The sequence below is a fragment of the Lemur catta genome, chromosome 10 (assembly GCF_020740605.2).
Source record: "Lemur catta isolate mLemCat1 chromosome 10, mLemCat1.pri, whole genome shotgun sequence".
Taxonomy (NCBI): domain Eukaryota; kingdom Metazoa; phylum Chordata; class Mammalia; order Primates; family Lemuridae; genus Lemur; species Lemur catta.
Genome location: NC_059137.1, coordinates 65,611,252 through 65,673,408, shown reverse-complemented (window position 1 = coordinate 65,673,408; position 62,157 = coordinate 65,611,252). Strand labels below are relative to the sequence as shown.

The 62,157-nt window shown below is 36.4% G+C and overlaps 1 protein-coding gene across 3 annotated transcripts; it reads left to right on the top strand.

Annotated features, from left to right (window-relative positions):
* Nucleotides 1–4,335: 4,335 nt before the first annotated feature.
* On the top strand, nt 4,336–43,886 carry PTAR1 (protein prenyltransferase alpha subunit repeat containing 1). Of its 3 annotated transcripts, none has more exons than XM_045562410.1 (8): nt 4,336–4,506; nt 13,857–14,026; nt 21,988–22,054; nt 28,593–28,697; nt 30,512–30,725; nt 40,128–40,432; nt 42,755–42,789; nt 42,874–43,886. In XM_045562410.1, the coding sequence occupies exons 1-8, from the start codon at nt 4,421–4,423 to the stop codon at nt 43,095–43,097; spliced, it is 1,206 nt and encodes a 401-aa protein (XP_045418366.1). In that variant the 5' UTR covers nt 4,336–4,420; the 3' UTR covers nt 43,098–43,886. The 3 variants fall into 3 exon arrangements, with proteins under 3 accessions (XP_045418366.1, XP_045418365.1, XP_045418364.1); XM_045562409.1 differs by having other exon boundaries at nt 42,871–43,886; XM_045562408.1 differs by having other exon boundaries at nt 42,755–43,886.
* Nucleotides 43,887–62,157: the final 18,271 nt, after the last annotated feature.

Sequence of the window (62,157 nt, the reverse complement as noted above, 5' to 3'; positions counted from 1 at the left end):
GAGCCCAGGAATTCAAGGTTACATTGAGCTATGATCCCACCACTGTACTCCAACCTGGGCAACAGAAAAAGACCTTGTCTCTCAAAAAATAAATAAAAAAGAAGAAGAATTTATATGTATTATATTCTAAACATATCTCCCCAAAATTTATGTTGAAACCCTAATCCCCAGTACCTCAGAATGTGATTTTAGTAGGAGATAGGGCATTTACAGAGATAATTAAGTTAAAGTGAGAGCATTAGGGTGAACCCTAATCTAATATGATTGGTGTCCTTTTAAGAAGAGGACATTTGGATACACAGAGAGACACTAGGCATGTGTATACACAGAGGGAAGACACAAGAAAGCAGCCATCTACAAGCAAGGAGAGAGGCCTCAGAAGAAACCAACCTTGTCAACATCTTGCTTTTGGACTTCTAGCCTCCAGAACTTTGAGAAAATAAATTTCTGTTGTTTAAGCTACCCAGTCTGTAGTATTTTGTTATGACAGCCTCACCAAACTAATATAATATGCCATGAGAGGAGAGAAAATGGGATCATATAAAATGTTCCATTAAAATTAGAGAAGGCAGAAAAAGAGTGAAAGATAAAAAAAAAGCAGCAGCAGCAAAGAACATGGGTAACAAACAGAAAACAATAACAAATATGGTAGCTATTTATCTACCTATATCAATAGTCACTTTAAACATCAATGGTCTGACTTTAAGCATCAGTCGTTTAAGTATGGCAATTAAAAGACAGAGACTGTCATAGTGGATAAGAAAATAAGATCCAACTACATGTTTACAAAATTATGTTGGCTCCTAACATGGAAAAATGGAAGCAAATGAACTAAAACAATGCAAAAAAAGGTAGCTAATGTCTAATAAAATAATGAAGAAATTCTTAAATGAGAAAAAAACTTACAAGACTATCCATAAGAACTGTCCCCAGTGCCTAGTATGGTGGCTGAAACATACTAAGCACTTAACAAATATTTGTTGAATAAATGCATCAATTAAAAAACACAATACAGTCAGCAACCTAATGTGATTTTCCAAAAACAACCAAATCAATCAATCATCTACCAGGAAAAATAAAGTTACTCTTCAAAACAGCTCATTAAATGTATCTGTGCCTTCACTTTGCATTTTCTTCAGAGCTTAATGTTTGCAGCCTACCCTATATGGAACCTTTAGAAACAAAAAGAGAAATTTTAAAAATAGGACATAGAAAGAAAGACTTTCAACTCTAATCTCCCTTTCCATTCTTTCTCCATATTTAGGTATGAAAAAAAGGCCAATGGCACAAAACATACAATTGCCTACCCTTAAAAACAAAGGAATTAAATTGCATGGCATTGAGTTCCAATTCTAGTTTATAATTTAGAATGAAAAAGTCTTAGTTACATAGTCTAAAATGAGTCAGAGAGCAGTTTATATTTTTCCAAATATAATTTATGAAATAAAAGTCTGAAATTATTTTTTCTTTTTCCTTTTTAAAATTTCAAAATAGTAATGGTGAAATATATTGTGTTTAAGTTATATCTCCCTTATTAGGATGATACTGATTTAGAGCTTTGATCTTTCAAAGAAGGGTGTCAAATTAATTTTTAAAATGACTTCACTCATTCTTCTTGAAAAAAATATTTATGAAATAACACTGTTCTTGTTGAAATGGAAGACAGCTGTCAGCTCAGTTAAAGCTGGTAAGAAAGAACAATCCATTCTTGATGTTGGTATTGACTTGTAAGTATCCCACGGACTTATCTAAAGATTGTAACAATAAAAAAATGATTATAAGAAAGCTTATAGAACTTGGTGCAATGTCAGAATTAAATAGTGTCAAAAATTCTTTAATTCAGAATTAAATAGTGTCAAAAATTTGGGGAGAAAAATATTAAACTATTTTAAATGAAATACATTTTTTATATTTGATTTGAACTTTCTTATACAGAACTTATTCGTTTTCATCAGCAAAAGATTAAATTTGATCAAGTCACACATAAAGTCATTTTAACTGGAGTTTATGAAATACAGGAAGGTGTTCAAGACTGTATGATTTTGTTAACAACCATTAAAATTATTTTCGTGCATTAGAAAAGTGGCTAAAAGCCAGCTGTCCAAAAAGCTTCTGCACAGCCAAGAAAACAATCAACAGAGCAAACAGACAACCTACAGAATGAGGGAAAATATCTGCATGCTACATACCCAATAAAAGGCTAATAATCAGAATCTATAAAAAACTCAAGCAAATCACCAAGAAAAAAATTAAACAACCCCATTAAAAAGAGGGCAAAAGACATACACAGAAGCTTTTCAAAACAAGATAGACTAATGGCCAATAAACATATGAAAAAATACTCAATGTCTCTAGTCATCAGAGAAATGTGAATCAAAAACCACCATTAGATATCACCTAACCCCAGTAAGAATGGCTTTTATCAAAATGTCCCAAAACAATAGATGCTTGCATGAATGCGGAGAGAAATGAACAGTTATACACTGTTGGTGGGACTGCAAACTAGTACAACCTCTGAAAAATAGTATGAAGATTCCTCAAGGAACTAAAAGTAGACCTACCATTTGATCCAGCAATCCCACTACTGGGTATTTACCTAAAGGAAAAAAAGTCATTTTATCAAAAAGACACTGTACTAGAATGTGCCAATATTGAGGCTCTGTGAATGGAGGAAGTGAAGGTAAGTCAGAGTTGTTAACTTCCTGGCAAAGTGTTGAAGGCATGCTACTGACAGGTCCATAGAGTCTCTCAGAAAAGACTGGGAACCTTATTGGTTCCAGACACATGAGGAAATCACTATCCAATCATTACCTGGTCACTAACCTAACTAAGTAGAAACTTCAATGGCAACACATGACAAAGAATACAGACTTTATCATATTAATTTGGAAAAGTCCCTACATAAACAATACCCACTACAATAAGCAGCAATCAACAACAAACCCTGAGGAGGAGGGAGAATTTGATTTTCAGAGTTTTCATATATTATTGAAAATGTCCAAGTTTCAAAAAAAAATCATGACACATGCAAATAAATAAGGAAGTATGGTTCATACACGGGGGAAAAGGGAGTTAAAAAAAATGTCCTTGTAGAAGACCAAATGTTGAACTTACTAGACAAAGAATTTAAATTATCCATTTTAAATACGTCTGGAACTGCTGACCTCGACCTATCCTCACGCCTGGGCCTCCCAGAGTGCTAGGATTACAGGCGTGAGCCAGCATGCCCCGCCTCTCACTTCTTTTAAAACCAGGCCAACGAGCAGACTTTATAAATAAATCCATAGGTAATATTGACCATTGGGTACAGTTAATTTCTATTTTTCATTTATATTTCTCATTTAATTCATTCTACATCCCCAAAGGATGGTTTTTACTTTCACAATCAGAATCCCTCCTTTAATCGTCCACATATGTTCACATTAAACATACCATAAACTAGCTTTTAAAAAAACAGTTCTTAAAAGATATAGATTTCAAGGCTGAAAAGAAAAAACAACTTAAAACAAGATTTTTCTATCACAGAGGGGCAAAAGAAAACCTGAATTATGACATTTCAAAATCCAAATGTACTAGAAACCTGGTTTTTCCTACAAAAATTATTTGTAGCAAGATATATTGCGATTGTGAGTAAATTCCGTCAAGGCCTTGATATTTTTTACTCCACAACTGAAGTAATGTTCAAAAATGAAGTAGAAAATCTATTTAACTTCTACTTCCTATTGCCAGACAGCAAATAACTTTTCTTCCCTTTCATTGGCCTTCCTTTAATGAATTCATTTAAAATTTTTAATTAACTTTTTTTTTTAAAAAGGGCTCCTTTTAATTTCAGAGGCCAAAATTGGCACGCAGGTACAAAAGGAGGTCACCAACACGGTCAAATAGGGACTCATTCCGCTGCGAAGTCTCTGGACCTCCTCATCCCTCTGGCCGGGAAAATAAATCGAACAAGCTCTCAAAACGCTTGAGGACCAACTGTCCAAGAGGCCTGCACCACCAGTTAACTTTCCTCCTGGAACTCCCGGGGACCTGCCTGGGGGGTTCAGGCCGGTCTCTGGCTCTCGGGGAGTGTCTTGAGGACCTCTTCCTCCTTGGGTTCCGAGTAGACTAAAAATTAAAATAAAATAATAAAATCAGCGGCCTCGGGTAACTTTGCAAATCAATCTACAGCATCCTATTCGACGCTGACAAACTGGATTACCGGCGCCGAGGCAAAGTCAGACACGCCCCAGACAGCCGCCAGCCCTACGCGGCACACGCCACGTCCCCGCCGGCGGCGGGCTGACCCGGAAGTGCTCGGCGGCGGCCTCGGCGGCGGAAGCGCGGCCAAACCAGTGCACACGCGCGCGCTCCCCGGGGAACTCCTGCCGGCTCCCGGCTTTCCCGGCGGCGCGCCGGAGCCGCCGCGGCTGCCGCCAACATGGCCGAGACCAGCGAGGAGGTGGCGGTGCTGGTGCAGCGGGTGGTGAAGGACATCACCAACGCCTTCAGGAGGAACCCGCACATGTGAGTCGCGCGTCTCCGCCGCCTCCGGGGGTCGTCGGGGGTGGGCGAGGGCGGAGCCACGCCTCGAGCCGACCTCAGGCGGCGGGCTGACCGCGGGTCCTGGCCCACTCGCCCTTCTCGGGCGGAGGCAGAGTGAGGTCGGGGCGGACCGTTGTCGGCCGCCGCTGTGCCGGCTTTCCGCCACCGGGACTCACTCCCCGGCGAGTCCCTAGAAGTGACCTCGGAAATTCAAATCGGAACGACTTTGTTTCGCTCTCCCTCCCTACCCTTTCCCTGGAGTTCACGAAACTCCAAAGACTTCCCCCGTAGGTACATGTCCGACATCTCTTTAAGGTACACGGGCACACACAACAGTATGGGTCTGTGTGTGCATTGTAAACACAACTCTTTTGAGGTTCATCCCGGCCATTGGCAAGAAGGGGTTACCGATCCTCTTACTCCTAATGGGCCAAAACCCCCTCCGTTTAGTAACTGAGGGTAGTTTGAGGCTGCTTTTCGCTTTCTCCTTACTTATCACACGATTGTAAAGTAACTGATAAAATACTGTGTTTTGAAGGTGAACAGCGTTCTGAAGAGAAGCTTCTGTGGGCACAGTGTGGAGTCTGGGATAAAGCAGATGAAGCCTTGACACTTATTAGCATAAGCTGATTCATAGTTACAGGGAACATATAAACTCATTTTTATCCCAACACTGCTGCCTTCCTCAGCAGGACACTACAGGGCTGGCACATGTAATACCTTCCTCTTTCCTTTTTCTTGGAGTACTCTGGGAATATACCACCAGAGTCTTTACTCTTTCTGACACTTCTGCTTTTATGTAACCATTGAAAAGGAAGCTATTAAAAGGGAGAGAGAGAGAGATCTACAACATTATAGAAAGGAGTAAGAAGCAGAATGTAACTGCTTTCCCATTCCTACTCCTTTCCAAAGGAAAGAAATATGGAATCCAGTTTCGCATTGTTTTCACTTTATCTCTTGTTTTTGGAGTTTATTTTTAATGTTTTCTTCTTTAGACTGGAACATGTGAATTATTTTTTTAAACATTCTAACCCCTTCAGCTTTTCTGCCTAAAAGAGTTGCCAGACCTACATCTTAGAAGTGTTTTTTTCCTCCAAGGTGATGATTATAAAAGAAACCCTCAGATGTCTTGCTCCCCTGTGGCACACAATTGGAGACCTGCAACTGTGTCTCATTAAAAAACAAAACACTGCTGGCCTCAAAACACACCTGCCACCTCTGACAGCATCCACTTCCCTTCGCTTTATAACTGCAGCCTTTTTCAAAATGAGAGTATTTGGAATGATTTCCTGGCAGTATCCATAGTGGTTTCTGGGCCTTCTGAAGAATGCTTTGATGCCTTGTTGTGTATCCGTCTTTCAGTCCTGTCTTAAGAATGGGAGCTTTAGTGCAAATAAGAGACATCCTCAAAAGAAAAAAGGTTGGACAAATGTAGGGCCTGTTTTCTCATCGTTGGTGTTATTTCTCTAAAAGAAATTATAGCAGAATTTAGAAGTCTAATAAAAATGCAGTAATCATCTTAGTTTCTCTTCTTTGTGGTAGACTAAATAAAGCATCGTTATTTCATATTTGAAGAAACTGAGATTGAGTGGTCACTGGCTTGGCAGGTTGACAGTGCAGTTTGGAACATGTCCCAGTTCTTCTGGATGACACTTACCAAAACTCTTAAAGGACTTTAATGCCACACCCTTAGTAATTTTTTTTTTACTGTGAAATCTCATTAATATATTCTTTATCAATATATAACTTAGTTATTAATAAGCATTTGGGTCATTCAGAATTTAAAAGTGAGATAAGTTGGGCGTTGAAATAATTTTAAACGATTTGTAATATGGGTCTGAAACATTTAAATAGCTTAACCTAATAAGTCATCAGCCATATTTTAGTATATATTCCCTACTGTAAAACTGTCTTCAATAATATTACTCTTCATCTTTTAAAATGTCTTATAATTTGGGCTTTCCAAATCTAGCCCTTTTACTCCCAAAATAAAGTGGCTTTATTTCTAATTAAAAGGGAAAAAATGCGGTATCTTTAAAGTTAGTGTCTAATTTTACAGTATCTAATTAAACTTTCAGTATTATAAAAGTTTTTCATTTTTAACCTTTTTCCTCTTTTCTCCAAATACGAAGATAGATTGTAATTTTATTAGCCAGTGTCCACTCTATTAAATATATTGACTTTATGTAGAAATACCTAGCCAGAAGGAATCGAAGATACAGTGGGTGAGATGTGGGTTTTGTTCCTGTTCGATGTGAATAGGTACTGTCTTTCAGCCTCAGTTTCATCTTGATCTTGTGAGGCTGATGAAAATACAGGAAAATCACCTCACACTGTGGCACTTAATTGCCACTAGGTAAATGTTAGACTTAACCTGAATCCCTGTGCTCCTCACCAAAAATATATTAGCCAAATGATTGAAGAATGTGAAGTCCTTTATAAACCGGATAAATACCGTACAAATGTTGTTTGTATAGTTGGCTATTAGAGAATTGTCTTGGCTTCTCTAAACGGAAGGTGTGACCTAGCAACAGGCATTAACTTAATGTGTAGACCCTGTGCTAATGTGGAAGACAACTGTCTACAATGTAATTAGGGTCATGTTAAAGTTCTCTTATCCAGCAAGTTATTTTTCATTACTCTATTAAATATTTATTGAGCTGTCACTGTTTATGAGGTGTTATAGGTACCATCTTCACTGTATGGCACTCAGAAATTTTTGTGATGATGGAAATTTTCTATATCTGTGATGTTCGGTATGCTTCTCTCTAGCCCTTATAGCTGTTGAACACTTGAAATGTACCTAATGCAAATGAGGAACTGACTTTTAAATTTTATTTAATTTTATTTGATTTATACATAATGGCCACACATGCCCAGTAACTACTTCATTACACAGTACAGGTCTAAGTGGAGACCTAAGACCTACCTGCATGAACAGTAAGTTAACCCTGCAGAGCCTACTCTGCTAGCCTTGCATGGCGAAGGCTGAGTATTTCTGGGTTGGGCCTCTTGGTGGAGATGCGTTTTAAGCTGAACAGTAAAGTCTCGGTAGGATTTATAGTCTCAGAGAGAATTAGAGACCTCCATAGGGAGCAGTGACTTGACCTTGATTAACGAAAATGTGATTGAGAAGGTACAGTAGGGCCAGGTTATAGAAGTCCTTGACTCTTTTTTTTTTTTTTTTTGAGACAGAGTCTCACTGTGTTGCCCGGGCTAGAGTGCTGTGGCGTCAGCCTAGCTCACAGCAACCTCAAACTCCTGGGCTCAAGCAATGCTTCTGCCTCAGCCTCCCAAGTAGCTGGGACCACAGGTATGCACCACCACTTTCCCGGCTAATTTTTTTTTTATATATGTATATATAAGTTGCCCAGCTAATTTCTTTCTATTTTTTAGTAGAGACGGGGTCTCGCTCTTGCTCAGGTTGGTCGCGAACTCCTGAGTTCAAACAATCCGCCCACCTCAGCCTCCCAAAGAGGTAGGATTACAGGTGTGAGCCACCACGCCCGACCAGAAGTCCTTGACTCTTTAGCTTTATTTCTTTCATCCCATTTATACATTTAGCAAAAGAGCACCTTGGTTTGACAGGCATGAAACCAGTCTTTGGATATACAGGGCTAGGAGCGAGCTGGGGGTAGTTTGATGAACAAACCAGACATGGTCCCTGTCCTAATGGAACTTTAAATAAATCAGCACCCAGATTATGAAAAGAGCCAGAAAGGGTAAGAAGGGTACTTTGAATGAATAATAACAGGGAGACCTAATTTAGATTAGAAGGTCAAGATAGTTCTTTTTGAGGAAGTAGGATTTAAATTGACACATGAGGAATAAGGAAGAGTTGGCTCAGGGAAACAGGCTTCCCTAGGCAGTGAGTAGGCCCCAATCAAAATTTTTGATTAGGGACATAATAATGAAAGGCAGTTTTAGATTGTCTACAAGTTGAACTGAAAAATAGGAAACCACAGAGTCTACTGAGCTTCTTGTACTTGATTTTGTTTTTTCAAACAATAGTATAATACAGTTGTACAAGTTTTGGTTTAGAGTTTGACAGTCCTAGGTTTGAATCTTGGTTTGTCATTTACTATTTGGGTATACTTAGACAGGACTTTTTCTTTATCTATAAAATGGGACTAAAATTCCTACTTTGAAAGTTTGTTGTGCAGAATAAATGAAATAGTATATGTGAAACCTAACACAGAGCATGGCATATAATAAACAGTGAACAATAATGATTTGTATAACTTTTTTCTAAATAAGGTCAGTAATGTAATTTCAGTCATACACAAAGTTGGTAGTCCTTAGAATTAATAAGAAAGCCTGTGAGGTCTCTGAAATATCTTAATCACCAGTAAAGTTTTAATTATCAATATGCAAGGGTCCGTTCATTTAGATATTTTACTAACTCTCCTTTTTGGTCATTCTGGAAAGAATTCCACTTGGGGGGTGGGGGGAGTAAAAACCAAATAATTGCTATTAGATTTAAAAGATGTTTAGCATTTCCTAAATCTTTGAGGATTGTTTTGAGAATTGAATATTTTTCGTTGCAAGAAATGGTCCAAAGCCTGGAAGAAGTGGTAGTCATTGGTGCAAGGTTTGGTGAATCTAGTGGATGACAGAGAGTTTCCAAGTCCAACTTCTGTAGTTTGAGCAGCGTTGTTTGTGCGACTTGGTTGACAGTTGTCTTGCAAGAGGATTGGCCTGTCTCTATTGACTAATCTCAGCTGCTTAATCACAAGCATCCTCATCATTTTGTTCAGTTGGTTGCAGTAGATGTCTGCTGTAATCGTTTGACCAGGTTTCCTGATTGTCAAAATGAATCCATTTTTCATCACATGTAACAATATGGTGTAGAAGTGGTTCACCTTGATGTCGTGGCAGTAAAGAAAGACAAGCTTTGAGACGATTTCTCTTCTGACGCTCATTTAATTCATGTGGTCCCCATCTATCCATTTTCTTTACCTTGGTGATTTCTTTCACATGATTCAATATTGTTGGAATAGTAATGTCAAACTTTGCTAATTCACACATAGTTTGAGATGGATTCGCTTTCACTACAGTTTTTAGCGCGTTATCCACCTTGGTCTCAGGTCCCCCATGTGGCTCATTTTCAAGATTAAAATTACCAGAACAGAACTGAAACCATCAGTATACTATACATTCATTAGCCATATCCTTTAGAAACACTTGATATTTCAAGCTGTCTGCACTGCACTGGTTCCACAACAGAACTCATATTTGAAAATAACACAAATTTTTGACTTATCCATGGTTTCACAAAAATTGCTCTAAAAAAATTTGAAAGATAATCACAAACCAAAACATGCATTTGAAAGACAGGATGTACCTTCACAATAAAAATAAAATGAAGTGTCAAAGTGAAATGAAATGTCAGAGATAACAACTGTCAAACTTAGTACTTAAGGAAATCAAACATTTCCTACTTAATAACCTAATATTTAGTAAGGAGGTAACTGGAGATGGATTTGATATTTATAGTATTAATACATTCACTGCAACCATTAAAATATAAAAATTAATTATAGGAAAATGTTTAATGTGAATTGCTAATTTTTTGAAAAAAAAATTATAGAAGACTATGTCCAAAATAATCCCACTTTTGTAAAATACTTAGAAAAATAAGATGTATACTCAAACATCAGTAGTATAGAATGGTGATAAATGGCTCAAATTTTTTCCCCTGAGTTTTCCAACTTTTTTTGAGTATGAAATTAGAACTTAAATTGCCAAAAATCTAGAAATGATCTAACTCCTGTTTTGTTCGTCACTCCAATGTCAAGGAGTTTGGGCTAAGTATTGGGAGGCCCAGATTCTTAACTTAGCTGCTGGTATTAATAATGTGACCTTCGGTAATCCCCTTAAACCTCATTGGACCTCAGTTTCCTCATCTGATAAAATGAGAGACTGGAAGAATGAGGTCCCTTCCAATTTTAAAATGATATTGGAATCCTATTCTAAATTGTCTGAAAAAAAGTGGACTATGACCTAAGGGACTAGGCACAGAAGTCTGAAGTCAAACGCACTGTTTTGTGGAAGCTTACTGACCTACCTATCTTTATAAAGTACGTGTTATATTTTTTAGGAAACAGCAAAACTCTGTATCTTAGGGTTACATAACTTGACAAAGGCTTAATATTCTTTGCCTGTGCTTCCTGTTATCTATTAACCAAGGAATTTTAGTGGCTGATCTCAGGCTCTTAAATGAACTGATAATGATATACTTCATCTTTGCCTAGCACTTTTGAGTTTACCACATTCTTCACATTGCATTATTTGGTTTCATAGCAGGGTGGGTATTATTATTTCTGTGTTTCAGATGAGGATACTGATTGCAAGTGACTTGCCAACTTCACATTGACTGTCAGTGGTAGAATGGAGACTAACTACTGGAGAACTCTGGACTTCGTATCAAGTGCTTTTGTTTCTACATCTTACTACCTTTATTTTCCTGTGTTCCCCCCCCCCCAGTGCTTTATATTCTCTTCTATGACTGTTTTCATTCTTCTTACATGAACATAGCTGCCAGGTTTCTCAGTCATAAAGTTTGAAAGTTGTGTAAGATCTAGCTCTTTTCCTTTACTGGAGATATAATGCAATTCCAACATTTTACAAATGAAGAAACTGAGGTCCATAGAGGCCAAAATGACATGAGATATTTATATATACGTACACACACACACACACACACACACACACACACACACACGTATATATCCATATATCTGCACATCCATCCAAGACTTGGACCCATGCTGTTTTCAGTATGCTGCATTAAAAGAAAATCAGAGGTAATGTTCTTTTGGAGGATTAAGAAGTAATAGCCTTTGAAAACTGTTTGCATATTATCACTGAAATGCAAGGATAGTCAGCCTTTCAGTAAGCAGTTATTGAGCACCTGCTATATCCATGGCATTCTTGTTTTTTAAGAGTATTTCTTGAAAGAATGGTAGCCAACCAAAGCAATATGTTTTTTAATTGTGCAGATGGCTCTTTCTTGTAATTTAGGGTACCAAATTATTAGTTGGGCATTTTAATTCTGGTTTAGCCAGTGAGCAGGACAGGTTTTTACATTGTGAATTTAAGTTAAAAAAATCCCTCCAAAAAAACAGAATATATCCAGAACCTAGGATTCTTTTATTCTTGTTACTATGTTTATATTGTTGACTCTTGCATTTCTTTGAAGTGTTGTAAGTGGTTAGTAGATCTCAGAGAACAGAATTTCCTGAAATAATTACACTGAGTGTTTTTTTCCTTAAACTAATTTTAGATAATTTTGTAAATGTTCTTTAGATAGTAAAATAAGAACCCCAGAAAATACCAGAGATTTGGTCATGTATTAGTCAAGTATAGTTAGATGTGGCTAGTTTTTCCAATAGTGAATTAGATAGATTTCAGGTTAATATTACCAACTCTAAATACAAAAAACATATTTTGAAATACTAGGCATTGACCTTGGGTGCTCTCTCAGCATTGTCCTGATTTTTCCTACAGAACTGTATTACTGGAATGGTAAAATGACCACATTTTATTATATATAATATTATAATATTGTGTCAGTATTATTAGATATTGACACAACTTCCCAGGAAATCTGTTTAGCTCTTCAAAATCTGAGATGGCTTTGTTTTATTTTTTTTGTGTGAGAACCTAACAGAGTACCCAGTGCATTGTGCTAATAGGTACTCAGACAATGTGTGATAGTATTGACATAGTATATTGGAACACCTTGGAGTCAGCTAAACCAGTTGTTAGGACAAAAAGAAAAGCCATAGGTCCCAAAATATACTTTAGAATTAAATTAGCTTGAAAGAATTGTTAGTAACTTGCAATCCCTGGGATACCCTTGTTTATTGATATATCCCTATGTCACTAAAGAAGTGATCAGTAGAAAGTAGGTTATCTCTGAGCTATCCAGTTTAGAGTTTTCAGGAGGGAATTTATTGTAGATCCTCAGGTGCTACTAATTTGTGGTAGTGGCCTAACCACCCCCCCAAAAAAAAGGGTATGTCTTATAACCTGTGATTGAACAGTTTTCCCCTTTTTTCCATCTGTCAAACTACTATCTTCTTGGCAAGGAAATCCCAGGGACATAACAAATAAAGTCACACACAAACTCTGAAAAACAGTTCTTTATTCTGTTTTCTAAAGACATGTTTAAAAAATCTATATTGACACTCTAAAAATATTATTTCACCTACTCTTGTTAAAAGATTTCTTGTTACATTCTGTTTGGGAAAGTATGCTTCATGTGTACGAGAGTTATAACTTCCTTTATAGTTGAAATGTATGTGTAGGTTTTGTAAAAACATTTTTATGTTTGTTGGTTCATTTACTATGTAAGTTAAATGCCCTACATATTGTTTATTAAATCTCTGCCTGTAACGTAAATTGGCTCAAATTGATGTGGTTTGAGGGATATAGATACTACCTCAGATGAAAATGATCAAAATCTGAAATGTAATTTGTGTTTTTTAACATTGATTGGAGTAGCTTTTTTAATTTAGTAAAGTATAAAAAAGAAAAAAAATGGCCTAAGATTTCACTAAGATAACTTTTATTGTTAATTTGTTTCTGCTCCACATAGATTTGTTAGCAGGTAAGCATAAACACATTTGTTGACATTTTTTAAAAATGGAAATAATATGTACAAGTGATTAGACAATTTAAACTGTATAAGATAAAATCCTTCCTCGACACCTTTCTCTGTTCAAAAATTTCTTGTTATCCCTCTAAAATTTTTGAATGCATCTATATATCTTGTAAAGAAATTATATAGAAGGCTTTGTGCTACACACTGTGTTCAGCATTTTGCTTTTTTTTTCCATGTAATATAACTTAGTGAGCTTTCCATACCAGCATATGCAGATCTACCCCGTATTTTTTAACAGCTCGATCACATGGATGAGCCATGTTTATTTTACCAGATTATTTCCAGTTTTGTTGCACCATGACAGTGAACATCTTAGTCATATATTTTGGCATGGGATCATTTCTGAGCACTTGAATTGCTGGATGAAAGTGTATGTGCATTTAAAATTTTGAAAGACATTTTTAAATTGCTGTCCAAAGATAAGACCAGTTTTCACTCCCATCAACGGAGAGTACAGCATACTACTGGTTTTCCCATGCTCTTGCCAGCGTTAACAAACTAGTTTTTTGTTTTTTTAATTTTTACCAATCCAGTAAGTAAGCTAAATATTTTTAAGGAAAGGAAATATATGAGTTTTTAAAAAATATTCTGTGGGATTAGAAAATTTTTGAAAAAGCTAGTATTCTTATCTTTAATTCTTTTTTTCATTGTTTTACATTTTAAGAGATGAAATTGGCCTGATCCCATGTCCTGAAGCTAGGTATAACCGGAGTCCCATAGTCCTGGTTGAAAACAAACTTGGTGTGGAGAGCTGGTGTGTCAAGTTCCTTTTACCATATGTCCACAACAAGCTCCTTTTGTACAGAACAAGAAAACAATGGCTGAACAGAGATGGTAAGTGTGAACAGAGATGGTAAGTGTGAACAGTCTCTTCCTTTGGTTTTTAGAAGCAACATGGGATACAGTAGGAAGAGCCCTTGTCTGGGTGTTGGCATTCCTGGATTTTAGTTCTGATTCTTCCATTCACTCTCTGGGTAGGTGCTTAAACTTAACTCTCTGTCAAGTGAGGTGTTTGGACCAGACCTGTAGTTTTCAAATTTTGCATCCATAGTGATTATATGGAAATGCCTCGAGCAGGATTCCAGGCCACCTCCTGCACCCAGAACAGTTCTGATTTTATCTGTTTGTGTTGGGGTCATTGTAAGATTTTATTCGAAGAAAACATCCTATGGTTTAAAAAAAAAAAAAAAAGCTTAAATGTCACTGAATAGTACTCTATTCCCTGTGGGCTCAGTCTCTGATTTCTAGTCCTTTAGTATTTTATCACCAATAGAACTCATATTTGCAGCAGTCCAAATGAGGTAACAGAGGCATGATGGTGGTAGCTGTACTGTGAGCCGCATGATTTATGAATGTGCCGTTGCACTGTGAACCCCAATTGAACTCTGGCTCTCTGTGTCCTGTTCCTGTGCTGAAATGAGCAAAAGAAATCCACCCCAGCGTTCATTTCTTCATTTCTCTGAGACAGTTCTTTACTGCATCAGACAATCCTTAATCATTCTACCTCATTTCTTTTCTTAGTGTTCCACCTCTGTGTGCACAAATTCTGTTTATCATTTTAGGCCCACCTCAGATCTCACTTTTTGGGAGAGTACTCATCTAAGACTATGTCCTCTACTGTTTTGTAGAGTTTCTTCCCCTTCCCACATATAGCAGTACCTTCCAAAGTGCTCAGTATGCCCAGGGGCTGATTTTGAATGAGAACTTTGTTTCCTAGAGAATTTTAATTGCCAGTTTGGTAGCCATTACCAAGGGCCTGCTCATACCAGAAGCTGTTCTGAGTACTGTGGGGGATAAAAGATGAATAACACATGGTCCCTTTATTCAAGTATCTTACAGTTGAGTGACAATCTCTTTGGGGGTGGGAGCTGTGGGGAAGAGTGTTGCCAAAGGTATGACATACTGATTTCCTTGAATTTCTCTCAGCACTATCCTTAACATACTGTCATAATAGCACTTTTTCCTGTTATGACCGTAGAAAAGGAGTCCGATTTGAAAATTCAGTGAGCAATGATTTCTGTTTTCTGCATGTGATTGTTACACTCAGTCCTCTGATTTATATTTCTTAATTACTAATAGAAGGCTATGCCTAAGTTTATGGCATAAACTTTAAGGCATAAGTTTAGGCATAAATGTAAAGCTAAGGGTATTTATCTGTTGTTAGGCCCTCTTTAATTCTTTAATTCTCTGTTCTACCACTGTGTCATAGGTTTCAGTAACACTGAGGTAAAAGGTTAACAACATATGAATCTATCAAGTTATATTTTGCCAAATCTGTATTGTTTATGTTCTGGTGCACAGAAATGTATAATGAGCCAATGCATAACTAACTTTAACAGGGAGTTAGAATGATTATCTTGTAGAGAAGAAACAAGAATTTTAAAATGTTCAAGGCTCTAGTTGCCCATTCGTGCATGCTAGCTCTCAGCTACCTTCCTGTGGCCTTCCAAGTTCTTTTCTCCATTTCCCTGTTTCTTGTCCTCCTGGGCCCTGTACTACAGGCTTTGCTGTGTCTCCTCACCATGTACTTTTAGTCTTAATAGGCCCAGGAAGACCCAGGCAAAAGATGAAATTAGTTAAGCTCACTGACAAATAGCTGGCATCTAAACTTTGAATTCTCATGCAACTGTGCATGTGTATAGAAGTAGCTTTTGATTTTATCCTAGCCTATATCCTCATGGAAGAAGTTTTCAATTTCACTTTTTGGAAAGGGGGTGGGGAGAGCATAGTTTAGTGTGGTGTCACATACTACTCAGGTTGCATATCATATTATCAGTAAAAATAAGGTAGTGAATTTTTGATTTGACAGAAAAAGACACCTGAAAATGCTGACTAATATAATTCTGCCAGACTTATGAACTGAAGCAATTAGAGCATAGAGGTGAATCTTGCTAAGAAAAACATTTCAAAAATACTAGGAAAAAGCAGTTATTTCATGAAAATACTACACCTTTGAAACCATTTTTGTAGAAAATATTACACAAATAAGAAAAGCCAAATGAAGAAAGCTGACAATTTATAGGACAGTTTCAGAATGTCAGTGTCTGTGTGATTGATCATGCCAGAATCCCAGTAATCTATGTAAGATTCTGTAACTGAATTCTGTGAAGAATTCTGTGACCTCTACTCCTAGCATAGATCTTTTTCCCCCCATAATGAAACTGAATTCAAGTTCTCATTAACCTGCTGAATTCCTTAGATGATTGGAAAGAATCCCTGTTTACACTTGGTCTTAGCCAAAAGGCCGAGAAGTGATAGCATCCCTGTTTGGTTAGAGATTTGATATTTTTTAAAAGTTTATTACACTAATAGCCATATTTGGTTTAGGAAAGGAATGATACTATAATTCTGATTTTTGAGAAATCCATGACAGATACAGAGAAAGCAAGTGAGAAGACCACAGCATTAGACTCCTGACTGGGCAGAACTCTCTCCCACACACTCTCTCTTCAAGTGTGCTCTCCTGCCGTCCTGTTTTGTTCTTCCCTCTTTCTCATTATATCCACTCAGTGAATAACTGAGCTCTCTCTTTAAAAGCCATCTTCTGTTCTCCATTTCTTTGTCCAGCCACACCTTCATTATTTCTCATCTGGATAAATGTTATTACCTCATAACTCGTCCATCCCATTTCCAGGTTCTTTTGTGATCTGTGTCCGTCATGTCACTAGCCAATCATTTCAAACACTTCCCAAGAACATTTTTTTAAAAACAGTTTGAGAGATGCTTTTCTGAAATATGTGTCTGTTCATCCTATTTCATGATGCCTGTGGGGTCAGTGTAGGGTTCAAATTCCTTAGCATGGTATTCAGGACCCTTCGCGTGTCCCCAGCCTCCATCACCAGCCTTTTCTCCATTTTGTATTCAGCATCAGAGGTTGCAGATTCTCAGCCCCCAGGCTGAAGCTTGTCTACAGATACATTTTGCTGTGGCTTATATAATGTTTTTAAAAATGTTTTTAATTAGTTGGATGAATGTTTAAAATCAGGATGAAAATCTGGAAGTCTGTCTTCATTTGAAAAATCAGGCAGCTTAGGTGCACAGCTTTCTGCATGGTAACAGTTGGCCAGGGCTGTAGCCTCTACTTTTCTGAACTGGGCAAGTCTGTTCCAGTTTATCACAACCTCTTCCCACCCTTCAGACACTGAGGCAGAATATCAGTTGCAACTTCTCATCAGGTTTGCTTTGCTGCTTTTTTGACGTTCACTTGAACCCTAGAAGTATTTGTGTTTGCAGCCATTTGATATGTGTTCACTCCAGCCATAACCTGTAATTGTTTCATTATTTGACTTTGCTGCTTACTACTGCCTTACTTCCATGCCCTTGCTGAGGCCAGGCTCATGTCTTATGTTGTCATCATTGGTGTGGTTCCCCGCGCACACACATTCAACACTATGAAGCCTTTTAGACTGCTTCAGGAAGCAATAATTATTCTCTGCTCTCTTATAGGAGTCCTTTATTCAGACTGCATAATAATAACACATCACACTGTATCATAGTTGATTATTTAAAAATTTTTTCTTGGCTGAATTGTGAGTTTATTAGAAACAGGGATTATGGCACTTCTTTCTTTGTATATTCAGCATCTTTACATGTTCAACAGACATTTGTCAGGTAAGTAACAAGAGTTAAGCAAGAGTTTTTAGCTTGGTCTAGCTATTGATTCAGTGACTATGTGCTGTAATAAACAAGGCCTCTGGTGTTTACCATGTAGCTTTACCTCAAGCCTCTCTCCTTGTGGTATCCTGAATGTATTTTGGAGAAAGAGATTAATTGGTGCAAGTTGACCTTGGATTTATTTCTATTTTCATGAAAACCTTTCTCTGTCAGAGCCTGTTGTCAAACTCAGTGACCATTACCAGGGTACCTGCTGGCCTTGGGCTCTTTCTAGAATGCAGTATAGCAATGAATGCATATTGATTTTTTTCTGACTTCTGTAGCATCCTTTTATCCTTTCCTTGTTATAGTTGGTGTTTAGCTAATTTCCTACGTATAATGTGCCTTGATTCATTTTCTCTTTGTGATGTGCTGATGGGTTAGTCATACATTAGAATGTACGTAACAAAGGAAAATTTATTTGCTGGCATATGCTCTGGTGTTTGGAGAGAGACTTGTTTAATTTCAAAAGAATGTAGGGATTATGCATATCTTTGGGGTAAAACTGCAGGGGAAGTGGTATATAGTTGATGAAATTTAGAGAGTGAAATAGTTACAATCAACTATTGATTGTACATGTTTATCTTTAAGTCTTTGGTTTGGTCCAGAGCTGTAGAGGGCGAAGTGTTTGCCTACAGTGTGCTACAATGGAAAGAGCATCTGCTTTGCAGGACAGCAGACCTGGATTCAAATTTAGCTCATCAGCACACTGAAGTCACTTAATAGTGACTTTTGGCAAATTACTTAACCTCTTTGTTCCTATTTCCACACCACAATAAGGGAATACTAATCAATACTTAAGGGCGTTGTGAGGATCTTGTTCTTTAGTTATGTTCAGTTATTTCTAACGTAGTTCCTTCTAGTCCTTTCCTTTTCCTGACATTCCACTTCACTCTCAGTTCTTGTATCTGACTGGAGTGTTTCCTGAAGGAGATCCTGTCTGGGCTTGAGTCAGGAAGATTCAGCAGTTTGTCAAAGAGGAGAGAGGGCCCATGGTTTTATGTGTTACTGGGCACCACTGATGGCTAGGAGATACAGGCTTTGTAACAGGAATTGCCATTCAGTGCCTACTGTATGTCAGATTCTGTCCTAACACTGCAGGGGTTTTAATCATCTAATACCCCTATGATAGCTCCATTTTACATATGAGGAGGACACTAGGCACAGAGAGATTAAGTGATTTTCCCAAGAACTCCCATAAACGGTGGAGCTGGCCTCTAAACCCACCATCATTGCCCTTCTGGGGGATACCCACTGGTAAAGAAAGCATTACTTTGATCAGCCTTCCTCTCTCTTCACACAGCCACAAAATAAAAAGCGAGGCTTAGGTATTTTGTTAGTTTTTGCCTTGTGCTGCTGTACAGAAGTCTTCTCATGGAGGATGAACTTGTCTTCACTTACGGAGGCAGGGAGGAGAGTTGTGTTAGAAGTACAAACGAATAGCACCTGCCATTGATCACACACATTTTCTTTAATGTGGAAAGGGAGAGCCCAAAGGACTAAGTACCAATTTACCTAGGTAGTATAATGGCATTTTGAAAAATTGTAGTTGTCAAAAGAAATTTCAGAGGCTTTCCCATCATACATAAACTTTTCCATATAACTGCTTGTCTACTAAGTGGTTTTTTTGTTATTGCCATTTATTTTACAAGTTTAGAAATTTAGATGGTTTTACTGTAGGAACAACTGCCTCATTATTTCAACTTCCTTGATTAATTGATGTTAAAAATAGTCATCTCTTGGCTGGTAAGTCGCAGTAGCTCACAACACTGTGAGCTTGATGTTACCATCCCCATTTTACAGGTAAGGAGACTGAGGTCCCAAGAGGTACCTGTGGGTAGTAGGTGGAGAAGCTGGGATTCAAACCCACATGGTATGGTTTTAAGGAAGGCGTGTGCTCTTATGACTTCACTTTATTCACTTACAGTCTTCCAGGGGTACTCCAGCAACAATTAATTGCAGCTGTAATCGTGGGTCCCAAAATGTAATATATGCTTCTACATCATACTTATTTAATTTTGCCTTCTATAATTTGTTTGTATGCTCTCTCCAACTTAGAGGACAAAATCAGGTCTTATTTTTCATTATATCCATTCTCTCAGTCCAAGGGCCCAGTTTGATCTTTGCCCATAGTCAATTCTTGGAATATTTGTGGAATTAAATGAATAGTGATATAGGACATTATATTTATTTTTCTTGGTAAGTATTAAGTTAGTGCCAAAAACTACTAAAAGCAAAAGAATGAAGAGGTTAATGAGATTATTCTTTATAGGCAGATTGTGTTTATACATGTAATGGCTTGTAATGAGTAGGATGGAGGTCAAAAATAAATATATGGTGATCCAACTGTTTGTTGCTCATTTACTAAATATTACAGTATACTCAGTAGTAATGAAATCATGAGCTCAAAATTAATGTTTATATCTTATTAAGATAGTGAGCGTAAAATAATTGATTTTGTTGTGAACTAGAGCATTTAAAAATGACTATAGGATGTATTTTCGTGTGTTCTTAGATTTTAAAAGTTTATCTTTTGCTTAAACACTGAAAATGTCCCAGTTATTTATTATAGACAGATATTTCAACTGTACTATAATTGATTCGTTAAAAGCAGTCAGATGTTAACCATGCCTCATGCTAATTGGGTGACTATGGGCAAATTGCTTCAACTCTGTAAATCTTAGTTTTCCTATCTGTAAAGTGGAATAAGAATATTTTGGACTGTGATAATGAGAATTCAATGAAATAATGTAAATAAAGTACTTAATACCATGCCCAGTACATAGTAGTAATGGTTGTCTTCATTCTTTTATTTACTTGGCATTTAATATGAGCTTGGTAATGTTGCCTTAATTTAGTATTATGCCTCTAGATTGATAATCTTCAAATTCTCTTTTTAATTTTAGTAAAACAAAGAAAATATGTATAAATTTTACTGATTTTGTTCTTTTAAATACAGACTTACGCAGTTTATTTAAATATATTAGATTTCTGTCAAGACCATGATAGATAAATAGCTAATGAATATGAATAGCCTATTTATAAGATGAACTATAAGTAGTATACAAAAATGAAAAATGTTCATATTAATAAATGTAAATTAAGATGTAAATTAAAATAGAAACAGGGTATAATTTTTTTATCTGCCACACTCATTTTTTAAGTGTAATTATAGAGGACAGTTATAGGGACATAAGTACACTCATGTTTATTCTTGGTAGTGTAAGTAGATACAGTCCTTTTGGAGGACAATTTGGAAATGCTTAGTAGGAGCCATACTGATTTTTATATTGTTTTTGACATAGTATTTCTACTTTGGGAAATATATCTGAAGAAAATAATCTGTAAGACAAAAAGTGTGTTTAAAAATGTTTAATAGCAATATTATCTTAACAGTAAAAAAAAACAGGAAATAAGCCTAAAGAATAAGATAAATGATAGTATATAAAAGTAGATAAATGATAGTATATAAAAGAATCAGCAAAGGTGACTTTTAGGAAGGTATTATGAACTTACTATTGAGAATAAGATAAATGATAGTATAAAAGTATATAACAGTTGCTATGCAACTGTTAAAAATACATACTGTAGCAATATAAGAGAATGCATATGAAATAATAGTGAAAAACAGAACAAAATTATACATTTATCATTGCTAAAGCTACATGTAAAATATGTGCAAGAAAAGATTTTTGTAGGAGAATGTACATGAATTATGTTGAGTGGATTGGATTATGAGTGGTTTTTTCTTTTGAAATTTGCACACATAGTAAATACTTAAGATATTTGTGGAATGAAATGAATAGTGGCATAGAAATTGTGTTTCTTTTCCTTGGTAAATATTAAAGTAGTGTCAAAAACTAGTAAAAGAATGAAGAGGTTAATTAGATTATTTTTATAGGTATATTGTAAAATTGTTTCACTGTCGACTTCCAAAAAAGTTATACTTACCATAAGTAGGAGAAAGTCTTGAGGGTAATTTTCACTTCCCTGACAGTTTAGAACAGGGTATTTATTATTGTAATTAATATGATGTGACATATGTTAGTATAATGTGCTACAGAGAGAACCTTAAAAGAAAGAGAAGCTGGGCTTTAAAGGGTAGAACTGCTTGTTTTTAATATGGCTTCTCTTTATTCTAGAATTGATAGATGTCACATGCACCCTGCTGCTTCTAAACCCAGACTTTACCACTGCATGGAATGTGAGGTAGGTATGTCATTTTCATCAGTGATAAGCTGAAGTTTGTTCACTTTCATAAGACATATAAACCTCATGAGTTGTTAGCTTTTTGAAAATGAAATATAAACTGTATATCCATGGCATCTTACATCTTCTACCTATTCTTTATAATATCTCCATGAAGATTCTAACACATGTGCTTTGCCCCTTTTTGCACATCTATGTCTGTTCTCCGTAAACTTTCTTGCCTGAAACATAAATTCTCATGTTGAGTTATAGTATACTGTTTGATACATGTTGTATTTATTTTTCTTTTTGAAGGATGGGGGAGTAACAGGCAATGGCATAATTGGGTGGATCGTAAGGCCTTGGTTGGCATATTTGAGATGCACTACAGTGCGGTGGGGTGAAAAAGAAGGTAGTCAAGGTTTACTCTGATTTTTGCCCTGAGCAACTAAAAGGATGGAGTTGGCATTTGCTGCAATGGGGATGTCTGGAAGAGAAGTGGACTTAGGTGGGGGCAAGGGGTGCTGGTTAGAGGTCAAGAATTTGGTTTGGAGCATGTTAGGTTTATGTACAAGTAGTTGCATATTAATCTGAAGTTCAGGGGAAAGGTCTGGGCCAGATAAAAATTTCAGAATCCCAAACATGTGTTTTGAAAGCCTTGAAGCTGTTTGAGATTCCCCAAAAGAGTTGGTGGAGCTAGAGAAGACTGAGCATTGGGACACTCCAGTTTTCTAGAGTAGAACAGTCCAATACAGTAGCCACTAGCCACACATGGCTGTTGAGCCTTTGAAATGTGACCTTTCTCAATTGAAATGTGCTGTAAGTGTAAACTACACATCAGATTTTGAAGACTAAATACCCCAAAAATGAAATATCTCATTAATAATTTATATTGATTGTTTAAATTATAGCATTTTGGATGTATTGAAGTCAATAAAATATACTTGTGTTTAATGTAGCTGTTAGAAAATTTAAAATCACATATATGGCTCATATTTGTGACTCACATTATATTTCTATTGGACAGCACTGTTCTAGCGTTTGCAAGATGAGGAAGAATCAGCAAAGGTGACTTTTAGGAAGGTATTATGAACTTACTATTGAGAGCTTTCTTAAGGGTAGGGACCGTGTTTTTTCCCCTTTGTTTCTCTAGTATCAAACTGTAGTGCCTGTCACATAATGGATATGCGGTTTGCAAACTGGGCACTGAAAACAAATCAAATTCAGTGAAAAAGAAATGAGGGTAATAGGGAAGTAGGAGTGCCATTTTTATTCATTTTCTCACATTCCTCATCAATAGAGAGGAACTGGAAATCCTTCAGCAAAATTCTTACTAGCATAATCTACACATACATCTGTAACACATGTACACACACATTATTCATTGTATGGTCTATGGGACAGTTCAGCATAAGAGAAAAAAACCTAGTCTTACAATTCATGGAACTTAGTCCTTTTTCATCAGTTAACTAGCATTTAATTGTACGCAAAACCCTTAATTTCTCAAGAGTTAGTTTCTTTTCCTGTGAAATGAAAGATTTGAACTAGGCGAATTTTTCATGATTCTTTTGAAAGTCTTTTTTGATTATGTGTGATTTGGTCTTATGAAGGGAAATTGCTCCATTAATCTAACTTCAGTGATGTTTATAACAGTTAATCTTGAAAATTATTGTAGTAAAATGATTAGTAAAGTTTTGTATTAGACAAGTAGAAAGGGAATCTTGATTTTTAAAAAATTTATTGTGAATATGTATTCTAGTAAATTTTGATTAGTATTAGTAAGATTGATTGACATATGAAGATATAGAGTCATAGGTACATTTTGAGCAAAACTTTGGAAGTAAACTGTTCTAACCCTGTAAACTCTTTGCAGATCAGATACTCAGCACTTTATGTTTAATTGTTGTTTATTTCTTCTGCAGTAATCTGGAAGGTCTTGAGTGATTCTGACTGTGTTTTTCAAACTGTTAAAATATGGTATAATACACCTCTAGTTCAATTTGTGGGTGTTGCAGTCTTAGGGAAAAAAATAGGGGCTAAGTTTTTAAGCTCATCTCTTGTGATTATAGTGAGTGATGCACATGGTTTAAAATTCCAGCTGGTTATAAAAAAAAAATGACTGCTACTTTTTGCTTTGAATTTGCTTTGAAAATTGGTGAATTGCTTGATGAAAGAGGTTGACTTCATTATAATGTCCTATTTTTTTCATTAGTCTATCTACTTAGAATAAGCAAAACATCTTTTTTTTTTTTTTTTTGAGACAGAGTGTCACTTTGTTGCCCTGGCTAGAGTGAGTGCCGTGGCGTCAACCTAGCTCACAGGAACCTCAAACTCCTGGGCTTAAGCGATCCTTCTGCCTCAGCCTCCCGAGTAGCTGGGACTACAGGCATGCGCCACCATGCCTGGCTAATTTTTTCTATATATATTTTAGTTGGCCAGCTAGTTTGTTTCTATTTTTAGTAGAGACGGGGTCTCGCTCTTGCTCAGGCTGGTCTTGAACTCCTGACCTCGAGCGATCCACCCGCCTCGGCCTCCCAGAGTGCTAGGATTACAGGCATGAGCCACTGCGCCCGGCCTAGCAAAACATCTTTGAACAACTGGACACCAAAAACTCCGGTGTTTCTTTCATGTCTTTACTCCCAGCCTATTGATTTAAAGTGGCAACTTATTTTATGCAGATTTGATGTTTGGTTCTGACACTTAGAGCTAAGAAATCTTGAGCAAGTTACTGAATTCCTCCAAGACTCAGTTTCCTCATCTGTAACATTGAGATAACAGTAGCTTGAACCATATGAAATTGTTTTTTCTAACACTCTAATGGTTTTAGAAATGGCTGATTCTTGGACCAGGGCAGAAAGTATACAAGATGAGCCTGGAGCATCTTGTAGAGCCAGAAAGTAAGAAACTGCTTAAAAAACAATGTGTTGGGAATATGTCAAAGGGATGTAGGAGCCAACTGAAAGAGCTTCCAGTGGCCAAAGCAGGAATGATTTGAACAACAAAATAAATAACATAGTGTTGGATTATATCCCAAAGTATAAAATGGGTATCTATGAGTCCACACTGGAATGAATGGGTGAATGAATACATAAATAAGAGACAAGAGACAAATGATACGCATTAATTTACCTAGATAACCCCCCTCAAGGAGGTGGAGCATAGCTCTGTACTTCTTTTTTTTTTTTTTTTTTTTTTTTTTGTTTTTTTGTTTTTTTGTTTTTTTGTTTTTTTGTTTTTTTTTTTGAGACAGAGTCTCACTTTGTTGCCCGGGCTAGAGTGAGTGCCGTGGCATCAGCCTAGCTCACAGCAACCTCAGACTCCTGGGCTTAAGTGATCCTACTGCCTCAGCCTCCCGAGTAGCTGGGACTACAGGCATGAGCCACCATGCCCGGCTAATTTTTTTGTATATATATTTTTAGTTGGCCAGATAATTTCTTTCTATTTTTAGTAGAGACAGGGTCTCACTCTTGCTCAGGCTGGTCTCGAACTCCTGACCTCGAGCGATCCACCCGCCTCGGCCTCCCAGAGCTAGGATTACAGGCGTGAGCCACCGCGCCCGGCAGCTCTGTACTTCTTAAGAGTAAGCTGTGCACTGAATCAGAAAATCATAATGACTTTCTTCCAAAAAGTAGTGAAAAAACCTGACCTCAGCCAGGTAATCTAGATCAACATCAACAGTGATAAGTCATGTTGATAGTATGTGCCACTGATTGGATGAGATGAAAATGACACTTCACCTCTGTGGTCTTTTCCCCCAAGCCCATATCCCCAATCTAATGATAAAAACATTGTACAAAATACTGACCAGTATTTTCATAACTGTCAAGACCACCAAAAACAAGGTAAATCTGAGGAGCTTAAGTAGGTATAACAACCCAATGTAATGTATCCTGAAGGGAACCCTAGAATAGAAAAAAGACATTTGGTAAAAACTAAAGAATATGCCTGAAAACTAGGTTATATGATCACCATAACATAACCACTTTCCATATATTTAATATCTTTTTAAAGTGATCTTTGAAAACTTGCTTTCAACAATATCCTTCCCTTACAAATGATCAAGCCTCCCCCCAGGAATGTTTATTAAATTGATATTAAAATTTTGCTTTGTTTTAAATTATTCTGTCAGGTGATCTCTTTAAAGCATTCACACATACCATTGATGAAATTGTTTCAGATGTCTTCCCAAAATACTACTTGGTTGCTGAAATAAAGAATTAAGAGAGTGTCTATAATTTAAGAAATTTTATAAAGAGTTAGTTATAAGGTGACTCCCTCTTTTCTGAAGAAAATTTTGATTATCTCCTCTTATATATGGGTATATATGGGAGTACAGATAGGCAGTTGTAAATAAGAGGTCTTAAATTAAGTAAATTGAAATTAAGCTTAATATAATAAATTCTTTGCAGTAGTCATTTTCAAACTTTAATGTGCATCACCTAAAGGGCTTGTTGTAAAACACAGATTGCTTTGCTCACCTGAGTTTCTGATTCAGTGGGTCTGGGCTGAGGCCTAAGAATTTGCATTTCTTCTGCTAAGTACCAGATGATGATGATGTTAGTCAGGCACTCCACTTTGAGAACCACTACTCTACAAAGTAGTTTAAATTACATAGAACAATTTTTTGTCTCCTTTTACTTCGTAGGTATCCTGACTTACTGTGTAAACAAAGTATTACTGATTGCAAAAGAAAAAGGACCCAAAACTTCAAAAGCAGTTGGCTGTTGCATCAAATTTTTTTTTTAATGATAATTAGGTTTCCAGTACAGTAAAAGGAAAACAGCCAATAAATTCATTCATCAAAGCGGCCATAAACCTTCTGAATATTATTTCAAATTATTTTATAAAGTTACTTATCTAAAAATAGTTATACAATGCAAGTATTTGTCACTGTTTAGTATTTACATTAAAAAGGAAGTTATTTTCCTTATCAAATAAAAATTTAGAAATAGTACATTGCTGTTGGAAAGAAAATGTATTGTGGTGTTTATGAACTTAATCTATCTAAATATTAATAGGTGAGCAATAAAAGCTGGACTCTGGTTTTGTTGGCTTCGAGCTCTCTAAAATAAATGAATAATCAGCCCTACCACAGGAAGGATATTTTAAGATGAACAAATATTAGCAAATGATCTGATTTAATTATAAAATAATAGATACATTGAGAATTAATTGGTAGTATAATCAGTAATATCAGCACCTATCAAAAACCCATCAGAGAAATTAAACATAAGTTGTATTTACCTGAGAAACAGGTAGAATGCTCTTGTATGACATTCTTTATACAGTTGGCCTTCTATATCCCTGGGTTCTTCTGTACCTGTGGATTCAACCAATGACAGATTGAAAATATTTGGAAAAAATTGCCTTTGTATTAGACATCTGCAGACTTTTTTCTTGTCATTATTCTCTAAACAATAGTGTAACACTATAAGGCATTTATGTATTAGGTATTATAAGTAATCTAGAGATGATTTAAAGTATATGGGAGGATATATGTAGGTTATATGTAAATAATACACCATTTTATATCAGAGACTTAAGCATTCTCTGATTTTGGTATTTTCAGGTGGTCCTGGAACCAATCCTCCACAGATGCCAAGGGATGATAGTAATTGCATTGAAGCTTTGGTTGGGACTGAATAGTTTAAAACAACAAAAACCTTACATTTCTATTATTTCTGCTTATATTTCAAAAAGGAATGGCCTAGTATATCAAGGGTCACACAAGTATTTATATGGTAATACCTCTTTGGAAACTTATCCTAAGTAAGAGTACAAAAGAAAGAAGTCATAAGCACAAAGGGTTTTTTTTTCCCCCCAGAATTCTTTTAAAATAGCAAAAAGTTAGAAACAACCTAAATATCTAACACTAGGGGAAAAGGTCATTAAATTACAGCATAACTACTGAATGAAAACTATTTCATCATTTAAAATGTTCATTACAAAGATTAAATAGAGCCATGGAGAAATTCTTAAGATGCAGTGAGCACAGTATATAAAATTATATGTTAAAATATATATGCATATGAGGAAAGGTAGAAGGGAAAATTCAAATTCAAAAATAAAAATAGTGACTTTGTTAGTGATTCAGTGAATGAATTTTTCCTTACATCCCAATCATATTGTGTTTGTTTTATGTGTGGTTTTGTAATGAACTAGACCATGTCAAGTCCTATTTTGAAAGCTAGAGCGATTCTTCACTGGTATTGGATTGGCCCTATAAATACTGCTGTCAGGTGTTATAACTTTTGGAAATGAGATAAGCCAGAAAATCACTTTCTCCTCTCCCAGACAGTCAACTGAAGTTCCATTGTTGATTTTAAGACCTTCTCCTTTGGCTTATTAATTTGTCATTTTGAGATTATGAGAATATGTTCTTGGTTACTGTGTGGGACATTTATGAGAGTTTCACATACCAGAATGATTTTAGGTTTGGGTGTTCTTATTTCTTGTTAATTCTTGGAAATTCCTTTCACAATGAGGTTATATTAAAAGCCATGCAGAATGTTTTGATTAAAAGTGTAAAGTAATTTTTAAAAAAATTTTTCTTTTACAGGAAAGAGCTGATCCTGTCTGGCACTTTAAATCCAATTAAAGATTTACATCTGGGAAAATTGGCCTTAACTAAGTTTCCAAAGAGTCCAGAAACATGGATTCACAGGTATGATTAATTTACAACATAGTGTTCTTACTTAGAATTCGGAATGGCTGGAGAAAGAAATGCAACATGTCAGTGAGGCAGGGTCGCATATTGGTTCAAAGCAGGAATTCTAAAGTCATATTACCTACGTTTAAATGTAGGGGCTATATCACTTCTTACCTAAGGGTTCGTGGGAAATTATTTAACCTCTCCAAGCCTCAATGTCCTCATTTGTAAAATAGGAATAATAATTATACCTCTTGCATAGAGTTAATTGTTGCATTTACATGATATAATGCATGTAAACACTACCACAGTGCCTGGTACATACTAAATACTCAAATATTAGCTATTATTATTATTAGTATTATTATTAGATTGCATTTAGATACTCAACTATAATGAACAACTTGGATTTTTAAATGCATTCTGTTGTGTTCCTGGTAAAGATGATGGTAGTGATGATTGTGGTTATTAAAATTAACTTACAGAGGAAGTTAAGGGCAGCCAAGGTGAGTGATGTGTAAGCTGAGCTAAAGTTGCTAAGACCATAAATGCAAAGAACATTTTTTGGTTAAATGGCTATAATAGCTAGAATACACATTAGGACTCTCAAAATCCCGGCTATGTGAAATCATCTTCCTCTCAGGCCCCATGTAACTACTCTCATTTGACTAAAATGAGATGGTATGGACTTGCTGGTCGGGATCAGTGGAGAAGTTACTCAGTTTATTAAGCAGCTCTTAACTTTTCGTAAATCCTGGGTATTTTTAGAATCTTATGTCCATTTGTTCAAGGTGTCTTAGCTATAACCTTGTCTTTGACTAACATTGCAGATCTGTCAGCTCCTTCCAAACCACACAGTCAGTTGTGTTTTCTTCCTTACTAGAAATTGGGTTAGTAGACCTCAGAGAAGATTTTGCGGTTGGGGGTTTGGGAAGGTGATTGCAGGGGAAAGAACTATTGAATATGCATCCATCAGTTTATTGGCTTGTCTAATTATTTTATAAAGTACTATTTTGTTAAATAAAAAATCTCATTATTTGGAAATAACAAAATGAGTCTTCTTACTCAAATTCCTGTACCTTTGGGTTAGAAATGTTTAGTCTAAAAGACTGCTTTCATATGGGGAAAATATTTGTACAAACTAAAGACATTAGGTAGTTAGAAATGCTTTCTTAGTGCTTTCTATTTAAATGCTTACTAATGCAAATCTTAAATAGACCAAAGGAAAATCTGTGGATAAAGACATTTTGAAACCTCCTTAATGATTTATCTAATCATATTGTATTTGTTCTCTTTCAGATTTTATTCTGTAATATAGAAATTTTGCTTAATGAAAGCTGTTAAAATGCATTTTCTTGTTTGCAAACAAATACACATAGAGTAAAGCATTCACATATAATTAAAAATGTGAACTATGACTCTTCTAATATTTAGCAGCCATTAATTTATCCCCCCTCACCATTACTGTCACCACCACCACACAAACACACACAGACACAGAACTGCCTTTACATTTCCTAGCCAGGTGAAGTTTTGCAGTTATCATTTTAGAACTAATGACATTTCATTTTGACAAATTTTAAAGTTTTAGAAGGGTTTTTTTTTCTGTGTATCTCCACCCCCACCCCCTTCATCCATACTGCTAAGTTTGTCTTTAAAAACAATAAAACAATATCCCCTACCCATATCCCCAAAACTAGGCTTATAGACAGGTATTATTTTGTATTGTCTGTGAATGGAAATTAAATTAAGAACAACAAAAATTAATTGTTTTTCCTCTCTGGTTTACGTTCTTTCCTTGTTGTCTTTCCCACACGCCACCTTAACAGGAGATGGGTGCTACAACAGCTAATTCAGGAAACCTCCTTGCCTTCCTTTGTAACCAAAGGAAACTTGGGAACAATTCCTGCAGAAAGGACACTTCGGCTAATACAAGAAGAGATGGAGGTCTGTGGTGAAGCAGCAGGGAGATACCCAAGCAACTATAATGCCTGGTCCCATCGCATCTGGGTTTTACAACACTTGGCCAAGCTAGATGTCAAGGTAGGATATTATTCAGTCTCCTGGGTAGGCTGGGTAGGCTGCCCATCTGCCCTTAAAATATTCTGGTAGTAGTTCACCCTCAGAAGAGCTTTAAAGGAATAGAGGAACCTAATAATCTAACAGCACAAGAGGATCATGACAGCTAACACCTCCAGAGAAACCCTAGCAATTAAAAAAAAGGTTGTATTCCCCACCAGTGCAGTTTTTGGCATTCTTTTTTTCTTTTCTTTTTTTTTTTTTGAGACAGAGTTTCACTCTGTTGCCCGGGCTAAAGTGTCATGGCGTCAGTCTAGCTCACAGCAACCTCAAACTCCTGGGCTCAAGCGATCCTACTGCCTCAGCCTCTCAAGTAGCTGAGACTACAGGCATGTGCCACCATGCCCAGCTAATTTTTTCTATATATATTTTCAGTTGTCCAGCTAATTTCTTGCTATTTTTTTTTTTTTTTTAGTAGAAACAGGGTCTCACTCTTGCTCAGGCTGGTCTCGAACTCCTGAGCTCAGGCGATCCTCTTGCTTCAGCTTCCCAGAGTGCTAGGATTATAGGCTTGAGCCACTGCACCTGGCCAGTTTTTGGCATTCTTAAAGCTAGTGCATTGGTAAAACAAAGGCAGATTTAACCAGTCAAGGAAGACTGAGTATAACTCACTTTACCCTGAAACAGGAAGGGATTATTGAGACTTATAACATTAGATTGCTGTTTCTTGGTAGTCTTTGGTTATGTGACTTAATATGCTGAGTCACCTGTCTTTTCACACTTTCCTCTCCTGGAAGTAGGGAGAGGGAGGCAGACACAGACGATCTCACCTAGCTGTTTTGAAACTTGGCTGAGCCTGTAAATTACCTGAGGATTTCTTAAGTCCCACTGTAGGCATAACTAAACCAGAATGAGGATGGGATCTAAAGATCAGTATTTTCCACAGGCTCAGGGGGTTATTTGGATGCAGAGCCAGGTTGGAAACTCACAGCCTAATCTTCTCAGTTTAGAAATGAGAAGATGGAGATTTTCAGAGAATTTTAATGGCTTAAACTTAGCTACATTTGCACCACTTATTCATCAGAATGAAACCTTCATATCCCTTGTATTGCTTCTTACATAACTACAGCGTCTGAATTTTTTCATTCTCCTTTTATGGTATCACACAGTGCCATATGAATCTAGGGTACTTGGCCAAAAAGTTTTTCAGGCTTAGGACAGTTAAAAGAGGTCAAGTTGAAGGTCACAGCACCCCAAGTGGTGCTTAGATTAGTAGGGAAGTATTCTGTAATTTTAGCTTATCACCCCCTTCTTCCTACCTGTCCCTCCCTAGGTTCCCTCTCCCCTCTTTGTTTCCTAGCCAGATTCCTCCAGGACAAGTAGGAGAATTTTTAGTTCCAGGGGATTTTAAACTAACAATTGTGAAAGAGTAGTCTTTCTCTTCCAGTTTATAGAGCTGTGAGTTTCAGGAGGGGAGACCAGGCTGCCTGATGGAGTAGAGAGAGCAAAGGCTTAGAATCACATCAACCTGGGTTCAGATTCTGACCCTACTGGCTATGTGTGCAAAGTAAGGCTTTAATGTTTTCATTTATAAAATAGGGACTCTATGGCCTGCCTCAGAGTTGCTTGAGTTAATGTGTGTGAAGTACTAGGCACCTGATAGCAGCTCACTCTATTTTAATTCCTTTCTCTGTTCTCCCATAGATAGAAAGTTTAGGTGAAATTGGCTTCCCATTTGCTTGTTCCAACTCAGTGTAGTTTATTCTTGAAAATGTGCTGAAACCCTATCGTTCCCAGCCATTGCCGTGTATACTGGGTGTGGCAGTAAAAGCAAAGTGCTCACCCTTAATAAATTGAAAATTTAATTGAGGAAGTAGACCAGCAGTTACAAAGCAGCATAGTTGAAAATCTAGTCGAAGAAGTAGATCAATAATTACAAAGCAGTGAGACACTTGAAGGAAGTGAGGAAAGCTCAGAATGTGGTGGGAGCACAGAGAAGTGGCTCCAATGGCTGGGCTCATTGGAAACAGCCGCCAGAGGAAGGGGGAATACACAGTCTGAGTCTGGAGGAGTGAGTACAAGTTATCTGGTGGGCTGCTGGGGGCTATGGAATGATAGATACATAGCCCTTCATCTCAGCTCTACAACTTGGTAGTGCGTAGGGGTGGGGAGAGACATGGGGATGGTTGGGGATAAAAAGGAGGGCAGAGTCCAGGTACACTGAGAGGTCTTCGGAAATTTTCTACCATGCTATGGACCTTTTGAAGTGGCATTCCCATAAAATCAGGAACGAAGAGCCAAGGTGAAATTCTTGGTTACTTGAGACCATCTGATGTTAAAGATGACAACTCATTAGGGGCATGTTGCCTCAGCTACCCAGGTCCAGTCCTGCATTAACATGTTATCAGCCTTCCTTGACCTGCCCTTGTGGGGGGACTTGCCATTCTTCCTGTCCCTACTACTGCTGCAGCATATTTCACTCTCTTGTTTTCGGTGAAGAGTGCTAAATTTGCGAAATCTCCTTTCTGTTGTTATAAGTCAATGGACCCAGCTAGGAGAACATGTTCTACTATGCTTTGTCTATTAGAGGAGGTAATCACAAAAGTACCAATAGTCTAGAGCAGCTTAGTTTTATATATATATATGTATGTATGTATGTAAGATGAACTAGCATTTTTTATTTAGAAAATTGAAAATGATTTTTTAAAGTGCTGGATAAGGGTTTGAAAATGAGCATTATAAAAATTATTATAATCTTACTGAAGGGCAAAATGGCAGCATTTATCACTTTAAAAAAAGAGTGTTATCTTTAAGAGTTCTGCTTCCAGGAATTCATCCTAAAGAAATAATGGGAGATGACATATGGTATAGTGATTAAAGGGTCCACTCAGTGGTCATACAGACCTCGTTTTCATCCTGGCTTTACCACCAATTTGCTTTATAGCCTTATGGAAGTTACATAGCCTCTCCAACCTTCAGTTTGCTCTTCTATAAAATGGGGATGATGATAATTCCTATCTCATTGAGTGATGCAAATTGAATGAGAAGATCCACATATAGTGGTTATCAGAGTGCTCTTCCTAAGTGCTCAATAAACACTGGCTATTATATTAAATACGAAAGTTTGATGTATAAAAGTAGAGTTTATAATAGTGGAAAACTAGAACAACTGTAACCCTCCAATAGTGAGGGATTACTTTACAATCCATCACAAATTGGAATTTTTTTTGCAACTAAAAATTATTTAAAGAAAAATGTTCACAATAAGTTGAGGATATAACACTAAATATAGGGTAGGCCTAATATAATTTTTAGTATATTTATTAGCATTGAACGAGACAGCAAACACTTTAAAGTGTTTGAATCAGTGCTTGGCACATAGTTAAGTGCTCAGCAGTTATTTATACATACATACACAGTGTTGTGGATATTTTTTCTTTTTTATAATGAGCCTGGATTAGTTTTCTAGTCAGATAAAAAGAGTTAGAGAATAATGGTTAGTAGTGCTATGGGGTAGAATTATGAGACTTTAATTTTCAATTTTATGTTCCCTGTGATGTTTGCATGTTTAAATGAACATATAAATAAATTTTAAAATACTCTTAATTTTGAGAGTAGGGTGGGAGGAAAGCCTCACAGTCATGTAGAGTTTATTACTACTACCCAATTAAAAATTGATATGGTGGCCAGGTGCAGTGGCTTGTGGCTATAATCCCAGCACTTTGGGAGGCCAAGGCTGGACGATTACTTGAGGTCAAGAGTTGAAGATCAGCCTGGGCAATGCAGTGAGACCGTGTCTCTACAAAACATTAGCCGGGCATGGTGGCATGCGCCTGTAGTCCCAGTTACTCAGGAGGCTGAGGTAGAAGGATCACTTGAGCCCAGGAATTCAAGTTTACAGTGAACTTTGATGGTGCCACTGCACTCCAGCTTGGACAACAGAATGAGACCCTGTCTCTAAAAAAAAAATAAAAAATAAAAAGTTGATAAGGGTGCATCACCTGAAAAAGCATATAGGGTGATTTCTCCAAAAAGGGTGTACAAATGGCCAATAAAGACATGAAGAAATATTCAACATCATTACCAGTAGGGAAATGGAAATCAAAACCACTGTGAGTAAGATACCACTTCACACCAACGAAGATGGCTAAAATAAAGATAGGCAATAACAAGTATTGATAAGGGAGGATGTAGAGAGATTGGAACCCTTATATATGATTGGTAGGAATGTAAAATGGTACAGCCATGTGGAAAGTAGTTTGGCATTACCTCAAAATATTAAACATAAAATTACCATATATGGAAAAAATTATAGTTAATAACAATATATTATTAAAAAATTACTATATATGACATTTCATACCAAAACTTGGACAAGACTGTTTATAGCCACATCATTCATAATAGCCAGAAAAATGGTAACAATCCAAATGTTCATCATATGAGGAATGGAAAACAAAATGTAGAATATCCATACAGTAGAAGATTGGCCATAAAAAAGGAATGAAGTACTGATGCATGCTGTAATGTGCATGACCCTTGAAAACATTATGCTGCTTAAAAGCAGCCAGATTCAAAAGGCCACATACTGTATGATTCCATTTATATGACATGTTCACAATAGGCATAGCAGATTAGGGGGTGCCAGATGCTGGAGAGGAGGGGCTTAACTTATAATAGGAATGGGATTTTCTGAGGGGTGATAAAAATGCTTGGAATTAGCCAGGCACAGGACAAAAACTGCATGATTTTACTTAGATGAGGTATCTCTGATGGACTCATAGAAGAAGAAAGTAAAATGTTGGTTTTCAAGGATTGGGGTGGGGGATATGGGGAGTTGTTGTTCAGTGAGTATAGAGCTTCATACAAGAAGAAAAAGTTTCTGAGAGCTGCTGTACAACAATGTGCCTATAGTTAACAATATGTACTATCCACTTAAAAACTTGCCAAGAAGGTAGACTTAATGTTATGTTTTTTTATCACAACAAAAATAAACAAATATATATATATATATATATATATATATATATGGACCTGTTGATACAGGCAGCAATTCAGATGAATCTCCAGGGAAGTATTCTGAATGAAAAAATCTAATTCCAGAAGGTTGCATACCATGTGATTCCATTTATATAACATTTTTATAAAAACAAAATTGTAGAAACAGGCAAGATGAGTGATTACAGGGGCTTAGGGACAAGAGAGAGGAAGTGGACGTGGTTATAAAAGGACAACATAAGCCTTGAATCTTGCCTATAGTGGAAAGTACACACTTGTGAATAAATAGTATAGAACAAAACACACATAATTGAGTACAAAAACGAGGTAAATCTAAATAAGAGAACTAAATTGTATAAATTTGAATATTTTAGTTGTGACATATTTTTGCAAAATGTTACCATTAGGGGAAACAGGACAAAGTATAAAAGGAAGCTCTCTGTATTATTTCTTACACCTGCATAATAAAAAATTTTCAACTAAAAAAAAATTCTTGAAATTAGATACTGGTGATGGCCGCACAGCTCTGTAGATATACTAAAAATTACTGATTTATTTTTCAACTTCAAAAATTTATTCTCAAATTCATTAGAAAGAATAAAGCTTTAAGAAATTGTTGGAAAAAAGGAAAAATAAGGAACATTATACAGTTGGATATTTAAATGTTTATTAAGACAGAGTAATTAAAACTGTGGTACTGTTTCAAGAATAGGCTCAGTAATGGAAGAGAATATAGCCCAGAAACAAATCCCAATACATAATATGTACAGATTTCATTAATGATGAATATGACATTTCACATTAATTAGAGAAAGGATTCTTTGTTTAACTTGTGATGCAGGTTAAATTGATTGACTTTTTAGAATAATTAAGTTAGACTTTTTATCTCGTATACCAAACTGAACTCTGAACTCTTAAGTGAAATAGAAATCTATATGAAGAAAAAGAGACCTGTTGGATATTATGCTAAGTGAAATAGGCCAGGCACAGAAAGACCAATGTTGCATGACCTCACTTATGGGTAGAGTCTAAAAAAGTTGAATTCATAGAAGCAGAAAGTAGAATGATGACTACAGGAGCAGAGGATGGATTGGGAAAAGGAGAGTTGCTGGTAATAGGGTACAAAGTTTTAGTTAGGATGAATAAATTTTGGAGATCAGTTGTTGCAGAGCATCATGACTATAGATAATAATGTATACCTAAAAATTGTTAAGAGAATAGGCCTTAAATGTTCTTACAACAAAAAGGAAAATAACCATATGAGATGATGGGTATGTGAATTATCTTGATTGTGGTAATCATTTCACAGTGTATACTTAAAAATATGTTGTATACCACAAATATATACAAATTTTATTTGTCAATTGTACATCAATAAAGCTGCAGGGAAAAAAGAATAAAAAGAATTTAAAAATCAATTACAGTAATATAATCTATGGAGAAAAATATTTATAACAAATACGAGAGAGATTTAATATCCTTAATATATAAAGATCTCTTACAAACCCATGAGAAGAAGAGTGACTGTCACAAATAGTAAATATCACAAATAGTAAGTTAGGCAATTCATAAAAATAGGTAATTAGGTAAAATAGGCAGTTCATAAATAAAGAAACAAAGGAAAAACAATCATATAAGAAAAAATATTTAGTCTTAATGATTAACGAAATATAAATTGAAATGTGATTTTCTACTTATTACATTAGTGAAGATTAAAGTATTGATGAAGAATTTAGGAAATAGGCATTAACATGTACTTCCAATAGGAGTATAAATTATACAACCTTTCCAGAGGGCACTTTGGCAGTACATATCAAGAACCAAACATAGTTTTTCTCTGTTTCAGCAAGTATTCTTCTAGAAATTTCTCCTAAATAAATAGATAGCACATAGATTTATATATAAGAGTGTTATGTATACAAGAGTAGAAACAAATAGAGGAATGGTTAAAATATGGTAATATTGAGGGTGAAATATTATGCAAGAGTTAAAAATTATAGAATAATATTTAATGCCATAGGAATATGTTTATAACTTAAGTGGAATAAAATCAGTATAAAAGAGTATCCCAAGTTTGTGTTGAAAATAAACTATATGCATGTGTATGCACAAAAAAAAAAATCTGAAAGATTGGTTTTATGCCAGAATGTTAAGAATAATAATCTCTGGCCAATAGGATCATAGGTGATTTTTGTTTGCATTTTTTATATTTTTCTATATTATTGAAATTTTCTATAATGATCACTTTTAGAAGTGATAAAATCAGAAGGAAAATCAAATGTTATTTTTAAAAATTTACAAGACTGATGGCATGTACATTTTCAGTAGTCGTTCGTTTTCAACCTGTTATTCCTCTTGGTTCATAGCCCTGATTATAGTTTTCTTATAGTTTATTTACTCATTTTTTATATGGAAATTGGAAAAGAATAAGGACATTTCAGGTATGTCATATGAAGTTCATTCATTGTCTCAGTACCTTACATTTAAGCCATATCTTTAATTTTGTATTTTATTATTATCATTATTATTATTTTTTAGAGACAAGGTCTCACTGTGTCACCCAGGCTGAAGTGCAGTAAGTGGCCTGATCATAGCTCACTGTAACGTCCATTTCCTGGGCTCAAGCAATCCTCCTACCTCAGCCTCCCAACATGCTGGGATTACAGGCGTGAGCCACCACACTCAGCCTAAGCCATATAGATCACTTAAAAGTAGTTGTCTTTTTGTTTAAATCATTGCCTTTATTTATATACCTTTTTATTTTAATAAGAAAATGTCCTAGATTCCTGTTAAAGTTTCCTCTTTGGTTTAATATGCATGTTTATATCTTAGGGAAAAGAATGTAGTGGATTTTTCTCTAAAAAAGTCTTAAGAATTTTTTTAAGACATTAAGTTGATTTTGTTGAATAACTTTCATGTATGTAAAATTAAACAATGAATTACAATTTTTGTACATAGAAATACTCTGTAATAAATAATCTGAAGGTTTTTTTATGTTATATAAGTTTATTGTAAACAAATAGAGTCCTCTTTTCAGTCCATATTAAGAAGCCATACCAAAGTTAAAAAGCTGCTGTATTAATAGCCTAAATGTCCTGCAGGTTAAGTCTTCAAAACAGTAATAACATTAAGAGTATTTTTTTTCGGGTAGAGGTTTTATTTGGTGCTTTAACATTGCTCACCTTTTAAACTCAAATAAATGATCTTGTTTTTCATTTCTCAGAGACTTGACAGCTATAGCCTCTAGAATAAATTTAGATGGCTATGAATAAATTCATTAGAACATAAAGGAGATATTTAAAACATTCCACTGATAAAACTAATATAATTTGACCATCCTGTCTGGAAGTAACTTTATTCCTTTGTACTAGTCACCTCTTTTTTTACATTGTTCATTCATCTATTCATAAAATATTTATGTATCCACTCTGATGTCAGTAGGTATAGGAGATTGTAACATCAATTAGGAATGACTAAATATCTTAAAGCACCTGCAGAGTTTAGTGGGAATGAACAGATGCACAGAAAATTCTTTAATATGTTATGTATACAAGTGTTGGAGTTGCAGAACCGGGAAAGATTTCTTCTAGGGAAGTAAAGGGGTATAAGAAATGGCATTTTCCTGGGGCCCTTGACAAGCAGGTAAAGGTGTCATTTGGCATTACACTGTCTGTATTATTCACTGTTCACAAGTGTGTGTCTTTTTTTCCTTAGCTGGTCTGAAAATCTTCTGGTGGAATGTGGTAGGCCCTCAATATACCTTTCACTGATCAAAACTGATTTATATTTGCTACCTGTCTAAGACACTGCCAGATAACTTTTAACAGATAACTTTTAACAGATAACTTTGCTTTTAAAAATAATTTCATTTGAATTTCTTTCATTTACAGGATTGGTAGTACAAAGATTTAAACAATTTACTGCTGAATTTTATTTCTTTTGTTTAAAAAACTCATTTATCATTGATGTTAAGTTTGAGATGAATAGTGAAAATCATGAGCTCTTGAAAAATCCTGTTATTCACACATCATGTTTTTGTGCTAACCCCTTAAAATTAAGTAGTGAAAAAGACAGACATGGTCTCTGCCCTCATGAAACTTATTAGTGAAGAATTTGAATTTTCTATGTGTGTACCAATCAGAATGTGATTTGTAAAGGTCCAGGAAAAGAATGATAGATAGGTCCTTAAATTTTGTTCTGTTTTTTTTTTTGTTTTGTTTAACTATCACTTTATGAGGGAAAGGGGAAACTGGCATGTCTTAAGCTTCTACTGAGAAACAGCACTGTGCTGGACATTGCATACAAAATATTGGTAAGAATGGTATTGTCAACAAAACAAGGAACAAACCAAAAGAAATCAGAAGCATTAGTGGAAAAAGAAAAACTTTTGGGAATTCCTCTTCTCACTTCCCTTTTTCTTCCTACAAGATTCTTCTTGATGAACTGTCTTCTACTAAACATTGGGCGTCCATACATGTTTCAGACCACAGTGGATTTCACTACCGCCAGTTTTTGTTAAAGTCTTTGATTAGCCAAACTGTGACAGACAGTTCTGTGTTGGAGCAAAACTCTTTGAGAAGTGAGCCATCCCTAGTTCTTCCAAAAGATGAAGAAGCAGCAGCTCCAACAGAGGAACCAAGGGTAAATCTTCCTCATCTTCTAGAAGAAGAAGTTGAATTCAGCACTGATCTTATCGATTCCTACCCAGGACATGAAACCCTTTGGTGTCATAGGTAAGAGAAGAGAAAATCCATTTTCTGCATAAAACCACATGTCCGTATGAGAGCTGCAGGAGGTATTACACCTGTTTCTTGCCTGCTTGAGTAAACATGGTCATCTGATGGTGGGGCTTTGACTGAGTGAGTGTAAGAGGGTTTGTTTGTGTTACCATATCATCATCATCATCATCATCAATGTGAAATTCCTCATGCAGATCTCTGCCTATAGCTTAGGATAGTGATATTCAACCATGACTGTGTAACAGAATTACCTGTATTACTTCCAAAGTAAAAACAAGCAAAATAAAATAGTAACAAAAGTTTCTGGACTCCCTTCTTGGAAATCCTTCTATTTAGCATACCTAGAATGGAGTGCTACCTTCTGTTTTTTAAGACAAAAGGAAAAACCCTAACATAATTTTGGTGCACAGTATTGAGTCTATTGATTAAATCCCAAGAACAAGGTAAGCTTAACATTTTTCAGACCCTGATGGTCTGCAAATTAACTTACTTTATGTATAATATCTTGATACTTTTTGATTATCTAAAGCATAAGAGAATTTCTTCTTGGGAGCAGGGAAAGACTGGTAGGAAGGAATGAAAGAAGGTATGCAATCTGTTAACCTGAGTTTTGAGTACATTTGACAGTAAAGCAGATTTCATACTGGAATGAAGTCGAGGTATATGAACCCCTTGCTTCATTTATTTCAGATCTTCCTTTATTTGGAGACATCTCCATCTTCATAAATACCATAAGATTCTATTTATGAAGACTTACCTCTGCTAGGCAGGAGGCAGGCATTTTTAAAAATTTGTATACTTCTGAAGTTATTAAGATTTTCCCCCTTTTTCTAGTCTAGTCTTTCTTGTAGCCTATTTGAGGAAACCTGGTCAGCTGTTATCCCATGTTAAATATATTCAGAAGACAGAAGACCATCTCCCCTGCTTGGCACCTTCATAAGTAGAGAATTCTCTTTTTCTCTTAAAACCAAGACATTCTTATTTCACATTTGCAGGAGAGAAGATAGATCTTAACTTAGGTTTTGTTACAGATTTTTGTTGTTTCAGCCATACCTCAAAGAGACTATAGGTTCAGTTCCAGACCACTGCAATAAAGTGAATATCACAATAAAGCGAGTCACATAATTTTCTTGATTTCCAGGTACATATAAAAGTTATGTTTATACTATATTGTAGCCTATTAAGTGTGCAATACCATGATGTCTACAAAAATATACTTACTTTAATTAGAAAATACTTTATTAATAAAAAATGCTAACAATTCCCTGACCTGTCAGTAAGTCAGTCTTTTTGCTTGTGGAGAATCTTGCCTTGATGTTGGTGGCTGCTGACTGATCAGAGTGGTGGTTGTAGAAGGCTGGGGTGGCTGTGGTGATTTCTTAATATAAGACAACAATGAAGTTTGCCTCATCAATAGACTGTTCCTTTCATGACAGATTTCTCTGTAGCATTCAATGTTGTTTAATAACATTTTGGCCCACAGTGGAACTTCTTTCAAAATTGGAGTCAGTCCTATCAAACCCTGCCAGATTAACCAAATTTATCTAATATTCTAAATCCTTTGTTGTAGTTTGAACAATGTTCATAGCATCTCCACTAAGAGTAGATTCCATCTCATCCATAAGAAACAACAACTCATCCTTTCAAGTTTTATCATGAGATTATAGCAATTCAGTCACATCTTCAAGCTCCACTTCTAATTCTATTGCTGTTTCCACCACAACATTTTTGGAGATTAGGGACATGTATCTTCATTTTTAACAAACAATTCCAAGTGATTTTAAGGGCAGGAGAATTGATCTCCTTAGAGGGAGAACAGGAACTGTGTCTTTTAACATGCTTTGCTCAGAGCCCAGCACATCCCCAGTGCACGTGGGTATTCAAAACTACAGCGATGGGTTTAAGACAAAGTTCAGTTGGTCTCTAGATAGTAAGACCAGTTGCAGCAGATCTGTTATTCTTATTAAAGAAAGTATTGGATAAAGGCCACGGAATAAGCGTCTAAAGGAAATATTTAATCCCATATTTCTGAATCACTTGTCTTCTAAGATATCAGTGAGGTTAATTTTTGATTCTGTTTTGAATTGTAATTTATAGCAGAGATTGGGCTAAGACCTACTTCTAGTTTCATGTTATAGTTAGTGACTTCATCTCAACTGTTTATCCTCCTTCCCCTGGATAACTCTGGGTTATGAAGTGGGCAGTGAACCGAGTGCTGTATGTTTTGAAATTACCAACTGTTTTTTTATTTCTCCTGAAACACTTAACTTTTAATGTGACTTTCATTATTCTCTTCTTCCCTCTCCCCCATCACAGGCGGCATGTTTTCTACCTTCAGCATCATTTAAATGGTAGGTTTCCTCACAGCATGACCCAGTTGTCACCTGCAGACAGCTCTGGGGGGACTTTGAGTGACTTGCACCTTATTCCAGCAGGCCCCCAACTATCTCAGGCAATGGAAGTGGATGGACTGAATGACTCAAGCAAGAAAGGCTATTCCCAAGAAACCAAACGCCTGAAGCGGACCCCAGCTCCAGACTCCCTAGGCCTAGAAATGGAACACAGGTTCATTGATCAAGTGTTGTCCACTTGCCGGAACGTAGAGCAAGCCAGGTTTGCCAATGCGTACAGGAAATGGCTGGTTACTTTGAGTCAATGAAAGAGGTGGATTAGTCTTACAGAGTTCTCCTTTTAGTGCAATATTGCTTTCCTTACATTGCATGAACTGTTTACTAATATTGACTAACCATATTTTCTTCATCTTTAGGTTAAAAGTCCATCGTAAATCTTTCATTTTATTTATTTTGTAAGAACTGGCATTCCTTTGGGGCTAAAATAATTGTATAGTTCTTTCCTGCTAAACAGTGAGTCTTAAATTTTCTTTTTAACTTCTCATTCTTTATATTTCTATAATGAGGCTTCTCATTTGGTTCTCCTAATTGGTTCGCACACACCTCCACCCACCTCAGTGCAATTGCTACGTAGGCAAGTTTTTTTAAAAATTAAAAATTAATGATATAATTCAGCTAAAGAACATTAATACAAATGCAGAATGACTTAATGTAATTGTTTGAGAATCAAATGGCTAGATGGATGGATATGTCAAAATACAAACCAATTCTCTTCTCTAGCATGTTCTACTCAAGTTATAGACTAACATAACCAAAGTCAGAAGTATTGGAATTTATATGAAAAAATACTTCCAATGTACTCCATTTTTAAAATGGTTATTTTAAAATAATTTAAGTGTTTATGTAATTGCAGTACTGAAAAATTATTTTTATTACTAGTTTTGATAGATTGTTTTTACCTCAAATTTGGTATATGCCAAAACACTTCTCAGCCCTTATAAAATTGATTTTTAAAAAAAACCTGGAATGCCATTTTTAGTTATTACTATTTCCCTTTTAAATTTATTTATGAAAAAATGGGAGAAATATACATAGAAATGTATCCATAAAAATCTTTCTCTTTAAAAATTTAAATTATTGAGGATATACTAGATAAACTACAAAATTATTTTAAAGTGACTATTAAAAAGTTTACTGGCAAAAGCCAGGGGAAAAGAATAGTTTTGAAGATTAGTTCTTCAGTCTTTATTTTAAAAACATAACACTTTGATACTGAACTTATCAGGGATGAGGTACCAAAGTATCCACATTATAGCCGTATCATATCTTTTTAATAACAAGGGCTGAGTTTTTCAGGTCGGTGAGGTGGGGGTGGGGAAAGGGCCAAGTAATGTCTACTTTCTTATTATATTTCCCCCTTTGTAAATGGTCTTTGTTTCTTCTTTCCACATACCTTCCTATTTATTTTGCCAGTCCATTCTCTATTTTTTGTCACTTTCACTTTTGTATATTTTTCCTATCTTACTTCAGGGATGCATCCTGAAGATATTCTCCCTATTTGCAATAATTTCATACCCCATCTAAAACATATACACAGGGGAAATAAGAACAAGAGCTGCCCCTCTAAAAGTTCCTCTAATGATGTAAGCTGTCTGTTGTTCTGTGTGTGTGCAGAATGTAATAGTGGCAGAAATAAGTGACCACCGTGCTTTCCCTGTTCTCCTTTTTACTTGCTAGGTAATCTGTAAAGTAGGGAGAAAGGTGTAAGGAAAGGCAAACCTCTTCTATGTCACTATTATGGAAAGCCTGGACTTGAGTTAGGTGCATTGTCATAAGGAGGAGGAGGTCCTTTACTTGGGCATCATGGTTTTGTTGAGTGGTAGTGGCAGACTGTTGAACTGAGGGAGACTTAAGAACACCAAAAATACTGTCTACCCTGGCCCTAGTAAACAGAACTTGCTCTTCTCTCTTGGAACAAAGAGATTACCCTTTTATAGCTTTTATAGTATTTAGGTTAGAAAATAATTGCCACTATGAACATAGATTCCATGTCCCTTTGTGTACAAAGCATATTTTGAATCAAATACCTCAAGGTCTACCTAGACCTCTATGAATAAAACCATTAGTTTATGACTTTTAAGCTCCTGCAGGAGTTGGTGGGAAACTACACAAAGAAGACATGGGAGATTCAACTCATTCCACTAATACGTGTTGCCAAATTCTGGCCTCGCTCAGTATTACCTTTTTTCCAAGCATCATTTTTAGTATCCTAAGTGATAAGGCTTCTTATACTTTGATATGAGAAAGTATCAGTACATGAATATAGACAATACCCTGTGAATTAGCTACATTTTCATAGAGCTCCATGTCTTTTTATACCTTCCGCTGAGTATCTTGCCCATCTTTGGTGTTAACTATCTTCGTATCTTCTAAGGCTTTTAAGCTACCCCCTTCTGAAGCCATGCAGTCCTTTAATATATCTTGGTCTCTTGTCTTCCTAATAAAGTTTTAAGTAGGGAGTGAAAATACAAATATCCAAAGGATACTGTTAGTACATGATTTTGTGTGCTATTTTATTTCTAAAATTTGCATTTTTTAAGTGTTCATTCACAGAAAATCCTAGTATTGGCCCTATATAGTTAAGTTTTTGTTCCTAAGTGGTCAACGTTTAAATTCACAGGCTGTAGCATGATATATCTTTGACTGAGCTCATGCAGTGGAAAGACTTTGTCTATTTTCAGGGGCTTGTTAGTTTTCACTTATTTTTCTATAAATAACTAGTTGTTAAAAGGAAAAGATGGTTTAAATTAAAACACATTTCATTAAACTTTCACTGGAAGAATAGCAAGTCATTGTACCATCCTGTGGATTAATACTACTACTGACAAGCAAAAAACAGTAAGATCTCTAACTGTCTCCACCACCAGCCCTGCCCCACCTTTTTTTAGTATACCTATTATGGTAATATGGTGTTTCCAGATTCTACTTGTGCCTTGCACATTGTGAGGACTGATTAAATATTTATTAAGTTAATGAATGATTAACTGTTTGAAGAAGAGAATGATTGGTCGTGAGTGATAGGTAGAGTGAGTGATGATTGAGAAATTGATGGATTAGTGCAATGGATTGTGAACGAATGATGCTTTCTAGTTTCATAATACTTGTGGAGAGCTATTGCATTTAGAATAAGTTCCTTTAGATTTTTTTTCTTCATTGAATTACCTTTGTTTAAACTTGCCAAATCTCGGCCAAGACATGCAGCTCTATAATTATCAATTAACTGTACTTTAATATGTATTAAAAATCCATAGAGCTAATGGAACCCACTTGCATTAAGAACACTACTGTCTGTTCATTTATGATATTAGAGAACAGATCTTGCATACAGATCCAGAGCCACTTTTGGTCATCTGAAGAAATTCTTTGATTTCAGTGACTTGTTGATCTGTATACATGGATAGTCATTTTATGCTTCTCCTTTTTGCCTCCCAACTTGAACTGTGGATCTTTTAGATATTTCTTAAACCTGTGTGAGTCATTTTTTTAAGCTTAAGCATTTGATACATACTGGTGTCTCTTTTTCTTTCCTAGATTTTACATTTTATTACCTCTTTAGAAACTCTGGGCCCATACCTTCAGTTATAGTTCTTATTCCTATGGTATGTGTGTAATTTAAATTAAAGGCTACCTTAATTATTAATAGGATTAAATGTGTACAAGTTATCACTAAAAGCCACTTAAGTCTTCAAATAAGGACTTATGTGACATGTGATACGGAAGTAAAAGTTTTTTTTATTTTTATGCAGCAGTTTGTAGGAAAGTGTATATAATAGACTTTGTCATTTAGATATGTTGATATGTTCAAGTCATGCCAATTTATGCATGTTGGGTCACAGACGTGTCTGTGTGGGTGTGTGTGTAAAAAGAACTCTTAATTGTGGTGAGCAAATTGTCTAATTTTTTCTTACATAGCACAGATGGTATCTGATTAGGAGTACAACTACCACCTACTGTATAACATCTAATCTCTACCTTTGTTCCCCTGAACTATAGAAGATAAAGATTTAGTTGTAAAAGGAAGTAACATATCCTTTTTTTCTTTGCATAAAGCCATTTTAAACTTACTGGTAATTTCTTACTAGAAAGATATGTTTTAAAACTTTTAAGATATTTAAAGTATGTGAGAAATTTTGAACCACATTATAACAACTGAACCTTTTGTCTTTTGAATAAATTTCTCAAATAGAACTGTGCAAACCCTAGCACTTTATGTGCTACTACCTCCCCACATTTAGGTATGCTCTGTAGTGAGCTTCTATTTAATGGAGAAGTGTGTGGAGGCACTGGAAAGTTCAGGCAAATTCAGTGTCATGAAGGTAATGAGCAAGAAAAATCAACCCCAAGAATTCTACTTGCCATCACCCAGTATCTTTTAAGGAATAACTATACACACTGTGTTAATTTGAGTGCCTTTCTTACTTTTTTTGGGAGCAAGATTATATTTAAGTGTAATGTTTGAGTAGAAAACAGGATGGAAGTTTTATCAAACAGTTGTTGATTGTGGCCCATTGTTTTTTTATTCCTGTTGCTAGGCATGGCCCCAGGAGGTGTTTTATCCTTTGGTGAGATACTGATATTAATATAAGTAGGCAGGATGCTTTGATTTATATTTTATTAGTTATCATTTTTAAGCACCCCACCAAAAATTGGTTCTTTTTCTCTGACAACTAACATTTTGTGGATTGGAAAGCATCCCACTTAGAGGTGTGTGTACAATTAAACATCAGTCAGAAAACTGTGTTCAAAAGGAAACAGTAGCACTCTGCCCTAAAATAAAGGCCAGATAGTTGTCCTAAATGAGTCCTTTGCCTTACTTCTAAGGACCTTCCTTCCCTCCCAAATCAGGCCTAATATAAGATAGTTGAAAGTGGGAAAAATAGAAATTGTTTTCTTTTAGCTATTGGAAGAAAAGAAGTAAATACTGAGATAAAATTTTAAGTGTGTTATTTTATATATTTGTGTTTGGAGAGGAGAGAGACAGGAATTCCATACTTCAAGACAGCAAATATTCATTATAATTTCATAAAAATATATAACTAAAGATTCCAAAGTGCTTTATAGAGAACTGTTGAATAATATGTTCCTAAAGGGCACCAATATGCCATATTCATAGTGGAGACAGCAAACCAGTGTGTCAGTTGTGGATCTGTGGTGGGAGGGGAAACCTCAGGCTCCCAACTTTGACTTCTCTACTCTCACCAGGCCATGTTAACACTATAAAACCAAACTCTTTGCTAAAAACATATAGGGCAGTAGCTTAGTCTGCTGATGAAACTTTGTGCTTCCAAGATTATTAGCTATATATAGTTTGTGCTTTCTGGACAATAATATGGTCCACAAAGCTAACCCTGACATTTCTTTTATTAGTCTGTTATTATTCCTCAGGGTATAGAAGATTTAGTAAATTTAGGACAAAATTTTATATTCAGTGGCAAAAAAGAAAAGGCAAAAATATGCTAACTATATTATTAGCTCTTAAAATTTTAGTATAGATAGTATTTTTTATAAACCACCACTAGTGCAGTAGCTAGTAGATGCTCTGTGACTGCCTCGTTGTTTATCTCGCTGCTTCGGTTCCTATGGCTCTGTTATCAACATTCTCTTATATGTGTTTTCTATAGAAATTATTTCTGTATTATATTTCCATGTTTGGCAGAGGTGGGGATGATTGTATTTTGTTTTAGCTGACATCATTCTCAATTTTTAGAAATATTATACTATTGAGGAAAATGATTACCATTGGTTTTCAAGTTGACAACTATTTTTTTTCCTATGACCTGAGTTTTTCTGAGTGTTCTATGTGCAGACGCCATACATATTCAACGCATTGCATAATGCCTTGCATCTTGTAGGGATTCACCTCATCATAATGGATAAAGGCTCGAAAGGTAAAACTAGCTCATTCGCTCTCATCATCATTATCCACATTCTCAGCTTTGGGAGAAATCTACCATTTTGCATAAAATACATAAGTTCAAATGTACAAGGCAAAGATACACAATTATACAACATTGCAAGTGAAATTTATAAAGGATTTTTATTTTCGTATTTGCTAAAAATGTTGCTGTTTAAGGCAGTTTACAGCAAAGTTGGAAACCTAACACAAGTGCCCATTTGCCTCAGTTAACCAGATATTTGTGTAAACTGTTTATATTAAGTCTTTGATGGTTTATAAACCATGACATTCTGGCTTTTCTTCGGTACATTTAGAGAATCAGTTTTATGTATGGCAATCACTTTCCTCAAAATACTATGCAGCATATTTTAGTTGTTTATAAGGTAATGGGTAATAAACTTGAGGATTTTTTTTAATGTCATAGGGATGTACAATTTTACACATCCACAAGTTGATTCAAACAGCATTCTGTTATAAATGCTCATATATTGTCCTCTTTTACAAATATTATCTTGCATTTGGAGCAGGTATTTTTTCTTATTAGTTAAAGAATGGTTGTAGACTGAGTGCAGTCATAGTAGGTGCACAGTAAATACTTAGTCAATGATTGATCTAACATCACACTAACAGCTTTCAGAAAGACTGCTGTCATCTTTTCACAGAGGAGTATATTTGTTGAGTAATATATGTGTGAAATTAAAAATATTTGACATGAATTATTAGGTTTATTTAGGCTGGAGTTAGTAACATGTAATAAAAATATTTATGTAGAACGTGGTCGGAAGATAGGAGATGTGAAAAGTTTAAGTGGTCTTTCTTATGCAAGGCACATTAATAAATGTGATGAAATGTCTTAATAGGCAGCTGAACTCTGGAGAAAAGTACTGTAGTCTTCTGCAATCAGTTTCCGTATTAATATATCCAGTACCGTCTGGTTTAGGTTCTTTTTATTTCTCCCTAAATCTTAGTAGTTTTCCGTTTTCTTAAAAGTGGTAACGGTAAAATATGAAGTTTCATTAAATGACTTCTACTTGTTTTCTCAATACATCTTTGACATGAGGGAGAAGTTCTTATGAATGATATAGTAGTTTCAGCATCAGTTAATTTGTGGGTTTCAGAGCATTTTTGACAGAGTTTACCTAATGTAAAAAGATAAAATGGTTTCAAAAAAATACAAACATTCCTACCTGAGCTGTGAGGAACAGAGTACGTACTACAAGTAGACATTGCCTCCTGGAGAGGTTCTTGATGCATGACTATGATGCTGGCTGCTGACTGAGGTCAACACTCAATATTGTATTTTGGTGTCTATTGTTCCTAGGAGAATAAGGGAATGTGTACTAGGTTAACGTACTGTTTTTGAGTTGGAAAAATTAAAAGATGAGGTATTATAAGTATGCCAAATATTTATATACTCTACTACAAAACCTATAAAAATGGACACAGAGAAAAAGATAAAAGGTCAATAATGATTTTTTTAATCGCTTCTAATTTTTTTTTAAACTCAAGTTTCTTGGCCACTAGTCAGTTGCTTAATTTAATGCAGAGAGACTTTAAATTTAAGGAAAAGTTCTCAGATACTATATTCTGCTATTAGAATTCACCATGCCTGTTAATTTTACATTTCTTAAAGATTTAAGTAAGTTGCCATCAATATTATTTTAAAGATTTTCTTATAGTTTATGTTTAAATGGACAAGTTACATATATGATCGGTGGTGCAAGGTCAAATCCTGGGCTAATTTTAAAGATAAACTTGGCTAACTAGTTTTACTGAAGGTACTAATTGTCTTCAGTCTGATTGCACCGTTGTGTTTCTTAGTCTATTTTCCCCCCAGCATAGCAGTCTGCATTGAAGTTCTTTTACCTCCTACCATATACTAATTGACATTTTTTAAGCATTAACTATTTTGTGAATTCTTTTTTACACTTAAAATGTATACCTTGCAGAGGAATAAGAATAAATTTTACAGTAAGTTACGTGCAGAATATACTTACGGTGTTCTGGGAGTTAGTACCCCAGAGTGCTTAAAGTATGGTGGTAAATTCTAAGGCTAATATAATGACTATAGATTATCTATATACATACTGTTCAGTAGAAATGTAATGTGAACCACAAAGTAATTTTTAATTTTCTAATAGCCACATTAACATTAAAAAAACAGGTGAAATTAGCTTTAATGATATATTTTATCTAACCCAATATATTAAGAATATTATTTCAACATGTAATCATCATAAAAAATTTTTAATGATACATCTTACCTTCTTTTTTCTCCCATACTAAGTCTTGAAAATTTCAGTGTATTTTGCACTCACAGCACAAATTCTGACTGGCCAAATTTTAGTGCTCAATAGCCACATGTGGCTAAGGGCTCCTATATTGGACAGTACAGATTCGTAGAGTACAAAGTATGACTTTATTTTAAATTCAGAGATGGTGATATAGGCTTGAAATTATGGTACTTTCTTTAAAAATTATTTAGAATATTTAGAAAAGCATCTAGTAGAATTACCCACTTACTTTCCTTCATCTTCATTTTAAATACGCTCTAGAGATAGGATCAACCCGTTCCAATTTGCCAAGCATTATTTAAGGAGGAAGAAATTCCATGCCATGTAAAATACCATGATATGCTGATTATAACAACACATTATTAGCAACACATTTTTCAGTTGTGTTCACTAAATTATGTCCTGTTTCCTCAAAATAATAGCTTAAATTGCATGTTAATTGTATACCTTACCTATTTTCTTTTTATATTATTCTTACAATATAATAATGTATATTAACAAACAGCCCTAGGATTCTAATCTTCCTATGCAGCTGTCTTCCAGTACTTATCGGTACTTATTAAATTGTGATAAGTGGCAGAAAAGTAGAATGAAATGTTCTTCTTTCCATTAGATTTGTTTTTATAATATCATGTGATCATGTACCAAGCCAGCTATAAATTATTGTATTTCTGTAGAATATGGAAAATAGCATCTGTCTTATCTTTGCTAAATGTTTGCAATTTCTAAGTAAACTTTTCATCTCCTAAAATGAGCGTTAAGTGTGATTTTGTTTGTGCTTGTGGTGGTAGTTTAAACTCAACTGCAGTCTACCAAACTGTTCTTTTTATTTGTTTTGATGGGGGGCAGTGGATATGAGGTGTTGTCTAAGTGAAACCAATAATTTTGTTACCTACATTTATAGAAGTAATAAAAAATTTCACTGTGTCTAGGGCATAAAAAAATGTCAAAAACAAATTAGAGAAATTGTTGCAGTTATCTTTAGATTGTAACAGTGACTAATTGACTTATGAAAGTTACTGTGACCAGAGATGCTTTTTCCTATATATTTCAAATGAAGATAGAAAACAGGGAATTACTCAGTTATTCTAGTGTTACATCCCATGTTTCTCCATCTTGAGCCTTCTTTATGTTAAAAGTCAAATACAACAGTTGCTTAAACAGTATATAATACATAGACTTTGAAAAGTATTTGGTGAAGTGGATATTTTTTCACTCAGATTTTAAATATTTAAAAAGTACTTTGTGGGAAAGGCCTTTATTATTTTGTCCCAAGACTATTTAGGGTGATATTTTAAATGATGCATTAGGAAACAGAATATGGAATTTATTTTTTTTTTTTTTTTTTTTTTTTTTTTTTTTTTTAGATTTTTATTTTTTTTATTTTTTTTTTTTTTTATATATATATATTTTTTTATTTCAGCTCATCATGGGGGTACATAAGTTTAGGTTATATACATTTTCCATGTCCCACCCATCCCCCCGAGTCAGAGTCCCAAGCGCGTCCGTTCTCATTCTCCCGACAGTGCACCTGGCACTCATCATGTAGTCATACCTCCATCCCCTCCCCCCCCCACCTCCCCGGGTCTGCACCTTCAAGCATGACCATTCCCCAGAGGGTGTGCAACGCACTCATCATGTAGGCATACACCCATCCCCTCCCCCCACCCCCCATCCCAGTCTGATATCCAATTGGTATCCTTCCCTGATGTACATTTAGGTGATGATCAGGGAAACCAGTTTTCTGGTGAGTACATGTGATGCTTGTTTTTCCATTCTTTGGATACTTCACTTAGTATAATGGGTTCCAGCTCTCTCCAGGAGAACCAAAGAGATGTCGTATCATTGTTATTTCTTATAGCTGAGTAGTACTCCATGGTATACATATACCACAGTTTACTAATCCATTCGTGGATTGATGGGCACTTGGGTTGTTTCCACATCCTTGCGATTGTAAATTGTGCTGCTATAAACATTCGGGTACAGGTGTTTTTGTTAAAGAATGACTTTTGTTCTTCTGGGTATATGCCCAATAATGGGATTGCTGGATCAAATGGTAGGTCTACTTGAATCTGTTTAAGGTATCTCCATATTGCTTTCCATAGGGGTTGCACTAGTTTGCATTCCCACCAGCAGTGTATGAGTGTTCCTGTCTCTCCGCATCCACGCCAACATGTGTTGTTTTGGGATTTTTTGATAAAGGCCATTCTCACCGGAGTTAAGTGGTATCTCATTGTGGTTTTGATTTGCATTTCCCTGATGATTAGGGATGTTGAGCATTTTTTGATATGTTTTTTGGCCATTCTTATGTCTTCTTTTGAAAAATTTCTATTCATGTCCTTTGCCCATTTTTTGATAGGATTGTTTGATTTTTTCCTGCTGATTTTCCTGAGTTCTAAATAGATTCTTGTTATCAGTCTTTTATCTGATGTGTAGTATGCGAAAATTTTTTCCCATTCTGTAGGCTGTCTGTTTATTTTCATGACTATTTCTTTGGCTGTGCAGAAGCTTTTTAATTTAATCAGGTCCCAGTCGTTTATTTTTGTTGTTGCTGCGATTGCCTTAGGGGTTTTCTTCATAAATTCTTTGCCTAGACCAATGTCTGTAAGAGTCTTTCCTACATTTTCTTCTAGAATTCTAATTGTTTCCCATTTAAGGTTTAAATCTGTTATCCACCGTGATTTAATTTTTGTGAGAGGTGAAATCTGTGGGTCCTGTTTCAGTCTTCTACATGTGGCTATCCAGTTTTCCCAGCACCATTTATTGAATAGGGACTCTTGTCCCCAGAGTATGTTTTTGTCTATTTTGTCAAAGATTAGATAGTTATATGAGGATGATTTTATATTTGGGTTTTCTGTTCTGTTCCACTGGTCCGTGTCCCTGCCCTTGTGCCAATACCAAGCAGTTTTAAGAACCACAGCTTTGTAGTATAGTTTGAAGTCTGGCAAATCAATACCTCCCATTTTGTTTTTATTGCTTAAGATTGCTTTTGCTATACGGGGTCTTCTCTGATTCCATACAAAGTGTATAATTATTTTTTCTAAATCTGTGAAAAATGATGTTGGTATTTTAATAGGAATTGCATTGAATCTATAGATTACTTTGGGTAGTATAGACATTTTAACGATGTTAATTCTTCCAATCCATGAGCATGGTATGGATTTCCACTTATTTACGTGTTCTGCAATTTCCTTCCTTAGCGTTTCATAGTTCTCTTTATAGAGGTCCTTTACCTCTTTAGTTAAATATATTCCTAGATATTTTATTTTCTTTGTTGCTATTTTGAAAGGTATTGAGTCCTTAATTTGGTTCTCCGATTGAATGGTATTGGCATATATGAATGCCTCTGATTTGTGTGTATTGACTTTGTAACCTGAGACATTACTGAATTCGTTAATTAATTCCAGGAGTCTCTTGGTTGAGTCCTTGGGGTTTTCCAGATACAACATCATGTCATCAGCAAAGAGTGAGAGTTTGATCTCTTCTGTCCCTATTTGGACACCTTTGATTCTGCTCTCTTGTCTGATAGCTCTCGCAAGGACTTCCAATACTATGTTGAAAAGTAATGGGGACAGTGGGCAGCCTTGTCTGGTTCCAGTTCTGAGTGGGAATGCTTTCAGTTTTTCCCCATTCAGTATGATGTTGGCTGTGGGTTTGTCATATATGGCTTGTATTATTTTTAGGTAGGTCCCATTTATGCCTATGTTGTTAAGTGTTTTTATCATAAAAGGGTGTTGAATTTTGTCAAATGCTTTTTCTGCATCTATTGAGAGGATCATATGGTCTTTATTTTTGCTTCTGTTTACGTGGTTAATTACATTTATAGATTTTCGTATGTTAAACCACCCCTGCATCTCTGGGATGAAGCCTACTTGGTCATGATGAATTATTTTTTTAATCAGCACTTGGATACGATTTGCTAGGATTTTATTGAGGATTTTTGCGTCTACGTTCATGAGAGAAATTGGTCTGTAGTTTTCTTTTTTTGTTGCATCCTTTCCTGGTTTTGGTATTAATGTAATATTGGCGTGGTAGAATGTGTTGGGGAGAATTCCATCCTTCTCAATATTGAAGAATAGTTTATGTAGGATGGGCACCAGTTCATCTTTGTATGTATGGTAAAATTCAGGTGTGAACCCATCTGGACCAGGGCTTTTCTTTTTGGGAAGGTTTTTTATTGCTGTTTCAATTTCAGTTGTTGATATTGGTCTATTCAGGAATTCTATTTCTTCCTGATTGAGCTTGGGAAGGCTGTGTGATTCTAAAAATTTGTCCATTTCCTCCTCATTCTCCAATTTGTGTGCATAAAGATTTTTGTAATATTCATAGATAATGTCACGTATCTCTGTGGCTTCGGTTGTGATTTCTCCTTTCATGTTCCTGATGGAAGTTATTAAAGATTTTTCTTTTCTGCTCTTGGTTAGTCTAGCCAGTGGTGTGTCTATTTTATTTATCTTTTCAAAGAACCAACTTTTTGTTTTATTAATTTCCCTTATAGTATTTTTGTTGTCTTTTTCATTTAATTCTGATTTGATCTTAATAATTTCTCGCCTTCTGCTGGGTTTGGGGTCAGTCTGTTCTTCTTTCTCCAGCTCTTTGAGTCTATTCATTAAGTTGTCTAGTTGTAAATTGTCTGTCTTTTTGAAATAGGCATTTATGGAAATGAATTTTCCTCTCAGGACTGCTTTAGCTGCATCCCATAGATTTTGATAAGTTGTGTCACCTTTGTCATTTAATTCAAAGAATGTTTTGATTTCTGACTTAATTTCTTCCTTTACAAAATTGTTATTCAGGAGAAGGTTGTTTAGCTTCCATGACTTTGCGTAGGAATGAGAGTTCCTGTTAAGGTTCATTATTATTTTTATTCCATTGTGATCTGAGAAGATGCAGGGTATGATTTCTATTTTTTTAATTTTTTTAAGACTTGCTTTATGACCTAGGATATGGTCAATCTTAGAGAATGTCCCGTGAGCTGATGAGAAGAATGTATATTCAGTGGTTTTCGGGTAGAATGTCCTGTAGATGTCAGTCAGGCCCATTTGTTCTAGCATTCTGTTTAAGTCTACTATGTCTTTACTTATTTTCTGCTTGGAGGATCTGTCCTGTGCTGTCAGTGGGGTATTAAAATCTCCAACTATTAAAGTGTTGTTGCCTATGATTTGGTTTAGATCGAGTAGGATTTGCTTTATGAATCTGGGTGCACCTAGATTGGGTGCATATATATTAAGTATGGTTATGTCTTCTTGTTGAATTGTGCCTTTCACCAGTATGTAGTAACCGTCTTTGTCTTTTATTACTTTTGTTGGTTTGAAGACTAAGTTATTGGAAATTAAAACTGCCACACCAGCTTTCTTTTGGCTACCATTTGCTTGAAATATCAGGTTCCATCCTTTTATTTTCAGTCTAAATGTATCTTTGCCGGTTAAGTGAGTTTCCTGAAGGCAGCAGACACTTGGTTTGTGTTTTTTTATCCATTGGCCCAGTCTATGTCTCTTGAGTGGGGAATTCAGGCCATTGACATTTAGTGAGAGAACTGATAATTGGGATAGATTTCTGTTTATCTTATTGGGTAGAACTTCATTGCTATGTTTTCTCTCTTGAGCCATTGTGGTGGCTAGAATTTGATCTTTAGCTCTTGGGTGGTTTTACATTCGTGGGTCTTTGTTGTGATGATCCATGTGTAACTCTCTTTTGAGTACTTCTTGGAGGGGTGGCCTTGTCTTGGTGAATTCCCTCAGTCCTTGTTTATCCGAGAATGTCTTAATTTCTCCTTCATATAGAAAGCTTAGCTTAGCTGGGTACAAGATTCTAGGCTGGGCATTATTCTGTTTCAGAAGAGTGAGAATGGGGCCCCAACTTCTTCTTGCTTGTAAAGTTTCAGTTGAGAAATCTGGCGTAATTCTAATGGGCCTCCCTTTGTATGTTACTTGTTTCTTTCTCCTTACAGCTCGAAGAAGGGTCTCTTTAGTGGATATTTTGGTCAGTCTGACGACTACGTGGCGTGGTGTTTTCCTATTTGCTATGAATCTACCAGGGGTTCTTTGAGCTTCTTGAACCTGTATATCTAAAGTTTTAGCAAGGCCTGGGAAATTTTCTTCTATTATGTCTTCAAATAGTTTATCCAGCCCTTGCTTATTATCTTCTTCACCTTCAGGGATGCCTATAACTCTCACGTTAGGTTTCTTCACATAATCCCACATTTCTTGAAGACTCTGGTCTTTTTTCTTATTTCTTTGCTCTATCTCTGTGACTGTCTTATTTAATTGGAAAGAGTTATCTTCGATTTCTGAGATTCTGTCTTCTATTTGATCTACCCTGTTCTTGAGACTTTCCACTGTGTTTTGTAGCTCCCTGAATAAATCCCTCATTTCTAGGAGTTCAGTTTGGTTTTTTTTCAATACGTCTATTTCTTTAGTGAATTTTTCTTCCAAATCCTGGAATTTTTTTGCGGTTTCTTTGCGGTGGATATCAATTTTTTCTTGTATATCATTCAGCTTATTCATAACCCAAGACTGAAATTCTTCTGGTAACATATTGGTATTCTGAAACTGGCTTGTGCCAATTGGAGGAGAGTTGGTATTTCTCTTTGGGGGCGAGGTTTCCGTTTGGTTTTTTGTGCTCCCCATATTTTTCCGCTGAGCCCTTCCCATCTGGCTCTATCGTTAGATCTTTTCTCACAGCTTTAGTCTAGTTAACAGCACGTCTTGTACTCTGTTCTTAGGCTATGGAACAGTCTAGGAATGTTGCTTCCTTTATCTATAGGGGGAGACTGTTGTGTGCTGTTTAGAGTTTCTTTTTTCTATCTCAGTTGGGGGACTGCTTCTGATGGGTCCACCCCCAGAGGGTTGGCTTGACCTAAGACCAGTTTGGCAAGTTAAATCATTGTGTTGCGGACTTTCAGTTAGTAGGCAGGATTCACACGATTTGCAAGCAGAAAGCCTCTTCTCCCTCTCTTTTTTTTTTTTTTTTTCCCTCCCCCTGGCTTTTTGGTTCTTCCTCTGGATGTGTGGTTTCTGTCTCCTTCAGCAGGAAAGACACTGGCTAGGCGGAGGAGGCGGTGCCCTCACTCACTCAGTGCCCAGCTGCTGCAGCTCCCACGGGCAAAGGTCTACACTGTCCCAGTGTTCCCAAGGTCCGGGCTCCACGCTCTTGCGTCTGGGGAAGCACTCAGTGTTCACACCTGGGAAGGGGACCTGGAGAGGGTCTATGGATCAGGGGATGGAGCCTCCTGAGGAGTCGCCTGGCACCCTATGGCTCTGCAGCAATTAGACCTTGGCCCGCACAATTGTTCCTGCCCACCCGCAGATCACTGGCACTGGGGGGTAATTTTCAGGGTCCGATAGGAATCACAGCTGGGGGTCTGGAGCACTCAGGAGTTTACAGTAGCTCCTGGGCTGGAGGGACACCGGAAAGAAGAAAAGAAAAAGAAAGGAAAAAAGAAAAGAAAAAAAAAAAAAGGAGAGAAACAATATGAATAACAAGAAGAAGAAAGAGAAAACGAGAAAGAAAAGAGAAAGAAAGAAAGAAAGAAAGAGAGAGATAAAAAGAAAAAAAAGAAAAAAAAAAAAAATCCCACTTTAATATTTCAGGCTCGGGGCCCCTCGCCTCGGTGCAGGTCCGCGTCTGTCCCTTTAAGAGATAGGGCTCCGGCACCGCAGAGGCCTGCCAGAGTTCAAGGTCCTTTCCGCTTAGCTGTGGGAACCGAGATGGCCACCGCGCGTCTGTCGGTCGCAGGCGCCAGGGGAAAGCGTTCAGAGCTCGGCAGGCGCCAGGGCCCACAGCGGCTCCCCAGCCGGAGAGCTGCCGTTCGGGAAGAGAAAAGCAAAAATGTCCCGCTTTAATATTTCACGCTCGCGGCCCCTCGCCTCGGTGCAGGTCCGCGTCTGTCCCTTTAAGAGATAGGGCACTGGCACCGCAGAGGCCTGCCAGAGTCCAAGGTCCTTTCCGCTTAGCTGTGGGAACCGAGATGGCGACCACGCGAGAGCGTTCAGAGCTCGGCAGGCGCCAGGGCCCGCAGCGGCTCCCCAGCCGGAGAGCTGCCGTACGGAAAAAAAAAAAAAAAAAGCAAAAAAGTCCCGCTTTAATATTTCACGCTCGCGGCCCCTCGCCTCGGTGCAGGTCCGCGTCTGTCTCTTTAAGAGATAGGGCACCACGGAGACCCGCCCGAGTCCAAGCTCTCTCCCGCCTATGTCACCTGTCCTCGGAGCTCCACGTCTCCCGCGGTGATTCCGCACCAACTTCAGCCAGATCCCTGACCGAGAGGATGTGGGGGTCAGTGGGGAGATCAAGCCGCTCTGCTGTGGGGCTGCACCCGCCCCACTCGCCGGTGAGGCAGGCACGGCCGTCCCGCACTCCGCTGTCTGTTTTCCGTCCCGCACTCTCCAAATTATCTCGGTCTGATTTCTCACTCGCCTCTGTTTTTTCCTGTTCCCCGTGTCCCACGGTGATTCTCCGTGGGTTCACACCGCCGTTCCTGTGGAGAAGCAATCCTCTAGCGTTGTGGCAGGTCGAGATCCACGCCTTCCTCTCTGGGAGCACAAATCCAGGAGGTCACCTCCACTCCGCCATCTTCCTCTTCCAGAATATGGAATTTATTTTGCATCATGTTGAAGTACCATGATGTTTAAGATTGCAGTAATGGTTATGTACTGATACCTAGGGAAGGAAACTAGCTAACTTCAAGACAGTCTCAATTTGAATTAGTAAGCAAATTATGTAAGAAGTTAAACAAAAATCTATATTAGCAAAGTGCTTCCCTGGGAAATTGCTTTGCTAATAGCGTGCTTCTTGAAATGAAAGATTAACAATAATAATAGATACGGGGTGATACACTAACCAATTAAATTTATTAAATATGGTAACCCTTTTGTCATTGGCTACGTTTAGCAGATATCACCATTTTCCTCATATTGGAAGCATGTAAAAGAAGAGGAAAGGGTATTTTTGAAAAGATAGCGTACCTCCTGTCTGCTAGTAACTCACTTCAAAATGGCCAGATTAAGCATTAACTTTGTTACAGTGTGCGTTTTTATGAGAAGTGTAGTATTATTATATGTGTCTTGTGTTACAATAGAAGTGGAAGGGCTGCTTTCCTTTCCACCTGAGCTTTAACAAAAAGCAATAATTAGCAGTGTCCTATATTTCACAAAAGGATTCTGTGTAATCATGGCTGCCAGGATTCTGATTCCCTTACCTCTTCTTAATGATATGAGCAGCAGACAGAATATTTCTGAATTCTTTTAGTATTGTAATACTCTGAAGATATCCAAGTTATCTCTTGTGTTAAGTTCCTCATATACCCCTCAAGGTAATTACAGCATGATCAACGAAAAGTTTGCTTTCTGTGTAAGGAAGCTAACTGAGCTGAAATGGCCCTCCGTCATGTTATCTTTATGTTCTTGTATTTTTTAAATTCCAGTGATCTCACCAGACATACTGTTAAGAGAATACTGGAAGGTAGGTGAATAAATGGGATTGGTTTTATTTTCAAATAAAATGTGTAGTCTTATCATCTGCCAAAGTCCCTTGGAGCAAAAGTAATCACCAGTTAGCTCTTATTTATAACTGAGGACAGATCTAATTAGTGTCTTTGACTTGATATGAGTCTTAATAGCAGTTATTCTATGTGAAAAAAATTAAAGCATCTTATGTAGCATTTATTATAGTAGAAAAATCACAAACAAATTTCATCATGCAAGAGTAGATTTGAGTAAATTGGTGCTTTCGTACAGTGGAATATAAACCCACAAAAACAGAAGAATGAATAATTAACATAAAAAAACTCATTTCATTTTTTAGAGTAGGATATAAAGCAGTATAAAGTAAGATTCTCATTTTTCAAAAATTTTAAATCCCATTTCCAATCATAGCAGGACCAACCCTTCTATTGGACCCAACTAAAAATGTTGGAAAAAAATATTAAAAATTTTCCTTAAAGCCAAATAAATAAAAAGTCCACATCATACTTAAACTGTAGAACACCAATAGAATATAGGTTGGCCCATTTGGATACAAGTTCCAGGCCCGCCCAGCACCAGACCAGCCCTGGTGGGCCCAAGTTCCAGGTCTCCCCCAGATTCCAAGTAAGCCCAGAGCCAGGACAGCCTTCACAGCCTTAGGCTTTAGGTACCAACGGCCAGATCAGCACCTCTGCCCTCAGGCAGCAGGCTGGCACCAGCGGACATGGGTTCAGGCCTGCCCAGTGCTAAGCCATTACCTGCAGCCCTACCCTCCAGACCATCCCTTACGATCCCATGCTCCAACAGATCCAGGGGCCAGGCCCATCCCAGTAGATCCAAGCACTGGGATGACTCCACAGAACCAGGCTCCAGGTCTGCCTCTATGGATTCAGGTTCCAGGCTGGCCCTCATAGACCTAGACTTCAGGGTAGCACCTCCACACCCAGCCTCTAGGCCACCTTTAGGGAACCAGGCACCACGCCTGCCCCAGCACCAAGCTGACTCCAATGGACACAAGGTCCAGAGACACCTCAGTAGATCCCAGTGCCAGGCTGGACCCTGCAGACCTAGGCTCCAGGCCAGTTTCTTTGGGTCCAGGACCCAGGCCTGCCTCAACACCAAGATAGCACCTATGAACTCTAGGACTCTCCTAGTGGACCCAGGGACCAGGCCTATTGCAGCACCTGGCCAGCCCCTAGAGATTCAGGTTCAAGGCCCACCAGAGCAACAGGTCAGCCCCTGGCCAGGCACCAGGCCAGACTGAGGACTCCAACAGTAAGTCCACCTGTACACCTTGCCAGATGGCCTCCCCAGAATTTCTCCAAATGTATAGACACCAACACATGGGCACAAGGATCAAGAACAATCAGGGAAACAAGACACAGAACAAGGAACAACATAAAGCACCAATAATAGCCCTAATGAAATGGAGATTTATACTGTACCCAACAAAGAATCCAAAATAATTATTTTAAGGAATCTCAGTTAACTTCAAGGAAAAAACAGAAACAATTCAATGAAATCAGGAAAAATAATAAAAGATCAAATTTAGAAATATAACAGAATTAAATTGTAAAAAAAAAAAAATTACAGAACTAAAAAATACAATGCTTGAAATTAAAAAATGCAGTAGTCAACGAAGTGTCAATTGCAGAATTGA

Excerpts from the sequence above, each read along its gene's own strand:
- PTAR1 (XM_045562408.1), top strand. The coding sequence starts at position 4,421 with ATGGCCGAGACCAGCGAGGAGGTGGCGGTGCTGGTGCAGCGGGTGGTG. Across the intron at positions 30,726-40,127 it reads TGGCCAAGCTAGATGTCAAG|ATTCTTCTTGATGAACTGTC; the intron begins GTAGGATATTAT and ends TCTTCCTACAAG. Across the intron at positions 40,433-42,754 it reads GAAACCCTTTGGTGTCATAG|GCGGCATGTTTTCTACCTTC; the intron begins GTAAGAGAAGAG and ends CCCCCATCACAG.